Source organism: Chenopodium album, chromosome 15 (genome assembly GCF_948465745.1).
Source record: "Chenopodium album chromosome 15, dcCheAlbu1.1, whole genome shotgun sequence".
NCBI classification, from domain to species: Eukaryota; Viridiplantae; Streptophyta; class Magnoliopsida; order Caryophyllales; family Amaranthaceae; genus Chenopodium; species Chenopodium album.
The window spans coordinates 6,133,327-6,186,985 of record NC_137848.1 but is presented as its reverse complement, the minus strand read 5'-3'; the positions used below and the strand labels follow the sequence as shown (position 1 = coordinate 6,186,985).

The 53,659-nt window shown below is 34.0% G+C and overlaps 2 protein-coding genes across 2 annotated transcripts; one reads left to right on the top strand and one right to left on the bottom strand.

The window, feature by feature from the left end:
* Positions 1 to 15,535: 15,535 nt before the first annotated feature.
* Positions 15,536 to 23,196, top strand: LOC145581720 (protein neprosin-like). The gene is made up of 7 exons (XM_081638747.1): positions 15,536 to 16,422; positions 16,722 to 16,808; positions 16,919 to 17,134; positions 19,007 to 19,171; positions 19,619 to 19,672; positions 20,577 to 20,723; positions 22,706 to 23,196. The coding sequence occupies exons 1-7, from the start codon at positions 16,021 to 16,023 to the stop codon at positions 23,081 to 23,083; spliced, it is 1,449 nt and encodes a 482-aa protein (XP_081494873.1). The 5' UTR covers positions 15,536 to 16,020; the 3' UTR covers positions 23,084 to 23,196.
* Positions 23,197 to 29,937: 6,741 nt separating this feature from the next.
* Positions 29,938 to 33,251, bottom strand: LOC145581719 (large ribosomal subunit protein mL101 (rPPR4)-like). The gene is made up of 2 exons (XM_081638746.1): positions 32,970 to 33,251; positions 29,938 to 31,300 (listed from the first exon to the last, which is right to left on the bottom strand). The coding sequence occupies exons 1-2, from the start codon at positions 33,195 to 33,197 to the stop codon at positions 30,056 to 30,058; spliced, it is 1,473 nt and encodes a 490-aa protein (XP_081494872.1). The 5' UTR covers positions 33,198 to 33,251; the 3' UTR covers positions 29,938 to 30,055.
* Positions 33,252 to 53,659: the final 20,408 nt, after the last annotated feature.

Sequence of the window (53,659 nt, the reverse complement as noted above, 5' to 3'; positions counted from 1 at the left end):
CAAGGCACTCGAACAAGAGTCCTTGGCCAGGGAGGCCTTGAGGGTTGAAAGGGACGAGGCCTTCCTGGAGAAGGAGAAGTGGAGGTTGGGCTTCGAGGCGTCTGAAGCCTTGAAGAGCGAGCTGAAGTTGGCCCAAGCCAACCTTAAGTCTGCTCTAGATGAAGCGGACGCGCTGAAGGTCGAGGTTGAGACCTTAAAGAAGTCCATTGCGGACTATGAGGAGCAACTTAAAACTCCTCGGCCACCCAGCGCGGAAGAGGTCGTCCGCATTGAGCAAGATGCTGAAGACAGACTTAAGGCATACTTCTTCGATGCCTTTGAATTGATGGTGGACGAAGGTGAGGCCGCCTATTATGAGGAACGCTTCAAGAAGCGGCTTCAGTACGTCTGCCTCAGAGAAGAGGCAAAGAAGGTCGGCATGCCTCCTCCTGAGCTGGTAGTTACTTCCCCCGAGTCCGGAGAGGACGGGGATGAGGAGGAGGCGGACGACGGGGCTGCCAAGGTCGAGGACGCCAAGAATGCGGAGGAGCCTGCCAAAGGTAATACGGCTAAGTAGAGCTCAGGTCCTCCACCAGCCGTTTGCTCAGCTTTCAAGCTTTCTTCTTTTTTTCAGCTTACTTTGTACTTAGCTTTTTCTGTACTTCTCTTTTTTTTGTTTTTAATTTGAAGCCGCCTGTTAGAGCGGTATTGTAAACATTGTGGCCGCCTTTGTGCGGTCTTATTAATGAAGATTTTGTCCGCCTTTGCGCGGTTCTTTCACCTTTGTTTCATACTTGGCAATTTTTTACAATTTTGCATTTTTTGAATGATTTTCGTACGTCTAAATATTATGCCTTTTCGTACGTTCCTAGGGGTATGCCCCTTTATTCGGTGTTCGCCTAGTCCATTCTCTAAGTGGTTTGATTAACTTGGTAGTTTTTATGCCTTAAAAGGGTATGACGACTAGCAAGTTAATCAAATCATAGTAATGATTGCCCTTGGACTAGGTGAAGCACCGAATCAATTTAATTGGCCGTTCGGCTATCATTGTACGAGTAGTCCGTTGAATCTATCGCTCGGACGCACCCTAGAAATCCCAAGTATTATCTCAACTTAGAGATTCCTTGCTCGGCCGGGCTAAATGCCTAGGTATGCCCTTGCCCTATTTGTAAAGGACACTTGTTTTCTACACAAGTTCGGAATACCTTACCTCAATCGTCCGCCTAGAATTGGGCGGACGCATTGATCTCTGAATTAAATCAGTTTTTTTTTTTTTTTTTTTTTTTTTTGGTGTGGCCGAATTGCTATATTAGGAGCAACCTTGCTTCCTTTTCACTTCGGCCATTTAGTAAGAATGGTAAGCCGTGCTGCCATATTGGAAGCAACTTAGTAAATCATTTCATTCGTCCTTTAATCATAAATAGTAATAGGCAAATAAATACAAGTAAAACAACAAATAGTTCAACAATGCCTGACTTTTCATTAATTTTGTCAAAGGTACATTGTTGTGGCCGTATGGCTTTAATTACAAGGCTCGGTCAGTAGATCTAGCAGTATAAACAGCTTTTTGGCTAAGTATTTAAAGAAATAAAAACTTAAACATAATATTTCTTCAAATTGCCAGTGTTCCACATCCGTGGTATCTGACGGCCATCAATTGCCTCAAGGCGATATGTGCCGTCTCGGACTTCTTCCCTGATTCGGTACGGCCCCTCCCAGTTTGGAGTCAACTTGCCGTCCTCATTGGCACGGCCAACAGCTTCCATTTTTCTCAACACTAGATCCCCCATTTTGAGCGGCCGCTTAGACACTCGGCGATTATATGCCCTTGTCATCCTTAAGCGATAAATTTCATGCCTAAGCGCCGCATTGCCCCTGGCTTCTGGAAGGAAGTCTAGGGCGGTCTTCATGGCCTCCCAATTGGCCGATTCATCATAAAGCATTACCCGCAAAGTGGGCTCGTACATTTCAATTGGGAGTACAGCCTCAGCTCCATAGACCAAAAAGAATGGAGTCTCCCCTGTAGAACTCTTTGCTGTTGTCCGTATGGACCATAGCACATTGACCAACTCGTCTGCCCATAGGCCGCTTGCCTTTTCAAGCTTGCGCTTGATCCCATTTGAAATCAACTTGTTATAGGCCTCAACTTGGCCATTGGCTTGTGGTCGGCCGACTGAGGCAAAACAATGAGTTATGCCCTGGTCCCCCAACCATTCCTTGAGTTGGCGCGTCTCAAACTGAGGTCCATTGTCGAACACCATTGACTGAGGTACCCCATACCGAGTGATTATGCTCTTCCAAATGAAAGCTGACACATCTGTCCATTTAATGCCTCGGACGGCCTCAGCTTCAACCCATTTAGTGAAGTAGTCTACTGCCACTAGTACATATCGTCTCTGGCCGGATGCAGGAGTATACGGCCCCAAAATGTCCATGCCCCATTTAGCAAAAGGAAGCGGACTACTGATGGCTGATAGACTATTTGCTGGACGATGAATAAGGGTTGAAAATCTCTGGCACTTGTCACATTTTTTCACCATTTTCATGGCGTCCGAATTCAAGCTCGGCCAGTAATAACCCAAATGTGTCGCTTTTTCAGCTAAGGCTCGTCCTCCAATATGTGAGCCACAATGTCCCTGATGAAGGTCGTCCAACACTTCATGCCCTCTTTCAGGAGTCATACACTTAAGGTAAGGCTTCACAGAGGCTCTTTTGAATAGTTCCCCATCCTTCATCTCGAACCAGGCCGTTCTCCTCTTCATTAGCCAACTCTCTTTTGGATCGTCCGGAAGTATTCCATCCCTTAAGTAGGAAATAATTCCATCCATCCAGATTGAACTTCTATCTATTATCTGAACGGGCTCGACATCAATGCTCCTTTTCTCCTTTACTTCCCAAAACACTGATCTTGGAGTATCACATGATGCCGAGGAAGCCAATTTGGAGAGGGCGTCCGCTTGATGATTCTCTGAACGAGGAACTTGTCTGAGAGAGAAATGTTCTAGGCTCTCGACCTCATCTTTTACTAGCTGCATGTACTTCATCATGGCCGGCTCCCTGGCTTCGAAGCCACCATTGACTTGGTGAACTTTTAGCCGGGAGTCCGAGCATACTTCAACTTTGGTTGCCCCGACCGCTTTACACATCCTTAGGCCGGCCAACAATGCTTCGTACTCAGCTTCATTGTTTGACGCTTGGAACTGAAATCTCAACGCGTACTCATACTTGTCTCCCTCAGGAGATTCACATATAATACCAGCGCCACACCCGGTCGCTGTTGCACTACCATCCACAAACACTTTCCAGACTTGGTCCACGGCCGGCTGAAGATCAGGCCGTGTCATTTCAGCCAAAAAATCCGCAAAAGCTTGCCCCTTGATTGCCTTCCTTGGTTCAAACACAAGATCAAAACCTCTGAGCTCCAAGGCCCACTTGAGCATGCGGCCACTTGCCTCTAATGTTGAGAATGTCTTCTTCAAGGGTTGATCTGTATAGACCACAACTGAATGTGCCAAAAAATACGGCCGCAGCTTCTTTGATGCCATGTATAAGGCCAGGCCAAATTTTTCAATTGGGGGGTACTTAAGCTCAGCATTATGAAGTACATGGCTGATAAAATACACTGGGACCTGATGGCCGTCCCTTTCAACAAGAAGGACGGCACTTAGAGAGTGTTCAGAGATGGCAAGATAGATGTATAGCTTCTCATTCCTGAGCGGACTGACGAGGCGAGGCAATGTATGCAAGTGACTCTTCAATTGTACGAATGCTTCCTCGGCCTCCTCTGTCCACTCGAACATGGCTTTCTTCTTAATGGTTTGAAAAAATTAACGGCATTTATCCCCTGACCTTGACAAAAATCTTCTAAGGGCTGCTAAACAGCCGGTCAGTCTTTGCACTTCCTTGATTGTTCTCGGAGACTTCATGTCAAGGACGACTTGAATTTTTTCAGGGTTGGCCTCAATTCGATCAATCAAAAATCCGAGAAACTTGCCGGACTCAACACCAAATACACACTTCTTTGGATTTAACATCATCTTATGCCGCCTGAGTTCGGTGAACGTTTCTCGTAGATCCTTGAGATGGTCGGCCGGCTCTTTTGACTTGACAATCATGTCATCAATGTATGCCTCCATGTTCCGGCCGAGCTGGTCTCTAAAGACTGTATTAACAAGCCTCTGAAATGTAGCAGGGGCGTTCTTGAGGCCGAATGGCATAACTTTGTAACAATACAACCCCTGCTCGGTCACAAACGCTGTTTTCTCTTGATCTTCTTCCCACAAAGGAATTTGGTGGAATCCGGAGTATGCGTCCATGAAACTCATTAGGGCGTGTCCGGCCATAGAGTCAACCAAACGGTCAATCTTAGGCAAGGGGAAGCTATCCTTAGGACACGCCTTGTTCAAGTCCGTGTAATCCACGCACATCCTCCAAGTCCCATTCGGCTTTTTCACAAGAACTACATTGGCCACCCAATCTGGGTAGAAGCATTGCCGAATGAAACCGGCGTCCAGCAGCTTTTTTACCTTTGCTGCGGCCGCCTGATTCCTCTCTTCTCCGTGATTCCTCTTCTTCTGGCGGACAGGCTTTATCAGAGGGTTCACGGCCAACTTGTGCACGGCCAGGTCAGGACTTATTCCTGGCATTTCACCAACTTCAAACGCAAACACATCTTTGAATTCTCTTAACAGCTGCACTAACTCATCCCCAAGCAATCCCAAGGCTATAGTGCCAACACTAACTGTCCGTTCTGGGTGGTTGGAGTCAAGCACTATATCCTGGTGGCTGCCGGCCGGCTGGGGCCTCAGCTCATCTGGCCGGCCGACAGTCATTAATTGCTAGACTTATTCTACCCTGGCCGCCTTACGCTTCTGGCCGACCTGGTATGCTGGAAGTGAGGTTCCTTCTTCCTTAGGCTCGGACATTTTTGGGCCACGTGCTGTTGGCTTCACGGCCAGCTGATTACATTCCTTAGCCATTCTCTGGCTTCCTTGAATTGTTCCAATTTTTCCGTCCGACCTTTCAAACTTCAGCAACATCAAGTGGGGGACTATGACCGCCTTGGCTGCATTGAGAGTGGGGCGACCAAGGATGACATTGTACCCGGTTAACTCTTTTACCACAAGGAAACGGACGACCATGTCTCTTCCTTCTCCCTTCTGCCCGAAACGGATGGGAAGGTCAATCCGTCCGACTGGATGAATGATATTCCCCCCAAATCCTACTAAGGGGTGAGTTATATCTTGGAGAGAATCTTCTGGGAAGCGTAAATTCCTCAAGGCAGAGAGGCTGATAATATCGGCCGAACTCCCCGTATCAATCAATATTCGTCCCACCTTCAAATTCGCTATCTTCATTACAAAGACCATGGGATCATTGTGCAAAGCCCTGACCTCTCCACGGTCAGCCTCACTTATGATCACTTCAGGAAATGGCTCGGCCTTAACGGTGTCCATTTGCATCACATTTGACAGGTTTCAAGCGTCCTGCTTGATTCCTTTCATGGTAGGGCCGCCTGAAGCAAAGCCTCCTGATATCACGGCCACAAAACCTGAATCAGTGCTATTCCCATCATCTTCCTTGTCATTTTTCTTATCACTTTGTTGTTTTTTCTCGGACGTGTTGTCTGTCCGTTTGAAGGTGAATCTGGACTTGGTCACATAGGGTTTCAGCATACCCTTGTCGGCCAACTTATCCAACAGCCTCTTCAGATTGATACACTCGTTCGTGTCATGACCTACATCCTTGTGGTAATGACAATACTTGTTCTTGTTTCTGTACTGGGCCGAGCCTCTCAAAGGCTGAGGCTTCTCAAACTCAAACTTGTATTTTATCTCCATCAAAATGGAGTAGCCATCCTTGTTGAACTCATACTGGGGCTCGTACGTCTTGCTTTTCTTTGACTTGGGTTGCTTGTCATCAGCCACCCAGATTTCTTTTCTTTTGTTTCCTTCTCTCTTTCGGCCGACCGAGTCTTGCTGAGAAGATTGCTTCTTCTCAGCCCCCTTGGCCGGCTGTTCTGATTTGGTGAGCGAACAAAAGTCCGCGGCCTCAATATAGGCTTCGGCTTCCCGCAATACACTTGCGTATGACCGAATCTTTTTTCTTACCAAATCAAACTTAAAACCATTATGCCTTAATCCCCGGAGAAATTCTGAGTAAGCCATTTCGTCCGGAAGATTATGAATTTGGGCTTTTTCTTGGTTAAATCTTTGGACGTACGAGCGTAGTCCTTCATTCTTTCCTTGGACAATTGTGGCCAAGTTGAGACTTGTCTTTCTTGGTGGGATGTTGTATGAGAAGTTTCCCACAAACAACAAACTGAGGGTGGTAAAACAATTGATGCATCCGGGTGGAAGGCTGTTAAACCAATCCTGGGCCACCCCTTTGAGAGTGGCCGGGAAGCATCTACACCATGTAGCATCATCTACACTTTGCAAGTACATCAAGTTCCTGTACGAAGTAATGTGTTCCTCTGGGTTGCCCGTACCATCATAGGCACCCACTAGTACACTCTTCACTTTTGCTGGTTGAGGAGACGCTAGTATGTCTTGCGAAAACGGAGGCGGCTTATCTCCCAAATTCAACAAACGCATTTGCCAATCGATGGGCTGAGGCTGAGCGGACGTTCCAGCCAGGTAGGGAGCTTGGCCGAACATCTGACCATACGGCCCATATTGCCCAAAGACTTGGGGAGTTGGCTGTATTAACCCATTGAGTACTTGAGGGGGCTGATATTGTAATGGCTGAACTGGAACGGGAGTGTTAGTATGAGCAGCTTGACTCCTGCTGGAAACGGCCGTGTTGGTGTATTGGGAGAAGGATTGGTTGGAGACTTCATCCGGCATGGTTGGGGTAGAGGCCGTGTCAGAGTATGCGGCCCTCTCCCTTTGCCTGTGCCGAATGTAATCCCTTGCGTCTTTGAAACGCTGTGACGGCTCAGTCTCAACTCTTGTCGGCTGTCTGCCCCTCCCCCCAGCCGACTGTGTTTTCGCCAGCAGGCTAGAGAAGTTGGTCCGTGGGACTCGGGGAGACCTTCCATGCGGACGGGGGAATGGGGTGTTACCAGCATCAGTTGCGTTGGTCTTGTTGTTGGCTTTCTTGGAAGTGCCTCCTCTCCCCTTTTGCTGGGTAGCCGCCAACTCCCTGCGGAGCTTAGTCAGTTCGGCCATTAGGGTAGCTGGGGTGACAAGAGGTTGTTCGGCCTCTTCAAATGAGGCAGTCAAAGGATTGCTTGAATGTATGGTAGTACGTATGTCTTCTACATATCCGTCCTCGCCTGGGCGAGGACCAGTATTAGGTGTCTGACCATCTAGTGCCATAACAGACGAGTATCCCCACAGACGGCGCCAAATGTTTCGGGGTTTTTTGTGAACTCCTCGGATACTGGTCACGTTCTCCTGGCAACGAGACGTGGACACCTGCAAAACAACGAATATTCCGTTTATCGGAATATTCGCCTCCGACGATCAAGTTAGAGATCAGAAATCGGAAAAGCTAGAGAGAGAAAGTAGAGAGAAGTTGGAGCTCTTTAATGCTCTATATTTATGTTATGTCACCATCCATCCCTCCCATCATAAATGATTGGGGTATTTATAGGGGTGGGAACATGTACCCCTCTAGGGTTTATGCCCTAGAATTTCGTGACATGATTGGCTGCGCAATCAGAGGTTGCCACGTGTCATGGGGGGCGCCGTTTTACGGCTCTCAAGGGTTTCTCGGGATTTGGGCCTGAGGTCATCAGGGCCTTTTTCTCTTTCTGATGTTGTATTAGGGCGTTTAGAGATGGCTGACATGTGTCACCCTGACAGGTGGACACGTGTCTCACTCTCATAGGGCCACGTGTCGCCTTTTTACTGGGCCACGTACCTGGGGTATTTTTACCCTAAACAGAACCATCAACTAGTGTCAGTATTTGTTGTTAAAATCCAAAAATGTTTATTCTTTAACAAAGAACAACATTATATACACATATTTTCATCATTCATTAACAATGTACTAGCTACATACATCGTCTACATGTAGACAAATCTAAGTTTTACTAATTTAGAGAAATACATTACGAAATTAAGCTATAATAATGACTTAGAAACTTAAAAGTTACCCAAAATAGAAACTGAATGGCCATCAAAAACAGGCTCGACAATAACCAATGGACCTCATTTAATGACCGATCAACATAACGCCCATTTTAATTCGTTCATATGGTATATAAATTTAAGGTATATTACGGTTCAATATTTAATCAGCAAAAATTGGTTCATCTTACAAATTGAAAATTAAATCCAATACCTTACAAATCAGGGAAAAAAAAAAAGCTACTACTTCGTTTTTTTTGTTGCAATTAAATCATAACCATAGTAAAAAGGTAAAAACACAAAGGTAATTACCCCTCTTTGGAGCGTGATATGTCATCAAATCAATGAAGCAAAACAACACAATGTTGCTGGTGTCACAAAATAAGCAAGAAGGTTGATTTCGGATGTTATGCTGACAAAAAGCCCACAAACCAAGTGGACCCATTTTACAGTTTTATGTTGGTTTAACTTCACTTGAATCCAAATAAACCACTTTTTAGCTTTCCATATCATTATTATTCAAACCAAATCTAAGCCGCTTTGATCAACAACAATAACATAAAAGAATATTGTAACAAAAGAAAAAGCATATACTATAATCCATAAGTTAAAAGGAACTTTAATAGAAAAGAATTGTATAATTAAATTTTTTTCATAAGCTCTTCTTCTAGTCAATGCGGCAAAACAGGATTCAAATTACATCCAACATCACACCACAATTATGCCTATTTGTGCATTATTATGCTCAATAGTAATCCTATATTCATAATCATACCTACTAAGTATGAATTTTATTGATATTATCTTTTCATTTTTTAAAAATCTTTGAGTATATATGTTCTTTCTTATGTATGAATGAGCCATCTATATATATATAAGTTCATAGTGCAAAGGTCTAAATCTCATCCAAGCCATATCAATGAGTATTCATAAACTAGCAATAGGTTTATTAAATTTTATGATTAAATGGTTAAGTTTTACAATTAACTGATTAAGTATATAATTGGATAATTAAACAATGTGGCATATTATATAAACACTAAAGATTGAGGTGGTAGAGTAGTAACAAGCTTCCAACCTCATATATCTTTATCAGGTTTTATGAATCAAACCTGAAGTGTTTTTTTTTCGGCCAAAGTTGGAATAGATAGCGTAGTGACTTGGCTTTGGGGTGGTATTCCCTTAAAAAGAATGTCATCCAACTCTGTCGCTATTCTTGGAGCCAGGGAGAGTCCGTTTGATGGAATAATTTCTTAAACATAGAAGGAAAAGAAAGGTAATTGTATGATCACGTTGGTCACATGTTTGCACTTCTATTTAGTAAACCCTAATTTATATTATTCTCTGGAATAGAATAAAGGAATGGGGTGTAAACAAGAATTTGAACATTTATGTGAGTAATGTGTCACTTTTTTTTGGGAATATATGAGTAATGTGTCAGCTCACTCGCTTGAAAATGAAAAGATCGAATTACACCAAAAAAAAAAAAAAGGGGGGGGGGGGTAAATTTGTTGAACCACTTTTAAATAGGCATTTTCTAAAAACATCTCCACTTCCATCATCTGTTCCAAAATGTTCAACTCACTTTTCATTTTGTGTCGTTTAAAATGCTTGACTCACTTTTACTTTTTTTGTTGGAAAACTTCTCATCATCTTACCTTCCCAACCCCACATTGTCTGCACATTTTTCACACATACATACACACGCTCTCCATCTCTTCTCCTCTCTCTCTCTCTCTCTCTCTCTCTCTCACACACACACACACACACACACACACACACACACACTTTATCCACCTTTTTCTTGCAAGTAGAAACTTAGTGTAACATGTGATAAATATTATAGTTATGATAATATCTATCGTAGATTAGGATAATATTTGTATATATTATGTATCCTTATCGTACTAGGGTTACGAGTTTTGTAAATTTATATATATATTGATCAATGGTACACACTCCAGATTGAGGAGTTTTCCCAAAATCCAACAATATGTATAAACAATTCATGCAGACATGCATACATCAACCACATACTGGAAAGTAATGATTGGGTTGAATTGGTTTAGGTTTGATAACCCAATGAATGAAGGACTCCCCACACCTTAGTCATACCTCGAGATGCCAAGTTGGTGATTGGAACCATCGCTCGTAACTTTTTATTACCGATGCAATAGAATTTAAAAATAGTTATGTAATTGAACTAAAATCATTATATTATGGAGATTTTATAGACCTATTGGTAGGCTTGCTATGGTTCCAAACCACTTTATATGACTTTAGGAGACGCACTACACATTCAATCACTTTAAATTTGGAAAAGAATTACGAACTTGGTTCAAAAGTGAGAATAATAGTCTTTAGTGACCTTGACAAATTTCAACTTGGACCTACGTTTGTGATTTTATATTTTAAGTAAGATTAAAAATACTCTTGTGAATACGTGTTTAAAGTCGTCTCATTATATAGTTATTGAGTATCAATTATAATTTATACTTAATTTAAAATTAAATGGAAGAATTCATCGAAGTTAATTTTCTACATTGGCAAATGTGCGTGTCAGTCAAATTGGGGCGTTTATTTTCAAAAAGAGGGACTAATATCAACCCAATCCAAATATATATATTTTTTTATCTAAAATCATCAATAATTATATAGATTTTTTCCCATTGTATACATGAAAAATTAGGTAAATAGAATAGGGCTAAGACCTTGTTCAACATAACAAAGTTGAGAGTAATTGTTACAGTAGTTGTCAATAAATTTTAGTTGTGAAAATATATATTTAATTAAAAGTAAGTGTTCGATAAAAAAGAAATTGATTAGTTGTAAAAAAATCAACAACTACTTTTAATTTTCTAAGGTTAAGATACAATATAGGATATTATTTTCTTTTAAAAAAAAAAGTACTTCGACCACTGAATACTACCCCACCATTACATTGTCAAATACTTAATTTTTTATTAAATTAAACAAACCATAAAAAGCTACTTAAAAAATAGTTTTGAACATGTCCTAAGTAAACACACCCACACACCCAGGCCACTCCGATGCCTTGATGACTCTATCTCACAAAGCTCTCACTTTTTATTTCATTTTTTTTCCATAATATCGATCTAATCCCTTCTATTTCATTCCAATATCTATAAAATTTAAATAATTAAAAACATGTTAAATGGTATTAGTTTAATTATAACGATACATAAGATTTGCTTTGCCTAGTTTATCCATCCACACATAATGTTAAAAACCATGAATTAATTAAATAGTAAGAACTTAGAAGAATATAACAAATTACGGCCATACGCATGCATGGGCATAAGGGCATTATGTTGCATATATTCATGCAGGCATAGTAACGCTCTATAAAATAACAAAACACATACGCATGCCAAAAATAGCATGCTTTGGCCCCTACACTAAACAGTTTTTTTTAACACAAAAACAAAATTAAGAAAATTTTATTTACCTTTCTTATTTCCTGGAAAACGACAATTCAAAAGTCTGTTTAATTATGTTGCTTGTTAATCGGCGATTATGAAGTGAAAATACCTTAATCTCTATTGACTTCGTTTTAAGTTCCTTATGTTTACCTCGTTGTCATTCTAGTCAGCATATATGCAATAAAACATTAGGCAAGAAGCAGCAACTAGGATTAACATAGTTTTTTGATCAATTAGTCGATATGAATATAATACTTAGAGGTCTTTTTTTTTTTAAAAAAAATATAAATATTTAAGTGGGGGGACAGCTGTCCCCCCTTGTCCTACCCTAGTGACTCCACCGCCGAAGACCCCCATTGCCGCCGGAACCCCTTCCTTCACTATCGGAACACCACAACAATTGTTGAAGCGCCGAAAATCAAGCCCCACCACCAGCCCCAACCCACTGTCGGAGAAAACCATGCCTAATTCCACCATTAGCCCTGCCTAGATCCAATTGCAACCCACCCCTTACTGGCGACGCAAAACCACAAACCTTAAACCAATGATAAAGATTGTTGGTGGCTAGTGTGGTTTCGATGGAGATTGGGAAAAGAAGGTGGTGGTGGCGACCTTTCCTTTTCGTCGGTGTAGGGAGCGTGGTTTCGACGGTGAAGGAGGGGTCGTGGTAGGTGAGGGTGATGGCCGGTGTTTTCGCCGGTGAAGGAAGGGGTTTAGGCGCCAGTGGGGGTCTCCGGCAGTGGAGTCACAGGGTAGAAGGCCGGTGGCTGGGTTAGGGTTTAGGTTTTTTTTTATTTATTCATCTTTTTTTTTAAATTAATGACTTAATTTGACACGTGTTCATCGTGGGTCCTTCCATCGGTGGTAAAATCCAATTTTTTGGTTTTTTTTTTCTTTTGTAGTGTTCTACTCCTTCCGTTTTTTTTATTCGCATCACTTTCCTTTTATGGATGTCTTTTTTAAATGCATCATTTCTATATTTGGTTACTTTATACTATATTTTATCATTTCTCTCTCTTACTTTAAACCCCACTCAAATTATTTATCATTTCTCTCTCTTTCATGGTCCCCACTTAAATGATAAAAATATTTTTCCTCTCTCACATACTTTCTCTTTCATTGTCCCATCTTTCTTTTACTATAATAATTTATTTACCTACTCACACTATTATATTACTCTCCTAAAACTCTATGCATCACAACAGAGGGAGTAATAAAAGATTGAAAATTTAAGGTGTTATAATCCAATTTTTGAGAAATTTGTGGTGTTATTTTATTATTTTTTAAAATTTGTTGAAACTTTTTGTAGCGATTTGATGCACACAATAAACTCGTTGCCCATGACATTGCCTTTCTTCCTTGTGTATCCTGCACTATTGAAATGATCAGCTGATGAGCTTAATATGTTAATGATGAGCCTAAAGTATTTGATATTATTCCCCTAACCATTTTGTCAAAGAAAAGCTAGGAGGTTTATATGAATCTGTGAAAACGATAATCAATTGAAGGTAGAGGTGTCAAATCGAGTATTCAAGTCGGGTCATGTCAGGTTTCATGTCATATTCAAGTCAGGTCATGTCAGGTTTTACGAACTTTCAAGTCATGTTAAGGTCAGGTTGGTTCAAGTTTGATTCAAGTTATAAAAGGCGTTATACCCTTTCAGTTGCAATTCGAGTTCGACTTTATACCTTTTCGGCTGCATTTCGGGTTCGATTCGAGTTAATTTTGGTTTGGTTTTTCCGTTTGATATGCGTCAAGTCGGGTTAAAGGCAAGTTTATTTGAAGCATGAAAATTTGGGTCAGATGAACTTCAGGTGGTTGAGTCATTCTTAGACTCAAGTCAAATTTGAGTCGGATCGAATCATGGCAAGTTTTGAAAGATTAAATCACAAATCAAGATAGGTCATTCTTAGGCTCGGGTCAAATGAGTTGGATTGAGTAAATTTAAGTTTGGTTTGCTGGAACACAATAACAAAACAAAACACCATGAGTCGAATCTAGTCACTTTGGTTCAGGTAGGCAGTAGGTTATATTAGGTTATTATTATGTTTAAAATTTTATCAGAATGTTATTTCGAGTTCAGATTATTATCAGGTTATGTCAAATCGGTTGCTAGTTGGTTAATATCCATTTGGGTCAGCAACAAGTTGTGATAGGTTATAATCAATTTCAGGTTCTAAATAAGTTGAGTACCAAATCAGGTTTGGATCATTGTCAAGCTAAGTTAGGTTCAATCGGTTTTTAGTTAATATCAAGTTGACTACAAATTCTGTTTCAGGTCAGAAACTATCAAGATAAATCAATTGTCAATTAATGTCAAGAGTCAATTTCAGTTCAGGTTACATGTCATTGTTTTCAGTCTTTTCACCTATGAGTAAGATATACAAATCATTGCTATTTCAGGTCGGGTTTCATGTCAAGTCAGATTTTGACACCTCTTGCTGAAGGTGTAACTATGAGGCCCATCATAGCTCATACAAACAAACATGCTAAAGCCTCAATATGTAACGCAATCATACCCATACCAAACTTGTCACCTTCAATGATTCTACATACGATCCGAATGATCATCATCATCAAGGCATCAACCCATCCAGCTCTATTTCTTTGAACCACGCACCACAACACCATCTATATGCATTGTAACTAGATCATTGCCTTGTCTTTTTCAACCCTAGAAAAGTTACATAAAATCCAAGCGGGGGCAAAGCATCAATTGAAAAGAGGAAGGTAAGAAGATCGATCCTACTGTACGTAATATGGGCATTAAAATATCTTCCCGACTAAATAATTATAATATCGGACATAAACTTGAATCAATTCTAGAAGAGAAATATTTTTGTTAAATTATTAATTAGTTTATACTAAGTCATCCACCCCTCCACGCTATTCAAGCTATAAAACAATTCCTAGATAGATGTTGAATATCTTTATTTTGTTTGCGTCAAAGGTTGCAAAGGCCAGCTTGAATCAAAACACCCTAACATTTGACATGTCTTAACATAAACCTAAATTTTCATTGGATTCACACATATACTCAGATTGATGATATCCAGACAACATAATTCAAATAGGTTAAACTATACCTCATACTTCCTCCGTTTCTTTTTAGTTGACACGTTTCTTTAATCACGTTTGCCAATGTACTACTTCAACCGTTAATATCATTAAATATCGATAAGTAAAAATTATAAAAAGTTGATATTTTGAAAATATATGCCGTGACGAATCTAACAAGACCCCACATAATTTATTTTGCATTACGTATAAATCACAAAACATGATCAGAGGAAAGTGTGTGAATAGTGCTAAAGTCAAAACGTGTCAACTAATAAAAAAACGGAGGTAGTATTATAGAGATTTAGATAAGATGCATGTTAAAAGAAATTATGATAAACATAAAAAGTCAAATAGAACGAAGCTTTAATTTAATCTGGTGAGATTGTTGGAGAAATTAAACAAACTCTTGTCACTTACTGATATACAACTTTAATGAACAATTGCAAAGACCTAATGTCATGTTATGATGCACTATGTATACAAGTTGACCACACACAACCACACAATTGAGTTCAACAAGCTCAATAAGTTATAGATGATGTTAAATCACCAACACCAATAACCTATTTACTAGTTTTGTGCGAAATTATCCAAATCTAGATGGCAAATACAAAAAACCAATTTTTAGGAATGACTAACAAAGTGGGATAGCTTTGTTTTCTAGTGCTAAAAAAACCATATTAAACACTATTAACACTAAAGATAATTTACTAGATTAGAGAGGATGACACAAAGAACATCTAGGGAAGTGAGAAAGAAACCTCCCTTAAAGCAAAACAACCCAACTTTAGAACCTCAGAAAATCCCAGTGTAATTCCCATTTGTCTTCAAGACCCAAGCAAAGAATAACAACAACAAAATTAAAATTAAAATAAATAACCAAAATATTTCTTAGATTAGGACCATATTGTAATTGCTTATAAAAATAACCACAAAAAAGCTAAAGTTTTGCAGTCTATGTATTGGAGACTGGAAACATAACCCCACGCCCCATTCTCTCTCCTCTTATGTTTAATCATAAATCAAAATCATAATGTTTAGATTTCATACAAACTTTATATTATAAAGTAATTTTAATTAAAATATAACATGTTTTGATCATAACACCCCATTGTATTAATACCTCCAACCCAACTCCACATGGGTTATTCAACAATATAAACCCAACCCAAATTTTCATTGGATTCATACCATTTTTAATTAACCCAACTCTAAATTTCTCTCTCTAAAATTCTGTCTACTAAAATCAAGAAAGTAGTGCAGTTATTATAGAGTATAGAGGCAGTAGAATAGAAGCAAGTATTCATTTTGTTTGTCATTTTAGCTATTCTAAACCTTGGAAATAGTGTTTTAAAGATTGTCATTAAAACCCCCCAAAAAAAAAAATTTAAATTTATATTACCCAAAATATACATTTTCTTGGATATATATTTATATACTATTTCTTGGTGTCATATATTATGAAATATGGTTGTGTAGAACTAAAGAGAAATAAACAAGGAAGCCAAGAAGAAGAAGAAAAGGAAGGTTTTTTGTACCATTATACAAGAAGAAGACAACATAAATGTGGACAAAATATGAGAAAAAGCAAAGATTATAGTAATATTTCTTCAATGGGTGTTATGGAATGTAGTTGCTGTTTGTTGAAGATTTCCTCAATCATTCCCATTGTTGGTGTAATGTTGCTACTTGTTTGTTCTTCTCTGATTTCCCCTGTTTTATCGACCTCGGAAACCGGCATTGCCAATGATAAACCAAGAAATGATACTCAGAGTTTTCGCCCTGGTGAGGAAGCTCAGAAGTTAAAAAGAGTCAGACAACATCTCAAGAGGATCAACAAAACTCCAATTAAAACTATTCAAGTATTTTCTCTTTTTCCTTCTCTCTGTTTTCCCCTGTTTTTGTTGGAATGATGTTGCATTTATGTCATTTTTCAACTTTGCTCAAATAGTTTGTATTATCAAACTTTCTATTTTTAAACTATCCATTTCTTTGCTATGTTAGAGATAAAACTGTGAACAACTGAACATTCAGATTCAGCTGCCGCATTACTAGTTCAAATTACACTATCAGCGTGACAACTAATTTCAAATCCTTGCAAATACTACTAGCATGGTGTTATATGCATTATTAACATTTTTTGTTTTGGATTTGGTGACAGAGTGTAGATGGGGATCTTATAGATTGTGTATTAGCACATCAACAACCAGCATTTGATCATCCAATGTTAAGAGGTCAAAAACCATTGGTAAGTTTCATTATTTTTGGACATATAATCATAATAAAACCTTATTAATATGATTTTATATTATTGTCATTGTTAATTTTATGATTAATATTATGAATTTTTTTTTTCAGGAACCACCAGAGAGGCCAAAAGGGCATGAAAGAGAAGGAAAAATATATGAAGAAAGTTTCCAATTATGGCATGTAACAGGTGAAGCATGTCCAGAAGGAACAATTCCAATTAGAAGAACAAATGAAGAAGAAGTGATGAGAGTTAGCTCTGTTAGAAGATTTGGAAGAAAACCCAGAAAATTTGTTAGAAGAGATTCAACTGGTTCTGACCATGAGGTAATTTTTATTTTCTTTTTAATTGTAAATGGTCTTGAACCCCTCCAAAAATATTTGAAAATTTATAAAGAAACCAAAAAAAATTGTATTTTGAAACTAATTTACTTATTAATAAAAGTACTCCCTCGGTCTCTCTAAATTCTTCCTGATTTGATATGTTTTATGAGAGAATCACCGTCCAAATATTAAATTAAGAGAGATTTTTTCTTCTAATTTGTAAATGTTCGAGTTTGTTAACGAATAACATTCGAGAAATATTGAAGTATGAAGGATATCTCGTGAATTTCGTAATGTTTTTGATAATATCGTTTACGAGTAATTGAATAGAAATTAGGATTACTAAAAAAATTAGGGGAAAGAAAAGGCATAGTGCTCAAGTTTGTCCATCATTATCACCACAAGGGTCATAGTGAACACAAGGCAAAGGGGTCAAAAGACACTGGAAAAGAGCTTATTAAAGTTTGTTATTGTCCCACAATTTGTTTTCTATGAAGAATTTAAATTATTTCTTAAAAAAAAATTGTAATCCCTATTTCATTGATTTAGCCTTACAAGCTAAGATTACAATGTACTAACAATAGTTTGATTTCATAGATTGGAATTCAAATTTCATAATTATTTTTTTCATAATGTTAGTCACTCGAGAAAAGAAAACAAACAAAATCATTAACGTTTCACAATGTCTAGTGTCTATAACCTCTACTACTCTAGGAAATAAGCGATTAAAATTAGTTTAAGAGGTGCTAAAAGAAATTTTGTTATATTTTCCTCAATGATGATAATTAGTGTACCTAACAATAATACATGTAACACGAACATTGCAATCATTTTATCTGGTATAAAAAGACTAATTCGTTTTTTGCCTTTTTATAAAAAGAATGATTTCATAACCATTCATGAAAAATACTCCAAAGTAAAGTGTTTTAATCATTCCAACATCTTTTTATATGTAAATAAAACACAAATAATGTACAATAGAAATTTACATACTCTGTAATTTATTTTTTTTATTTTTATTTTTATTTTTATTTTTTTTTTTTTTTTTTTTGAGGAAATAGAAATTTACATAAGGTAAGAATGTAAGATAGTAAGATACCAATGCAAATTATCTTATTATCATTCAGAAAAAACATAAAAAAATTATTTGATTTTCATTTAGAAATAAATGAGGGTGTTGACTATTGAACCATGTCGTCATATCAAAATTAATTTACCAACCCTCCAAAAAAAAAAAAGAAAAAGTAAAAAAGAAAAAGAGGGAAAACTTAAATGTGAATCAGAAATGTTGGTAAGACAGGATTTGAGCAAACTGAGTGACTTGAATTTTTATGACTGAAAAAGAGAAGGGAGAAAATTTATGATAGTTGGTTGTTCTTTAATTTCAACTCATTTAATTTTAGACAGGTTGCTTCTTGTAGTAACTCCTCACTCTCATGATTTTCTTCATTTAGTTTGCTTTCATATATTTGTCCCTCGTATAATGACTTCAAATCGATTGCCTTGATGACATTTTCTGCAACTTTATCCATCATTATATACCATGCTTTGAAGATCAACCGTATAATATATACATACTTCCCCGTCTCTAAAAGTTCTACTCCGTAAGGTTTAAATTATATTGATAAAAACTTTTTAAAGTCGTTCTGAAAGTGTACGTTATTTATAGTCTATATATACTTCAATACAATATATACGTGTGAATTTCCATTTTCCACTAATGTAGAATTCCATGTATTCAAATTAATCGTGTTTGGCTAACCATAGCCCTTAAAAACGACAAATTTCATATAACATCGTGTGATAACTTTGAATGACACGTGATTTAGTAACAATTAATGTATTGAACATCTAATTGTTATTGTGATTAAACAGCATGCAGTGGGATATGTATCTGGACAACAATATTATGGAGCAAAAGCAAGTATAAATGTGTGGTCTCCTAGAGTGGCTAACCCCTATGAATTTAGCTTATCTCAAATGTGGGTCATTTCTGGTTCATTTGGTGATGATCTTAATACAATTGAAGCTGGTTGGCAGGTATATATGTTATTTATTTCCTTCATTTTAATTTCATGACTTGTTTTTTGATAAAATATATTTTATTCAGGGTTTTTGTATAAAAGATTTTGCTAACGAACACTCCCGGGGCGTCGGATAAGCATTTATATATTACTTAAAATGATATTAATTTGGGAAAGCATGATAAAATCATGCATCGATCGGTGTAATTAATGTTAATTTTAATTTAATCTTTCTACTTTTAACTAGCTTATCTAATGCCCTCGGGACGTTCGTTAGCTTTTGCTTTATATAAATATTATACTATTAATAATCACTTCAAAATTAAATTGACATTATTAGAAGTTGACAAGTAGTGTTATTTATGGAAATTTATTGCTGACTACGTCACATCCAACAACCTTTCAATTACTAAATAGGGGGTCAACATTCGTGGCTAAAACTATGTATTGAATTCTGTTTCAGGTTAGCCCGGAGCTCTATGGTGACAATTATCCTAGGTTCTTTACTTATTGGACGGTAAGTCACATTACCCTTTTTTCATCTACTCGTTTTATTTTATGTTTCATAAAAAACTCATTCGGTTAATAACATTTTTACATTACATTGTACGTAAATTTGGATTTTTTTTTTTTTTTTTTTTTTTTTGACAAGAAAAAAAATTTCATTAATGAAAGATAGTCAAATGACATTTTCAAACAAATCCTAGGAAATCTAAAATTCCAATACAAGTACAAATCACCTTAGAACTAGTTACATTGCAGATTCGATCAACGATCGCCTTAATTAAAATCTTCATCCGAAGCAATACAATCTGTGAATTAGCTCTAATTCGGCTTGAGATTTCTAAATTTACATATAGTGTTGAATTTTGTGGACCAAAAGACCAACACGATGAATGATTTTTTTTTTTCTTCTTGTGCTAGTCATAGCAGTACTTGAAAACTACTCCGTAAATTATTAAAGCCTATCAATAATGCTTTTAAATACATTTATAGCGCCTATAAGGCTATAATGTGACAGTCTATTTGATAGAGAATATATTTACCGAATATATTAATATTCCTGCTGATAGAGTATATAATATATTCTTGGGCCTTAACCATCAGCTTAAGTTTTTTTATTGAGATGGTCCATTAACATGATATCGAAGCCAACGTGACATAGAGGTCACGGGTTCGAATCTCATCTACCCCTCCTTCAAAGTGGAATTAATGATGGTTGAGGCCCAGAAATATATTATATACTCAATCAGTTGCGATATTATTTTGTTATAGTGTACATAGATTATTATCGTATTAATTGTACATATCTCTAATAGAATGGTATGTGTACCCTCTAAATGCTACATTAATGAGAATACCCTAATCGAGGAGAATTATATTACATAATCTTACTCTGATGCCTGTAATTGATATGGCAGAGCGATGCGTACCAAGCCACCGGATGCTACAACTTGTTATGCTCAGGATTTGTTCAAACTAATAGTAAGATTGCTATTGGAGCTGCAATCTCACCAACATCTTCATACAAAGGAGGACAATTTGACATTAGCTTGCTAATATGGAAGGTAAACAACTTTATCATGATTTTTTAAATGCTATAGTAGAAATATTTAAACAGAAATCCCCAAATTGCTTTTAAGTTGGTATCTTTGCAAAAAATAAGGTAATTAAGAAATCGTGCTTTCAACAAAGATACCATAAATAATTAAGCTAAGGGTATATATATTTCGTGGATACATTGTTTATCATTGTAAGTACACTATTAAGTATTGATTTAAAATTGAAAAATCTATATTTATTTTTTAAAAGTTGTGACAATTTTTCTCCGTCATTCTGAAATGTACATGAATGGAGGGAGTAATTGAAATACGAAGTACATCATAACATGACTAGATATATGTTGGCAAAATGAATGAACAAGGACCACAATGATGCTAGTCATGAAAATGCCATAAAACTTCTCATTCAAGGCTAAGAGTTTACTCATTTGCTAGACATAAGGCACAAACAAACATGCCTAAAGCACCAATTATATTTTAGGAAAGAATCAGGATTTATATAACTTTACTTACTCTTCATGGAAACATCATCAAACCTTCCTACCTAAAAATTCTTTTATTGCCTCGTTGTTTCGAATTTATATTGCACGCGTGCACTAGATTAAGTTAGTGCTTTCTTAATTTGTCTTTTTTTTTTCTTTTTTTTTTAAGATATACATATGGATTAGAAAAAATATTTTAAATAATTATTTTGTTTTTTTTAAAAAAAAAAGAAAAAAAGAAACTATGATACACTTTGTCCCTTGTGCTTTTTTTTCAACTTTGCAAGATTCTATTCTCTTTCTTCTTTTGTACATGGAAAGTTAACAAACGAATATTACTTGTATAGAAAGTCATCAAAATTACGCTATTTTGAATATTAGATGAAGAATTCATGTAATTTTATTATAAGTGTGAAATTGAATGATGGTAAGATTTTCTTAAATAAAATTATGGATGATTTTCCTATTCTTACTATTTGACCATCCAATAATTAATAACAATAAGATGTTTACAATTATAAGGTTTTTTTTTTTTTTTTTTTTTTTTAACGTTATTGAGTCCAACAATATATATATATATATATATATATATATATATATATATATATATATATATATATATATATATATATATATATATATATATAATCCTCAATTTGATGTAAAATTTGACTAAATGCAGGTGAAAAAGTTATGATAGGGTCATTCAATAGTTGGAACATTTTTTAATTTAACAATACTATACTTAGAATTATTTTATAATTATTACCACTGATAGTTCAAGTTATTATTGTACATGTTGTAGTGTTTAAATATCTTATTATTGAATGAAAGTATAAAATAAAATGGATGTGATATGGTACCACAAAACTACGTATGTAAAGATTCTTGTACAAGTATTTCTTAGTATATTAGAAGAAAAAATGTCACAAATAAGAGAAAGAATTAATTATCAAAAACTTTAGTTTGTAATATTTTCAAATACACGACTATATGTTTTACCGTTGTAATTATAATTTGTTTATGCTTAATTATTACTTTAATGAACGTAGTGTCTGAGTTCGAGGCCTTAACCATATCAACTTAAATTATAGTATAATCTAGCAACTTAGTTTGTACGGCTAATCACTTCTATGTTTTCCCGCATCAATTTCGCCTAGTTGTTGCTACCATGCACATGGGTTAGATCTATATATAAGATCATGCATAACTTTTCTCTTAATATTTACATGTAAAACATTACATATACATCTATGCATATAAGTATATCACTATAATAGAATCCATGAGTGTACTTGTATTCGGATTATGAATAACAAATTAAGAATGAAAATCTCACAATAAAAACATTAGGTGATTGAAAAATACATGCACGATAATGCCACACGTCATTCAGTATTGCTATCAGGGATATAACGTTTTTATATGTATTAATTGTCTCTAGAGTTATGTTTAACATATTTTTGACTTAACTTTGTAACCCGTTTTGTTATCTCTTCTTTTCAGGATCCTAAACACGGAAATTGGTGGCTTGAATTCGGATCCGGGGTCTTAGTCGGGTATTGGCCCTCATTTTTGTTCACCCACCTAAGAGACCATGCAAGTATGGTACAATTTGGAGGGGAAATAGTGAATTCAAGGACAGGAGGTTTCCACACTTCAACTCAAATGGGAAGTGGTCATTTTTCAGGGGAAGGCTTTGGAAAAGCATCCTATTTTCGGAATTTGCAAATAGTAGATTGGGGTAATAGTTTAATTCCATTATCCAATCTCAAAGTTTTGGCTGATCATCCAAATTGTTATGATATTAGAGGTGGTATTAATAATGTTTGGGGTAATTATTTTTATTATGGAGGGCCTGGAAGAAATGTTAGATGTCCCTAACAAAATTTTTAATCACAAATATTTTATTTTTTTGGGTGCCTTTATCTTGGGGTTTGGTCAAAATTGTGCATGGGGTTTGGGCTATTCTATAGTTTTTTTTTTTTTTTTTTTTTTTTTTTTTTTTTTTTTTTTTTTTTTTTTTTTTTTAAAAGAAAAGTTTTGGTTCTTAATTAGGTTAATAGGTGATCCATTAATCACACTGCTTTTAGGAAGCATTTGTATAAATTTTATTGCGGAAAGGAAAAAAAGTGAATATAATATGGTTTGTCCTTCTTTATTTCTCGTCTTTGTTCATTCTTTTCTTTGTTTGTTTGTTTGATATGCGAAGTATATAAAATTCTTTTTTTTTCTTAAAAATAATCTATTTATTAATGGAAAATAAATCTAACACGTAAAACTTATTTTAGTGAAATAGAATGACTCGTAATTTTTTGAGCTAGGTGGAGATTTTTTTAAGAAAATGTAAAGTATTGGTGATAATCCGATCGAAAGGCTGAAAAAGATAATCGATCATTGATGATGCAATATGATCTTGTGGCAAAGTACTTGAATGGCATGAATTCTAATAATATCATATAGGCCAAACACAATTATTACAAGTACTTCAATTGCTAGGACATGCTTCTTTGAGTACTTGGAAACGTGAGATTATATGCTGTTTATATTTTGAATAATTTTTTTTTTTTGACCCAAGAATAATTGTTTTTTCTAAAGAAATTAAATCATGATTTACAAGCAAATAACTCATGATGTAAAATTTAGAGTGACTTAATATAAAAGTTAGCCAAGTGTAGTAATATGAAGCAAAATAACTAAATGCTACCTCTAGTTATCGCTTATTAGTATATCCTACAAAATTCTTTGATTGATTATGATTAAATTAATACGAATAATATATAACTTTGCATATGTCCTTTCTTATATGCAATATGTGCTAATTGAATATAAATTCTTTGTTTAATAATATTTCAGTAGTATATCACTCATATCTATTGGTAACTTGATACTTGTATAAGACCATATACTGCGTATTTTATGAGTTTAATTGAACAATGGTGGTCACAACTAATTTTTACATAGTACTTCCTATGAAGTAATTTTTTATTGTACACAAAATATATGGAACGTCGTCTAATCTATTGTCATAAACTTAGTTCATTATTGTTATATACGCAATTCATTCAATTAAATTAATTAGCTTTAATTAAGTAAATAAGGAATTTCTTCATAATTTCATAAATATCCAAATGTAAACACGAAAATAAGTTAGTGCTCATATTTTTTTTTTTTGAACGGGAAATAATAATATCATTAAATAATAGTCATACGGTATCTACAATAATAAAGATATGTAAACCACAGATTCAGAGAAAATATCATAACTTTTACAATCAAAATCATAACTAATTTGCATATTTGGCATAGGTTATACTCCACTGCTTCGAGCTTGACGCGAGCAATGATTTTTGATGTCTTTGCATCTTTACAAGTTGAGACCTCCGCAATCTGCGCTAATATTTTGATCGACCAGTTGATGACAAATCTCAGACCCATAGGAATCCAAATCACCTTCCCAATTAATTTAAGAACCCTAAAAATAAAATTCCTACCCATGGATGAGAATCAAAATCCCAAAAAATTAGAACAGATTCTCACATATGGAGAGAACAAAACAAAACAAACAAACCAAAACGTAAAACAAAATAAAAAACTAAATTGAATTAAAGAAAAAGGGTCGAAAATAGTCTAATTTCCAAAAGAAAATAGACTATTTTCGGCCTAAACGGCCAAAAAAACTAAAACCTCAGAAGAGAGAGGAGAGAGAGGAGAGAAAAAAAAGTAAGTGAGTATTCATGCTCTTATGTTAATTATATGGATTGCGAAAATAATTATAAATGGACATTTAGACATTGATAGTTGTGCATCAATTTACACGCATAATGCTTATTTGTAATCCTTACAAAATACTCCCTCCGTTTTTTATTTTTAATGTATCACTTTGACTTTTGCACTATTCACAGTTGAATTAATTTTTTCACCTCTATAAAATTACAATAGATATTATTATACTCCCTCCGTTTTTAAATATTTGCTCTATTTTTCTTTTTCGGCCGTTTTTAAATACTTGCTCCATTTCCTTATTTGAAAAGCTTTTACAATATTTAATTAATTTCTCTCACCTAGTGAACTCACCATGAATCATATTCTATTAATTTTATATTCTCTCTCCTCCAATTCTCTCCACTACTTCTGCTTTTTACAATTTTTTTTATTATTTCACCTACCCCACTACCTCCATATTTTATTACTTTCTCAAATTTCTCCTATAACTCCGCTCATGGAGAAATGGGGCAAATATTTAAAAACGGATGGAGTATAACATATCATTAGATTAGTCATATGCCTAGTTTCATAATATAATTTTGTTACAATTTTTACTAATAGCTAATTAAAGATATTAATGCTCAAAATTGTGTCTCGACAAATATACCGATCAAAGTGATGCATTTAAAAAAAATAAAATAAAAAAAGTAATAGTTATGGAATAACAAACCATGTCAAAAGGTCATAAAGCAGTCCACTTTCAATCCCAATAGCACAAGAATACAAGATTGTCTATTTTTGACACACCATAGCAACTACCCCAACAATAACTCATAGTATCGTGATGTTGGCCTGTTGGTTACGGTGTAGAGTATGAACAACCCTTTTTTTTTTTTTTGACGAGTTGATTGTTTCTATTTATGATGTGTCAATTCAAGTCCTTTTCAACATAAAGATGACAATAAATGCATGAATATACCCTAATTAAATCGATAATGGTTTAAATTCTCTACTCAGTCTCTTAGAATAATTTCGAAAATACGTACAATCCAGCTAACAATTCTAAGAGCCTGTTCTCTTCAACTTAATTTTAATTCAGTTCAGTTCAACTTCAATTAGTTCAGTTCAGTTCAGTTTATAATTTCCTTCTCTCATTAACAATTCAGTTTAGTTCATTTCAGATCCAATCAGTTCAATTCAGTAAATCAGAACAGGCTGTAAGCTAGCTAGTTTCCTGTTTCACCTAATCGAAATGCCTTTATAACTAATCGTGCTTGCTAATTAAGTAAATAAATACTTGGACAAGATAATTGCAAGTGAAAAAGGGTGTAATTAAAGAGAGGTGTAATGAATGCGAAGTACTCCATAGTATTAATTAATTGGGAGGCATTTTGGCAGCAAAATTATCGGACTTTCATGATGAATATTAGTGATCATAACTAGACTACGAGGAATGATACACAGAGCAAATTAAATGATATAATAAGCCTTCAATTTAAGTCAAATTTGGTACACCACATGTATAGAATTAAATGTCTCCCATGAGATTGAATCATTACTTAGGAAAAGGACACTATACATACATAAACTAAAGGAAGCAATAGAAATTACACATAAATGTCGATCTGGTAGATGTATAAGATATACTTGTATTTGATTAATTGAGTACAATAAACAAAATGAAGTAAGAAAATTTTGATTAATGAGTCGGACAAAATAAAGGCTCGTATTAAATCAATGTTATTGTGTTACTAAGGGCTTGTTCTCTTCATCTTAATTTCAGTTCAGTTCAGTTCAGCTCCAATCAGTTCAGTTCAGTTCGGTTAAGTTTAGTTTAGTTCAACTCAATTCAGTTTATCAAAACAGACCCTAATTACTACTCCGTGTATGCTATTGAGTTAAAAAAAATGAATATATTTTAATTCAAAATACAATTAATTAGCACACAACTTCGATCAACCCCCTGCAAGTTCACCATTGAGTTGAATGAAACAAATAAAACCTATACTTCAAGCCTTAGCTATATATTAGCATAAATTTTTGATAAGTTTGTTAGTCTTCTAACATAGTATTAGAACCAGTGTCCGAAGAATTAAAATCAAGGGTTCAAATCTCATCCTTGATCCACCCTCCTTTTAATTAAGTAGAATATTTACCTTTAGATACTAGTTGTTTAACAAAGATTCAAAGTATGTATGTAATTAACTGAAGTCATGAGTCAAATTAGTTGGTCAACTTGTTTTCCTGTATATTTTTTAGTCAAAGTTTTTGTAATAAATTCATTCCAAGCATTTTTGGATTTAGGGTCAAAATTCTGTGGGTTAAGTTAACCTAGCTTCTAGTCTTTACGTGAAATCTTATTGAGCTCTAAATATAATTTAATAGATCTTTTTGTATCTAGTTAAAATTATGAGATACACATATTATACACTCCCTATCAAAATAATTAGTTTAATGCGGAGTGTATACAACTTCTTAACTTCTTTTCAATAAAACTTAACTGTTGAGCTCCTATAATTAAAAACACCGGTCATTAATAGAGTAATCATAGCCTGGTAATAATTTAGCTGATGCTAAATTCACCTTAAATGAAAGTTGTACATTTAAATTACAAATCCTTTTTCATTATATTTTTTTTCATCATTTGCCTAAATCAAGGGAACCAATCATGTAATTTTCCACTTTATTTTCTTGAAAAAACAGGAAAATGGAAGCATCTTTTCCCACTTCCAATAGCAAAATCAAGAGGTCGAGTATGAAATCAAAGCACAAATATACTATTACCATATTTACATTATCACTCACGACAACATCAAAGAAACTGACCCAACTTCGTAGCTTCAACGGCAAGTTGTTTTTGATTAGATTTATTTATTTATTAAGGGTGTAAAGTCAAACTTGTAAACAAATTATTAAAAAAATGAAAAGAGAATAATCTAATGATTTTGACTTGGATTCTAAGCGACTACGTCGGATCATGTAGGAGTATCTATTGAATTGTAATTAAAAACAATTAGACAGACAAAGCATGGGGATCGGAAGGTACGGTGTTGCTAGTATGTATGTACGTGCTGATTTTGAAGCGCAACTTCCGGTTGCTATGTTGACTGTTGGCATTGAATGGAGATCGATTGAGGTTATCTTTAGTCGAGTTTAATCCAATCCATCAACGGACAAGAGTGTTTTTCTGTATACAATTAATTGAGTATTATATTTTGTGTATAGTATAACAAAGTTAGCGTATTTGTCAATTATATGTATATGATTGATTGTGCGGTTACTATTCTCTATATAAATGATATTTTGTGTATGGTAATATGGGAATTATATTTGCGTCAATTGAAGTTGTGATTACTAGAAAATGGGAGTTTATCAGCGAAATTAGCTCAACTTCCAAATGTTTTACACTGCTTGGTTTGATTAAGATGGGTCTGGATGATTATTATTTGGGCCATGATTTTCCATGTCTGATAATTATATTTTGAAAAAGTCCACTAGTTGACTTAGACCCATGAGTGTTACAAGCATTGTAACCCTCAGTATTGAAACTTTGAAAGAATTTTTCCACAATGTAATCAGATGAGAATACCAAAGAAAAAAAAGTTTTAATTTTAGAGATACGATTACATCATTCGTAGTCAAAACAAATCATAATACGACCATAGGATATTGCTTTCCTCATTAATCTCACCAGCTTAATAACATGCCTTTGTCTTAGCCTACAAGGGCTATAGGGTTTGGGATGAGCCTCGGCCAAGGAGCCGGTAAGGAGAGCACCTCCACCTGACCTCAATCGAGTCCAGGGCACACAGTTGGCCTAAGGAAATTCTCCTCAATTGAACCCCAGGCATATGCTTGCCTTGGCGATTATACCATCCATAATCTTGGATTACTCAAAATCTGCTAATCTTTTCAATTTTGTAGATGCTATGCTTTCTTGTTCTTATGAAGTAAAATCAATCAATCAATAACTATATACTAAAAGACACACCAACAATGACACATGTCATCTTCTGGTATGTCATTTAAAAACAAATGTTTTACATATTTAAGTAATAAAAGATTTAATGTATCTTTCCATAAAACAACATATTGACAACTATATACTTAAAAAATAATATAAAAAATAATATTTTTAACATAATTTATGACATATGGAGTATATTTTTAGGAAACACATTTTATGTATTACATACGTTAATTACAATAAGATTTATTCTTAATTATGTAATAGAAGCTACAAACTAAACCAATGAAATACAAATATCAAATCAACAAATGATGCTTTTTGTTATTTCCTTGAATAATTTATGAATATAATTTTAATCAAGTACTCCGTAATACTCTATGGATACTTCAATAATACTTGCCAAGAACGACACATGTTGATTATTCTTAATGTTATTTTTTCCAATTAATTTTTTTGTTGTTCTTTAGCATTCAATTGATATAAATATAGCATACGAAAGTCATAAAATTATATAGTGTTAATTTAAAAAGTAGTTATTTTAAATTATCATGCATAGCACGGGACCTAACCTAGTTTACTAATATAATGATTTGTTAACCCACCAATATATTCTAACCTCGCTGAGTCACTGGTTGCCGGTGGGTGCCGTGCAATTTTAGATGCAGATCAAGATAGTGACAGGGAACTTGGTCAAAATCAGTTTTGTAAGGTGATGACTAAGATGCATATAGATAACTTTATTTCAACAATATGTCGGAAAATGAATTACCAAAAATTCACTCATAAAATCCCAGGTCCTAAAAATACAGTTACATAAATATTCTCAGACATGCTAAGTTGCAAGTATCAACGTCAATCAGTGAACCAGAGTATCAATGTCAATCAGCGAACCAGAGAGTTCTGCCATCAGCATACAGGCTAAGAAAGGACACAGAATTCCATTTCATTTCAGATGATGCAGACTGCAGAGCCAACAACGAAAAGTAAGGAATATACCTGCTGAACTGCTGATGAACAAATTTGGGAACAACAATTTTGCGCAAACACATCCAAGAGAGAATTAGCCACAAAAACAGGCCATATCCAATTATCCATTATTGAAACAACAACAGTTGGCATAGTAGCTATCAACTAGCCAAATTTGTAAGTGCAAGAATTACAGGTCAAAAAAGGGAGACTCATTCAACGGTAATTGCCTCAAGCAACTTCTTACTTGCCTCATTCACCTCTACATTTTCCATCTTCAATCGGCGATGCAGGGAAGGACTAGTCTTTCCAGCGGCTGCATATGTTCTTATCAATGATTCATATGCTTCTGCCCCCAAGTTATCCACAGCATTTCTCACAAGCTCCAGAAAACTTTCAGCCCCATCAACATCCTTATTTTGTTCAAAGAGCTGCATCATTGCATTGATCATTTCTACAGGTGGAACCCACTTAGTCCCATCTCCCCTACCATTGCTTATTGCATTTTCAACACAATCAACCGCTGACTTAGTTTCCCCTTTCTTCAAATGATAATCCAGAAAGATCTCCCACGTTTTAGCATTAGGTTTAGCCCCTCTACTTCCAGCACACTCTTTGAGCTTTTGAGCCTTTTCTAACAAACCATCTTTGACGTAAGCTCCAATGAGTGCATTTGCTATACGAATATCATAAAGTGTACAGCCAGATTCCCATTCCTTAAAGCATTTCTCAGCACCTGGTATATCTTTCAAGTTGACCAAAACCTGAATCATATTCAAGTAAGCAATATTTGGAGTTTGAGGAAAGGCAAGCCTTAAAGAGCGCCAAACACGATAAACCTCAACCAAATTCCCAGTTCTACCATATAGAGTAATGAGAAATTGGTATGGTGAGAGTGCTTTTGAAGTGTTCCGCTTCTCAAGCTCCTTAAGAGCATTCTCAGCCTTGTCCGACATCCCAGCATCAACATAAATTGATGCTAGATTGCTGTATGTTGTCCAATCTTCGGCCACTCGTCCATCCCGCTTCATCTCATCCAAAACTCTCTCAACTCCATCAATGTCATTAGCAGCTGCTAAAGCTCTCATCCAGACATTATACGTGTATATTTGTAGCATAATATTAGAGGCCTTCATTTCTTGTGCCAGAGCAGGTACTCTTTCAGGCTGACCACTTTTTGTGTACATAGTCATCAGGCTGTTGTAAGACATGGCTGTAATAGGCAGACCGAGTTCCTTCATCTTCTCCATAAGTGCTTCAGCTTTATCAGAGTTCAAATCCTTGCAGTAGCAATTAAGAAGGGCACCATAACACTCTATGTATTTTGATGATTCAGGAAGATCAACAAAATAATTCTCAGCAGCAGTAATGCCGTGAGTCTTGGCAATAAGATCAAGGTGGATAGCTTGGTCACTTAATGTCATGTTCATGCCCCTACTAGCCATAGTGTCTGAAAGCTGCATAGAGGTAAACCACATCAATTTACTACCATAGTACCATGGAGAATTGTGATGAGAAAACAAAATTGGAAAGGTAAAAGATAGGGAAAAAAAGGATCACCACTCATTACCAATAACAAGAAAGCATGCAACTACAACTATGCTATCATAAGATGAGCATATAATATTCCTATAAAATTATAGTCTGGGTTGCAATGGACGATTAGATAGTCATAACTATGCTACTAGCTATTAGTATACTTCATAATCATATCAGTACGTAATATTATTCGAAAAATTAATCATAAAATAAGTATACTAACAAATGAACCTATGAATTCCGGAGTAAGATGAGTGAATAAATCTTTGTTAGAACCTAATTCAACTAAAGGATTCCATTACATAATGTTCCATCAGTATTTTAATCGCTTTTGTACCCTGCAAATTATTAAGCTCTCCACCAAATGATAAGAGCTTTTGATTATAGTATATGCGAGACAGAGGAGGGAAAGGAGACTAAGAGAGCAATCTTAGCAGTAGAAAAAGTTATGCAGAGCACTCAATGGAAATTTTAATGCAGAAAGAATTATCTATTAACATAACAATGTAAAAATTAAACAATATTAAGGTATAAAAAAATAGAAGTGCGGGACAGTAACAGCAAGTGGCTCCAGCATTTCCTGAGGGTTATAAGGGAGGAGCGCATCAATTCCATTTACAGTTCTTCTAATGCAGTGGGATGTCTTCTTTCTAAGGATGGCTCTTTGCATACTAGAACCAAAGTTACTCTAAACTAACTCTATTATTGTTAATTTTAGCCATAGCCCAAAGGTTTATGTAAACTGATTTTTTTATTCCTAATTTCTTATATTACTTTTCTAACATGATTTTATCTAGTTCACATAACAGCCTAGTATATTTATTAGATTCCAATTGCAAACAGAAACCAAACTCCATAAAATCCAGGTCATTTTAGAGTACTATACAGGAAGATACAGATTTATGAGGTACAAGGGTTTAAGGGCATCCAAGGAAAAAGGAAAACCGTATTGGACTATCCTACACAGACTTCCAAAGGTCTTGCCTCTTAAAGGACCAAAGACCACTCGAATAACTAAGGGTGGCCATAGTCAGACAATGCTCAATATCCCTACATTAGATTCTACCTTCTATGTTACTTGTGCTAGAAATCGCATATAATACATTCTGCCTCCCATTTCCGAGAAGAAAGGGCAGCAACTATTCGGCTTCAAAGCAACAAATCCAAGACACCAAACGTACGAAAACTATGAATTCTCAGCTTTGGCATAACCTCCCCCTACCTTCTTCTCAAAACCAACAAAGTGTCTTCAAGGTCAGTGACTACAGCCATTGCATTCTCTAACCACAACAGTTTTCGAACAGAAAAACCCAAGCTCCCACATGACTAATGCAACACAACGATCAATCAACAAATCATTCATCAACTGTTTGCATTATTAACTATACACAAACTGGAGCTTACCAATCAAAAAACTTTCAATAATAAAAAAATACCCATTTGCATCAATAACACTAATTTGTATTAATCTTCTGAAATCACTCACATATTCAATTGGGGAAAAAAAACCCCAAAAATGCACAAATTAAGCTGAAAAACAATCAAAACAAACCCAAAAAAAAAAGAGGAGAGAGAAAAAACAAAGACCTTAAGAGCAGCATAATAATGCTTGCGTTGTCGAAGCTTCTTAATGGTATCACCAACTTCCCATTTGTAAACTTTCTTACGACTTTTGAGGAACTCATTCAATTGATGACGAACACTAACTTCATCTCCGCCATCTTTAAACAGTCTACGATATAAAGCTTCTTCTACGTATCTCTTCGATCTGTTTGCAATGTTCTTCGTCTTCCCTTTCAATGAAATCGACGCCATTTTTCCCCCAGATTTTCGAATCTGAAGAAATTGGGTTTAATTTAGTTAGGGTTTAGGGGTTTTCGGTCAGTTTGTGAAGTAGAACTATTTCATGTTAGTCCAAAAAAAAAAAAAAAAAAAAAAAAAAAATTGAGAGAGAATGAGGTAACATTGGGCCTATAACATGTCCATCCGAAGTAATGGATTGATCAACAAAATTGGGCTAAAATAATATTTAGTGTGAAAATATTTACCTACACCTCACGACAGGGAACACTGCATGCACCTCCCGCCCTCCACGCGTGCCCTGCCCCTCTCCTTTTCATCCATGAAGTTCTCGTAAATTTTTATAATATGTTCATTTCTGTATTGATAAATGTTCATTTTTGTATCATTATATGTTCATTTTTTTAATACAGAGTAATCTGTTCAAATTAATTGTATTTTTAGAATCAATAACATAATGCTAAAAGCGAATCTGAAATGACACTTTGCAGTTGACATGCTCTAATTAAAAAAAATTCCACCACTTTTACTTTCCCTTTTTTTTTTATTACAACTCTTCATGAATATTAATTTATAATCCTTTCAATTTGTTAACTTTATACGAATTATATTCTATATGCATTCAACGAAAATATTTTAACATATCTTTCATAAATTTATAATAGTTATTTTTCTATAATAAACAAACATAAATTACGTATAAGGAAATATATTAGAATAATGTACTACTTCTATATTCTATATCATTCTACATCGTATTTTTCTCTTTGAAAGATTTTTTTTGCTCCAACCAGGATTGACACTTTAGCTTTTATCATATATTTGCTATTTATTTATAATAATAACACTATAATTCAATAAATATAAATAAAAACTAAAAATATAAAAACCTTGGTTATTAATTGTCACAAAAAATAAGTCAATTAAATTGTATAAAATATTTTGCCGATCAAATTAAGTATGCTACTCATATAAAATATTGTGTCATTCAAAACATGCGAACAAAATAGGGACATATGGAGTATATAAGTACATTGCACGGGTTATAATTAACATAAAATTTCATTCTTATATAACCCTATAATCATTAAATTTGCATTTTTTTTAATTGTTTAATGATCAATAACTTTTGATATCAATATAATTTAAAATTCAAGTTAATTTTTTTTGAAGAGAAATTTAAGTATTTGTTTCAATTAAAAATATCGATTTTTGTAAAAAAGTTAGGTTAAGTAAAAACTTAAGCTAGTTTTCTATAAATAAAAATGAGAGCAATTTATTTATAAGAATCATTGCCTTCAAATCATTTTTATTGTAAGAAGTACTGCATCATCAAACGTTCATTTTTATCTATTCATGTTTCAACAAATGTTCATTTTTGCATCATCAAATGTCCATTTCAAGAGTTTTATGTAAGTAATACAATATTCAAACAATAAGATAGATGTATGCAAATACATACGTCTTATAATTTTCAATATAAAATAAATTTAATTTAATTACAATAATAATAACACATTTCTATATTGTTACAAATAATTGTTTCATATACTTGAAGTGAATCTTTGAAACCTAAACGTATATGTGTGTCTTGTTAAATGAACATTATTTAATACATTTGGTATAATAATTATTTATAGATATATCTTCTTTGTTGCACCTTTAATCATATGATATTTGTGTGTTTTCCTTAAACTATATAATCTGAGCACAATATATATGTCTTCTTCAACTTCCTTGATTATCCTGTATACATATAATAAGAGATCAAATTTTTTTTTAAAAATAATAACGATCATGAACACATTACAAACAAAAGTACATGAAATATAAGGATTCAAAATTAAACATTTGCGCTTGAATAACAATTATTAATTCAAAAATGCACTATAAACACTATAGATTAATCAAAAAAAAATTAATATGAGAATGAAAAAGTATAAAATCCAAATGAACATCTCTGTTAATATGTAAATGAACATGTATTAAATTCTAAATGAACGTTTATTAATATGAAAAAGAAAATATATCAAAATCCAAATGAATATCTATTAATGTGTAAAAGACCATTAATTAATCATCTAATTAAGAAAAATACTGCTATAAGATTATATTATATTTAAATAATAGAATCACCAAAGGTCTACGATGAATGAACAATATGTAATTTGTTTTTGAACATTTTTTAATATGTGAATGAACACACACACACACACAAATATATATATATATATATATATATATATATATATATATATATATATATATATATATATATATATATATATATATATATATATATATATATATATATATATATATATATAATGAGAACCAAGGCTATAATAAGAACTAAGAACTAATCTAGGCCCTTATTAGATCATGTTAATCAGACGGTCAACATGTTTCTCGTATCATTAATGGCATTTTCGTAATATTTCAACTTTACAAAGTGATTTCCATTTTCATTTCTCAAAAGTAAATGAAAAGTTAGTAAAAGTAAATGAAATTAGTCATAAAGTAAATGAAATTGCCTTAAAAGTAAAAATTAAAAAAAAAAAAAAAGTTTAAAAATTCGCAAAATTACGAGAATGCCATTAATGAATGCGGGTGAGATGTGAGCCGTCGGATATAGCGTGATTAAAGGCTGAGATTGGTTCCTAGTTCCTCCTATTATTCACCTTGGTTCTCACATGATCTTATATATATATATATATATATATATATATAATATTTAAATAATGACGATCATGAGCATATATTAATATGAAGATGAATATGTATTTTATAGTCCATGTGAATATTTTCGATATGAGAATAATCATGTACACATTTAATTCAAATGAACATTTGTTTATTGAATGTGAATGATCGATCATATAACATTTGTTAAAAATTAATTTTCATCATAAACTAATTCAAATCTCAATCATTATAAGAAAGCTAAACTACTTTACAAAATTAGCACAATTACACACTATACTCAATTTTCAGTGGCGAATAGTTACATGGTTCCTTATGATTTCTACATAGTACGTAACACAAAATTTGTGTGTAATTTCCTTGATAAAATTAACTGAAAATTGAAAAGGAAGAAAAATAGATGCAATTATAAAATATACGAAGTAATAGACCAATTTACTCAGAAAGTAAATGTAACATTGAGAGAAAATAGTATTATAAAACAATTTACATAAACTGAAAAAAATAAAAATCAAACCCTAACATAAAGTCATAAGACATTTGTAGTATTTTTTAAGTAATTTGTAGTAATAAAATGAACAAATTACTTACTCTTTCTATGAATGTTGTTGTGATTGAAGAATTTCTTCGTTAATGTCAGACATTTATAGTATTATGAAGCAGTGGCAGAGCCGGTAATTTCAAACCAGGGGGGGGCAAATGAACATCACTTAATTTGACAAAAACATTGAAGCAAAAAAATACTTAAATAGTAAAAGTTTTACAACTCAAAAATATAAAATACGGAGTACTTAGTCAAAAAATCAACGTCATATACATTTTAGCGCCTATGTTCCCAAAAAAGAAGACTATAATCTTGTCCTTCAAAAAATTGAACAAAGAATTCAACATTGGGAATCAAGCTTTTGGTCCAAAGCTGGACTCCATACTCTTATCCAAAGCAACTTAGAAGCTATACCCTCTTACTTGTGCTCCTCCCTTCTCTTGCCAAGTGAGGTAGCTACAAAAATTGACTCTCTACACCATAACTTCTTTTGGCTGCAACAAAAACTTAAAAATAGTTTGCCACTGATTTCTTGGAATAAAATTTGTAGACCAAAGAATGCGGGAGGTATGGGCCTCCGTCGTACTCTCCCACTTAATAGAGATTTGCTAAATTAGGGTGGAAAATCATGTCAGATCCTAATAACCTTTGGGTAAAAATCATTAGAGCTAAATATTTGCACAGAACATCATTTTTTGAGTATAAACATAGTGCAAAAGATTCTCACATCTGGAGGAAGATCCTTGCGTAATGAGAGATTTTGAGAAAGGGCATTCAATGGAAAATAGGCGATGGCAAAAATATTTTCTTTTGGATCAACAAGTGGGTAGTTAATAAAAGTCTATTAGAAATTTTCCATATAGATAATCTCGATAGTAAAGTTTCAGACTTTATTTTGCCAACTAAGCTGTGAAATAGAAAAAAATTAAGAGACATACTTACTGAAAGCATAACGACCAAAATCATGGGCATTCCTTTACCACTTAATAATATGAGAGACTCTCCCGTGTGGGGCCTCACTACGCTTGGTAACTTCTCAGTTAAGTCAGCTACTTGGTTAGCTCATAATCTCAATCCTGAAGATAATATTTGGCCCCATCAATGGATTTGGAAAATAGACGTTCCACCCAAAATTAATATTTTCATATGGCAAATTTTTCATTATAGTTTAACCGTCCGAGATACTCTTCATAAAAGAAACGTTATCCCATTAATAGCTTAACCTATTTGTGATCAACATAATGCAACAGTTGATCATCTCTTCCTCAACTGCTTTAGAATTTGAGATTTGTGGATTCTTCCCCTAATAAAAAAATGGTTAGGTTGTACAATTTCCTTTGTAAATTTATCAGGTTCTAAGAAAATTTCCCAACACTATAAAGAAATTTATATTCCTTATTTGGAGTATTTGGAAAAGGCGAAACGCTATAATCTTCCGCAATGATACTGTTGATTGTTTAAAGGCATACCATCGAGTGCAATTCACGTTCAATGAGTGGAACCAAAGATGTCTCATAGATACCTTTTCCTCTATGGGTTCTCTCATCTCCAGAACCCACAACCATTCTCCTCATTCATTTTCCCCAGCTTCCATTCTAGTTTCATGGAAGACACCTCCCATTAACTCAATTTTGACGGGTCGTTTCGTAACAACTCAACAGCAACAAGAATCATCATTACAGATAACAACGACACTCTTCTTAAGACTTCTACTTTCAACCTTGGGAGCACCAGAGCTTTCATTGCAAAAGCTGTAGCTCTCCATAAAGAAGTTTAACTAGCTCTTCAATGTGGCATCCAAAACATTCAAATTGAAGGGGATATTCTTCTACTTATTAACACAATAATAGGCATATGGGAGGTCCCTTGGTAGATTGCGTATCTTATCAAAGACACTTTATCTCTCCTCACTCAATTTCACAATTGGAGTATCCAACACATCTACCGGGAAGCAAATCGTGTAGCAGATTGAATTGCTAATGTGGGGCCCTTAGTTCCTGATAGTATGAATATTGATGTTTGTAATAACGAACTCTAGTTTATTTTCAATTCTTTCTTCTAATACATTAGGAGTACCCCTCGTGAGGAGGGCATCCTAATGTTTTTTTTTATCTTATCTTTAAAAATATATATATATACCAAGTTTTCCTCCATAAACGTATTTGATTAAGGGTTCGTAATTTTTGAAAATTTCAAATAATAAATAATATAACTATTTAAATGTAGTACTTGTCATAATTACCTATTATAATCGTAATTTGGGGTAATGTTCATGCAAAACTACAATTAGAATGATTCAAATACGTATATGGAGTGATTGTTAAGAAATAAATTGATATAATACTATCTTATATTATTCAAATAAGTAAATGGAGTAATTGTTAAGAAATAAATTGAAGTAATGTTATCTTATAAAGATTAAAAAAAAAAGGGGGGGGGGGACAACAATACTTTAAAAAAGTAGTTGGAGTAAAAGGCTTGTAGGAGGTATTGAACTCTAGTCCCTAAATCATAATTCATAAGCTCATGCATCTCTCCGCCGCACCAACTCCTTTGATCTATGATATTATACGCAAAATATTGCATTTAATTTATTTTTTGGGAAGTGGGGGGACAACTATCTCTCCTTGTCCTGGCTCCGTCAATGTTATAAAGTAATTTTAAAGTGATATTGTTCGGATTTTTTAATTTTGATGAGAGAGAAGGTCTAGAGAAATAGTTGAAGAAGAAGGTTGTAGAGAGAAAATTATTTGAAATGATAGTTTCGTTTTTTATTTATTTATTTATTTATTTATGTATATATATGTGGGGTAGGGGTGGTTTATTAGTTGGTGGATAGTTACTGTACGGTTAGGGGGGGTTGTAGTTTTTCTTTTAGTGGGGGTAAAGGCTATATGGTAATTTAGTGGGGGAAGGGGTATGCAGGTTTGCCTAAAGGGAGGTGTAAGCATTAAGTGGCGACATATATAATTGTTAACTAGATTAGGCTTATGCGATGTACGATTTTTACAATAATTTTGTTTGCTTATTTGTGCGTAATATGTAATTGTAAAATAATAAAAGCGAAATATAATAAATAAATTAATAAATAGTGAAAACCTCGGATTCATATAATCTATACGTATATTGTTTATAAGAATATAAACATTATCTATTATTTTATTTGGTGGAAAGATAATGTTTATAGGAATATGAAGTAGTCTAACCACTTTTTTTATTACTCCATTGGAAATTGTGTAGTTTGTCAATTTAAATATAAAAAATCTTTTAGACAATGTATAATTAATTTACCATTTTCAAAAAAAAAAATAAAAAATAATGATATCACTAATAGCTTTGGCGGGAAAATTTTTTATGAGAGATTGACATGTGGATATTAATGATGTTAGCGGTGATTACTTTAGTTATAGCTAAGTTATAGATAGGATAGAATTAATAAAAAAAAAATACTTCGTCATAATGTTAGTGGGTTGGTAGGAGAAAGAAATACTTCCTCCGTTTAAATTTGTTAGTCCCATATACTATTTTGGGCGTTTTAAAAACATCTACCCATATTGAATGTATTCCACTTTTGACTTAGTTTTTATTTCCTATTTTATACATATTAAATTTTGATTGGTTAGATTTATTGATTGTGAATTAATGACATGACTCTAAATAAAGAAATTACACCCTTATTTATGCAATTATGGCTAATGCTTTCCTAAAAAAAAATTAAATAAAGGCAAAACTATTATGAATTGTTTTTTACTTTAATGTTAGATCGATTCCAAATATTCTTCTTTTCTTATTTTATGTGATTGATTCCATATGGGACTATCATATTGAAACGGAGGGAGTAATAAAATAGTAGTATATCCTTACGATATAAAGAAATGTTGTAATTGTAACCTGCTCTTTCTGTATATTAAGTGCATCACTTTTCAACTAATATGTACTATACAACCATTTTTTAAGTGCGTCACTTTCATTTTTTGAACATCTTCTCTTATTTTTTAGTGTCTTTAATTATTTCTCTCATCTCTCATTTTTATTTTTTTAACAAACTATTACTAGTGCCTCACTATTTCTTTTATACGTATTATTTTATATTCTCAACATACCTAGCTTTATATATTATTTTAATGAAATTTTGCATATAACCACCTTTTAAATTTACAAAAAAAAAAAAAAAAAAAAATTTCCACGTATAACTACCATTAAAAAAAAAAATTTGCAAAAAGCCACCAATTTTAAAATTTTGTTGCAACTTACCACCAATTTAATGTAAAACAGTTGGTGGGTTTGACTAAAAGGTGGTGCAACAAAATTTTTAAAATTGGTGGCTTTTGCATCATATTTTTAAAAGGTGGTTGTTCATAAAAAAAAAATAAATAAAAAATAAATAAATAAATAAAAAATAAAAATTGGTTTAAAAGTTGGTTATATGAAAAATTCCCTTATTTAATTTTAATCTATTGGACAATCTCTTAGAACTTCATTATAATGAAAACGATGCATGCACTTAAACAAACGAAGAGAATATTGTATTTTTTGAATACGGAGTAAAAGGTAGGCGGGAAATTCTATCTGGTAATCACGAACTTTTATTTTTTCTCGGTGGTAAAGTCTAAAATTTTTTATTATCAATGGTAATCACAAATTAATATTACTAAGCAAATGGTAATTTAAGTTAAATAATTTGTTAATCCTTAACCATAGTTTAGCTACTAGACTACAAAAAGACACAAATACCCCAAAAATGACCCCCCTTCTCCTTCCCCTGATTTTCTTCCTTTCTCTTTCCTCCTTCCAACATCAATGGCAGCACACCTCCTTTAACAAAGACACAAAGTCCACAACATCTTCGAAAATGAACCTATCTATACAAATCCTTAACTTCTTATTTCACCAATCTCCAACAATCAATCAATTCCAAAACCTGTCCCAAGAATCAAACACCCAAATACTCGATTTTACCCACCTAAATTTCTCGAAGACCTCCATTAATGCGAAGCTTCAATCTCAGAACGATAACATCTATCTAACTCAATTAATCGAAAATCCACCTAGTTAATCGTCCTCTGAAAACTACTATTACCCAGAAATGGTTTGGTAGAGAGTGGGCTAACAATATGTAATTTGCCAAAGAATGATTATCAAAGTGTAGATGGCGCAAAATCGAAATACGTTGATACGAGATTGTAAGGGGTTTTGCAATTATTTCAAGGATTTCGTTCGGGAGATCCTCCCATTTGTTACTGATTATGTTGGATGAAATGCTCATTTCTACGCTTAGCATTTTTTTTATTCGTGGGGGTTTGTTTTTATGGAGAGATTAATTTGGACAATGGATAACCATGAATCTAGTACTAATTATCCATGGGATATTGTTGGATGTTTTGAAAACTCGAGGAGGGGGCGTTTTCTAGGTAGGGAAAGGGAGGATGTGGGAAGGAAAGGAGAGGGATAAAGAGTGGTTCAGGTAGTCTCTACGGCAACGATTCAGGTGGGTGGCGCTGGTGGTAGTTGGGGCTGTGTGGAGGAGAGTGAAAGTAATAAGGGGAGAGAAAGAGGGGAAGGGGTTTTGTGGGTAGTCTCTACGGCGACGGTTCAGGTGGCTGACTGCCGGTTGGGTGGGGGTTTAGAGTTTTTGTTTTTAAATATTTTGAAGAGTATTAATGTAAATTCATTGTTACTTAATTAAGATTAACCCTAGTTAATCAGTTAGTAATGTTTTACTATCATTAATGTTACCATTGGCTTAATAATATTAATTCGTGATTACCATTGATAATAAAAAATTTCAGACTTTACCACCGAGAAAAAATAAAAGTTCGTGGTTACCAAAGAGAATTTCCCAAGGTAGGCTTTATTGGGGGCGAAATCAGTAGATGGTGGCTGAGTCAGTTGTTTGTGGAAGTCCCACTACATAGAGGAAGGCTAACCCACTGCAGCTGACGGCGGATTGAGGCTTAAACTATGATTAAAATTAGGCGCTTGGGTGGGGTCTGGGGGGTCCCATGACTACTAAACAATCAATGAGAGCATCTCCAATGGGGTTGTTTTCTAGCTAGGTATTTTTTACTTGCTATTTAGAAAATTTTCTATCTACTAGTAGCTTTATCATTGGAGCTAAAAATAAAATTTGTTTCTCAAGCAAATTATTTAGCTTGAGAATAAACTTGTCAAAAAGAGGGACTGATATATTAATAAATTAACTTTAAAATGCTATTAAGAAATTAAGGCTTATTTAAAATCACAAGCTATTAGCTAATCGTTGGGAAATAACTAGCAAAAAAAAAAAAATCAACTTTAAATCATAAGCTAGTTTGCTAATTAGCTTACCATTGAATTTTTATAATAAATGCCTAAATGATGATATATTTCACCACTCATTAGTATAATAAATTATAATACAGTGGGTCGTATGATAGTGATATTACATCAAACATATAAAATTATAAATAAATCACAGATTGATTAATTTTAATATATGTGCGCCAATTATATATATATAGGCGGATTCTTTACTTTTTACGTCCTTGTACAAACTTTTCTATCAAAGAGATCAGATTAAAGATGAGCATGGGCCCGGCACGATTCCGGCACGGCCCGGCGGCCCACCTATGGGCTGTGGGCCGTGCCATGAACAAAAATCTGGGAATCGGCACAGGCACGGCACAAGGCACAAGGCACGGCGGGTGGCACGGTGGTCGGCCTGTGGGTCGGCACGCCGGCACGGCCAGGCATGGCCCGACACGGCACTCGTAATTTTTTTTTTATTATATGTATTGTTGTTTTTTTGCTAAATTAATAGAATTATTTATATAAACTTAAACATAATTAGATAAATAATTTATATAACCTTAATTAAAATAAAGTTGTTTAAAATAAAATATATTAACATTAACATAAACATAAACTAATAACATTATTTATATAAAATTAAGTTATATATATATATATATATATATATATATATATATATATATATATATATATATATATATATATATATCGTTTTTATTTACATTTATTAATATTAAAAAAAAAATTAAAAAAAAAAGTGGCACGGTCTGGCCCGCGGCCCGGCACGGCATGGCCCGCCAGGCACGTGGGCCGTGCCGTGCCGTGGGCTGGGGTGTGCCAAATTTAGGCACGGCATGGCACGGCCCGCCGCGGAGCCGGCACGGCACGCCCACCGCCGTGGCACGGCCAGGCACGGCCCGCGGCGGCACGGCACGGCCCGTTGCCCATCTTTAGATCTGATATATAATTTTATTTTTTTGTTAATGGCAAGCTTCACGAAAGCGATATAACATACTAACGTTGTTACTTCTTACCTTATGACATTTTTCAACAACTGGCAACCCGTAATTGAGTAATTGTAGGGTCTGTTCTGATTTACTGCACTGAACTAAACTGATTGAAGCTGAACTGAACTGAATATTTTATGAGAGAATGAATTTAGGAACTGAATTAAACTAATTGGAGCTGAATTGAACTGAAATTAAGCTGAAGAGAACAGGCCCGTAGTACTTTTTCCGTTTTTTTATTTTTTTATTTTTATTGCACCATAGAAATTTTTAAGTAGTGAAAAAAAATGATTAGAGAAAAGGTAAAAATACAATATTGTCCATGTGATGATATACATAAACTAATAAATCAAGGGTTAAAAAGTAAGGGGTATATTTGGTATTTGTAGTATGAACATATATATTTCCTTTCCTAAAATAAAAATAGTGCAATATTTGTAATATTTCCAAAAAAGGAAAGTGGTGCAATATTAAAAAAAAAAAATAGAGAAAACACTATTTATTCTAAGAATTCGAGTACTTTGTTTCTCTCTTTATTTTTGTTTTACCAAATTACAATTACTAGGTTAGGTCCGTTACATGCACGATAATTTTCAATAGATGTTTTTAAAATTAGCACTATTATATTTTTTGACTTTCGTATGTTATATTTATATCAATTGAATGCTAAATAACAACAAAAATGATAGGAGTATTAATTGATTGAAATTTTAATTATAAATTATTCAAAGAAATGACAAAAGTATCAATTTGTTGATTTGATATTCGTATTTCATTACTTTTAAGCTTGTAGCTTGTATTACATAATTTTACAAAAAAAATCAAGAAAATAATATATAATCTTGTTGTAATAAACATATGTAGTACATAATATGCCTTTCCAAAAAAAAAGGCCATATGTCACAAATTATGTTAATAATATTAGTTTTTTTATTTTTTTGCTTAAGTTATAGTTGTCAATATGTTTGTTGTGGAAAGTTATATCAAATCTTTTTCCGAAAAAAAAAGTTTTATCAAAATCTTTTGTTTTAATTTGTATGTAATTTTTATTTATATGTAGAAAGATTTAATTTGTTTCTTAAATAGTTTTTTTTCAATAAAAAATAAAAAAAATAAAAAATCTAAGGACATACCACAACATGACACGTGTCATTACTAGTGTATCTTTTAGTATATAGTTATTGATTGATTGCTACTTTGTACTCCCTTTGTTTTTAAACTACGTAGTACATATTTGCTCTATTTCTACTTTTTGTGCTATTCATTTGTCTTACTTTGACTAATGTTTGTGATTTATACTTTGACTACTTGTGGGTACTTGTTGGAATTGTCTCAATGAATATATTATTAATTTTCAATTGATAGAATTTCTACTTATTGATAATTAAAGATATTATTGATCAAAAATTAGCATTGATAATTAAAGATATTAATATATATATATATATATATATATATATATATATATATATATATATATATATATATATATATATATATATATATATATATACTAGTTTTGTGCCTCAGGCATTGCTCAGGTAGTCTATTGAATTTTAGGATAACTTTTTTTTTTAAAAAAATTCTATATGCAAAATTTTAAAACATACCATTAATACAAACAGTGTTATGTATTAGATTTAGGATATTTTGACGTACAATGTTATTCAAATTTTTTACTAATGAAATAATAATCACTTGACAATCATACTTGTAAAATAAATAATGACTAGAGTAACTAAAAGAAATTAGTTTGGAGTTGCAATTATTTTAATATTATTGGATGATATGTTTTTTAATTTTATAATAATTTATACTATTAGTACCATTGCAATGTTTGTAGCTTCTCCCAACTCACAAATTATATCCACCGTACCTTTGCTTAAAAAAAACTTAACATTTAAATTATAAACCCTCTTAGTATGAAACCTCCTTTTTGCCTAAAATCTTTCGTAGTCAAGTATTCCAATATTATTCACCATATTGTCAATTATTAGTCATCTTTAGCTTGGTAACATACCTTTTTTTTTTTTTTTTTCTTATTTTGATTATATTTTGTCTAAAATTATATTTCATTGACTATTATACATATCAATGTGTCACATTAATGCTTATTTATCGTGTGCGACATGGTGAGAAGTTAAAGAATTTATAAGATATTTATTATTTAATTTATACATATGAAATATAGGAATTTTATCAAAAATAAAATTATTAACCAAACTTTTATCAAAAATAAAACTCTAAACTAACTTTTTTTTATTTTATAAAATCTATCCAATTTTTCATCTTACATGTCAAACTAATATTAATTTTTGCCTACGTGTCGCGACACTTGGCGTTTACACTTGGGGAAAAGTTAAAACGCCAAGTGTCGATTTCTCGTGACCTAGCTAAAAGTTTAGCTTTATATATATATACTAGTTTTGTTCCCCGTGCGATGCCCGGGTTGTTTATTAAATTTTAAGATAAATTTTTAATCTATATGTCAAATTTAAAATATATCATTGATACAAAATTAGTTAGCAATTGATGTGCTTTTGTGACGATTTGCTATCTAGTAGGCATGTAATAACTAATTATAATATTGGTGAAAATGTTTGATTAAATACATAAAAAAAAAATTAAAAATTAGCAAAAAAAACAAATTAAATACAAAAAATGTTCAAAGCCCGTAGGGTTGACCCCGAACCCAAAACTTTGGGCAAGGGTTGAACATTTCTTGGCCCGTAACCTAAAGTGACCCAATCCAAGATAACTCGTAACTCGACCCTGATTGATAGCTGTACATAGTTTTAAAAATTATATTAGATTGTGAAGTATATTATTTTAACAAATTATTATATACATATTATAAATGGATGTTTTACGTTTTGAACTACTTCTTTCGCTACAATTCAAAAAATATTTTGATATAAAAAATAAATTTATATGATAATTTTTTGAGAATTATAATCTAATTTTTTTTTGAATAAAATTATAATTCAATCTGTACATCTAAAATATTGGTATTTTATCGAAAATAAAACTCTAAACTCTAAACTAACAATTTTATCCTAAAATTCTATCCAAATTTAATTGAAAATAAAATTCTAAACTTTTTTTATTTTATTTTATTTTATTTATTTATTTTTTTATCGAAGTGTATATAATTCTATCCAACGTGGCGCGACACTAGGCGTTCTCACTTGGCGAAAAGTTAGAACGCCAAGTGTCACTGTCTCATAGCCTGGTTGAAAGTTTAGCTTTATATATTAATTATATGGTATATATATATATATATATATATACACACACACACACTAGTTTTGTGCCTCGTGCGATGCCCAGGTTTTTTTATTGAATTTTAAGATAAATTTTTAATATATATATGTCAAATTTTAAAATATATCATTGATACAAAATTAGTTAGGAATTGATGTGCTTTTGTGACGATTTGCTATCTAGTAGGCATGTAATGACTAATAATAATGTTGGTAGAAATGTTCGATTTAATACATTAAAAAAAATAAAAAAAATTAGCAATAAATAAATTAAATAAAATAAATGTTCAAAGCCCGTTGGGTTGACCCGAACCCAAACTTTGGGCAAGGGTTGAACATTTCAATATATATATTTATTGGTGCTCTTTTACGCCTTTATATTGAATTTAAAAACATAAGGATAAGGAGGAACAAACCCTCCACCTCGTATACCAACAATAACCATTTCACCATCTTAGTCAATCGTCAAATATATTATTAATATGTAAAAAAAATTATATAAGTGCAAACCACAAGGTTCAATTAAAACAAAATATACTAAAAAAAAACTTAATTTTAGTTTGACCATGACAACTACAATTTTAAAAAGACTTAAAAAAAAAATTATCGATTGCATGTCTACAACAGTAATAACCCGGGGTAACGCACGAGCTACTCACTAGTTGAAGTTTTAAACACCTGCTTAAATTATTCTGAAGAATTTATTGGATTTATTGTAATTAAGCACGTTTTAAACCATCCACTACATACTTCTATACTACACTGAGAAACCAATAAAAAAAAATATTGTAATTGACTAATTGAGCATGTTAAAAATCGATGCACCCGTAAATAAAATAAAAAAATAAAAAATAAAAAAAGAAAATCGATGTCAAGTATGTTCGATTTTTCTTGATCTTAGGCAATTTCAAATCCTCTTCATATTGTATTTTTATCAATAGGCTCATCACTTTTTGGAATTGTTAATGATCATAATCATACTTTAATGATATCAAGATAAATTTTAATTGTTACTCCAAGCACAAATCCACATAATAAGACTAGAGTTTGGCAGCACATAGATAGTTATCAACTCTTTATTACTCTTGGATTATAGTCTCAATTCACAAATGGGTTATACCTTAGGGTTTGTTCTCTTCAGATTATATTCATTTCAGTTCTTAATTTTCTTCTCTCATAAAATATTCAGTTCAGCTCCAATAAGTTCAGTTCAGTTCAGTCAATTAGAACAGGCCCTTAATTAATAATTCAATATAGATCAATATTTTTTTTTTTTAAAAAAAAAAGTCTAAAATTAACCATTGAGATTTTTTTTTTTTTTTGAAACAAATCAATTCATTAATAAAAAGTCATCCGACATCTACAAATGAAATCTAAATTAACAAATACATAAAATTGAATCAAATAAGGGTTTCCTTTATCAAAGCTACGATCGTTGAAAAGACCTTGCACTGTGGTAAATCTCTCGCACACATTGCTGGAATATACAACCTTTTCGGAGAGACGGTCTAACGATTTGTTAAAGCCGTAAGGATGATTCTCATCTGATTAACCTGAACGCATTTGAAAACTTGACAACCGTTGCAATCTCGAATAAATCTTTACCAAAGAACTGATAATAGGACTAAAGATGATTACCTTTTTGATGAACCCTAACACACAAACAAACCCTAAACATAAACAAACAACTAAACTAACAAAAACTAACGACTCCACTATAGGGAGACACTCCACCATAGGGAGACAGACAAATATCTACACTACTTGTGTAGATTTATTGAAACCTCAAATGCAAAATTAAATAAAATTAAGGGAAAATGGTCGAAAATAGTCTAATTTCGGAAGAAATTAGACTATTTCCGGCCTAAACGGCCAAGATTTTGGAAAAACCCTAGAAGGGAGAAGGAGAGGAGAGGCCAGAGATCAGTATATAAACTTGTTCTACATATGGTTAGTTGCTTAATTACAATAAAGCAATAGATTGAAATTAAAAATAATATTACCTCAGTTTATTTTTATTTACAATATATCAATTTTTTTTATATCTTATGTAGAATATTATTTTGTTGGAAATAAAAAGAAACAGAGGTAATAGAAGAGATAATGCAAAGTGGGTGGATTTAATTTTTTTAAGAATGAAAGTGGGTGGATTTTTGAATTACTTTCACTATTATATTTGTATGGGATGATATCTGGGTATGACCGATATCTTGTGAAAGCACGTGACCAAACCCTGAACAATTGTGAGAGGATGCCGATATGTCCCAGAAAGAAGACATGTCGGCTTGTCGGAATTCAACACGTGGCAACAGAAGCTCGACACTTGGCACAGAAGGCACTGCATGGATGAGAGCCACCTGTCAAGGTAGATCATTATAAATAGTAGGTAAGACCTCATTAATGAGGGCATTAATTACACATTTTCTCTCTCTCTCTCTCTACCTTCTCTCTCTTATCTATTTCTCTTAAACACTTTCTGACTTTGTCATCGGAGTGGTTATCCCCGGACCACCCCGGGGTTAGCTAACTTCTTCTCATTGTGTAGGTTCTCAGCTTGCCGATAGGAGTATCAGAATCTCAGATCCGAATTCTTGGAGAAGTTAGGTTTAGACAGAAACAATTTGGTGCTAGAAGGAGGGGGCATTGATCACTTCTATCGCCTAAGAACCTCACACAAAACATACATATAACCACGATAACCATGACCGGAAACAATGGAATACCAGTAGAACAACCCCAGATGGAAATAGTAGATGGAACCCATACCCTAGAGGGTAATCAGTTTCATATGCCGATAACTCCCCCTGCAGGAGGAGGGGAGGCAGAGGATCCTATGGCGGCATTCACTCCAGATGAATTGGAAACGGCCGCAAGGGTGATGAGTGCAATGAGTAGGAAGAGAAAGGAGGCTGAAGCGGCACGGGCCGAAAGAGAGGCTGCTCAGGCCGATAGAGGAGCATCGCACCGTAATCAGGAGGAGCAACACAATCAGTTGATGAACTCGTCGGGGAGATCCCGACATGAGTCGCCGGTAAGATCGCATACAAAAATAACGGCGGGTTGAACAATCCTCAAGTCACACCGTGAGTACCAGAACTCAGCAGCAGAGAAGTCCGCAGGTAGAGGGGCAGGCAATGCGAACAGTGGTGCAGTTAAGGGCATCCCCATTTGCCCAGCACATCTTGGATCAGCCAATGGAAAAGGTGAAATGCCGACTTGTAGATATGATGGAAGAGGGGACCCTGCAAGATTCATAACGTCCTATGAGGGGCACATGATGTTGTACACCAACTCGGACGCAGTCTGGTGTAAAGTCTTTCCGACAACTTTGATTGGGGCTGCAGCCGACTGGTTCAACAACCTTGAAGTTGGGTCAGTGGATAGTTTTGAAAGATTGACTGAGATGTTTGTGGGTCAGTATGTCAGTAACAGCGCGAGGCAGAGAACCTCTGGACAATTGATGGCCGTGGAGCAGAAACCGGATGAAAGAGATCTCCGAGATGCCAGAGTTAAAATTAAGAGCCTTGAAGAAAAGGTTCAAAAAATGGAAGCCGACAAACCTGGTATTCGTCAGAGAGCGGTTGGCCGTTATATAGCCTCCAATGAGTTCTGCTCCAAGCTTCAAGATCGTTTTGATGGAGGTTGGACGGCAGCTCAGAGATGTGTTGCCCACGCCGCCGGTTGGAAAAAGGATGATTGGGCCAAGGTTGAAAAGGCTTTCAACGAGGAAGCCTACAAGACCCCTTCCGGCTTCGAGGCGCAGCAATTCTCTGAAGAGGATTTGTACAACCTGGCGCCAAGTGCTGATGACGGCCCCAAAGATCCCAGCATTTTGGACTCCCCAGTGCCTGAGAATGCACAATCTTGAAGGGGCGGGCAGTCATCACCGACATCTTCTTGTGGGTCTTGTATTATTGGGCCTTACCAGCTGTAACTCTTTTTTATTGTCTTTTGTATGTGTTAACATTTATTTTGACATTGTTGTTTTATCGGCATATACCCCTTTTTTGTGGTGATGCCTGTCGATTGTCAACTTTATCTGTCATGTAAACTTATTTTTGTTTTCGTTGTCTGCTAACTGTCTTCAAATTTTTACACCCCTTATCGTAACTGTGTTGTCTCTGCTTATCACTTTCTAATTTGCTTGTTTTCATAATGTTATGATAACTGTGTTGCCTTGCAAATTATAATATGTAAGAGACAGTTTGCAAAAAATAAAGATTTACCTGATGGTTTGTCTGACATCTGACAACTTTCAACAATCGTGAACTTATAAAGATATCAGATCATTAGCTGATGATTTTTTTTTTAAAAGTTACCAACGTATTATAAATATCACAAATATCATATTATTCCTTACTCCCCCCAGTGTACATAGTTCATGTTAGAGCTATGTACACTGAGCAGTAATCGTTCGTTGTTGGTTCTGATTATAACATCGGTCACCTACTGCTTTGCTGTTTCAGCCAGTTAGGTACCCTCTCGGCGATCACTTTCTGAGCTACGCCTCATATTAATTTTCCCGCTTTTTTTTTTTAAAAAAAAAAAAAAAAAACGGTTACGCTTCCATATTGTAATACGTGGACCTTGTCTGCTATCGGCATACAAGGTCACTTGGGGGGGGGGGGAAACGGAGTTTTTCGCTCCCAGGTATTTCATAACAAGTAGACTTTGTCTGCTATCGGCATACAAGGTCACTTGGGGGGGAAAAACGGAGTTTTTCGCTCCCAGGTATTTCATAACAAGTAGACCTTGTCTGCTATCGGCATACAAGGTCACTTGGGGGGGGGGAAACGGAGTTTTTCGCTCCCAGGTATTTAGTAACAAGTAGACCTTGTCTGCTATCGGCATACAAGGTCACTTGGGGGGGAAAACGGAGTTTTTCGCTCCCAGGTATTTAGTAACAAGTAGACCTTGTATGCTATCGGCATACAAGGTCACTTGGGGGGGGGGGGGAAACGGAGTTTTTCGCTCCCAGGTATTTAGTAACAAGTAGACCTTGTCTGCTACCGGCATACAAGGTCACTTGGGGGGGGGGGGAAACGGAGTTTTTCGCTCCCAGGTATTTAGTAACAAGTAGATCTTGTCTGCTATCGGCATACAAGGTCACTTGGGGGGGGGGGGAAGAACGGTTAAAAGCCAATAATAATGCAAATGGATACAGTACAGGGTTATAGTACAAAGATTGTCTTCTTACAAAAATAAAATAATAAAATAGTAATAAAAGTAATAAATAAGAATAAATCTTCTCAGCAAAAGAATATAGAGCTTAAAAGAATATAGAAGCAAATCTTCTCAGCAAAAGATGTGAGTCTCTGAGGTATTCTCAAGCTTCGTCTGATAATGTGTCTGAGTATAAGCCAAGCGGGTATAACAAACTGCGGCAAAGGCAAGGTCAGTAATAAAGTTTTGTTAACGTACAGTGCGTGACAGAATACAAGAAATGTTGTCACATGAAATTTCCAACATAAGGTGAAATTTGAGGAATGAGAAGTGGAACCCAAAGTTTGTCTAGTTAGGTTAAGTTGTTGCCTACATTAACTGAGAACGATGACGTTTGATCATGCGTCCTCACTTGGGGGGCTAATTGTATGGGATGATATCTGGGTATGACCGATATCTTGTGAAAGCACATGACCAAACCCTGAACAATTGTGAGAGGATGCCGATATGTCCCAAAAAGAAGACATGTCGGCTTGTCGGAATTCAACACGTGGCAACAAAAGCTCGACATTTGGCACAGAAGGCACTGCATGGATGAGAGCCACCTGTCAAGGTAGATCATTATAAATAGTAGGTAAGACCTCATTAATGAGGGCATTAATTACACATTCTCTCTCTCTCTCTCTCTCTCTCTCTCTCTCTACCTTCTCTCTCTTATCTATTTCTCTTAAACACTTTCTGACTTTGTCATCGGAGTGGTTATCCCCGAACCACCCCGGGGTTAGCTAACTTCTTCTCATTGTGTAGGTTCTCAGCTTGCCGATAGGAGTATCAGAATCTCAGATCCGAATTCTTGGGGAAGTTAGGTTCAGACAGAAACAATATTGGATTGGAGGCATGATAATATTAAATAATACAAAAAGGACCCATTAATGAAGTGATGAAAGGTGATTGAGACAATTTCTCATGTAATTTTAAGAATGAAAAATTATTTAAAAAATATAATAAAAGATCATACATCTAAACTAACATAATGAAATAAATAGTTGGATCCGAAGATTGCCAATATAGAACAGAGGGATTATTGGTGCATAGGTGTAAAGCTAAAAACCCTCATGGCATAGAAATCTTTCGCTTTCCTAAAGTATTTGGTGAGTTTGTTTGATCGTGAATTCACGAGTCAAATGTTGTTATATACTGGTCAAAACTGCCCACAAATCAAAAGAGAGAGTCCACTTTACAAGTTCAAAGGAGGTTTCATCCTAAAATCATATGACAATAGGAGAAATAGCCCCTTAGCCTTATAAAGTATTTGACTCTCTCTTCTTTTTTCAATGTAGACACTTACATGTATTATTTGGTAGAATATACTTCAATAAATGTCTTATATCTAAATTTCAAATATCGAGATGATTCAAAACTTATATATGAAATATCCATCCAATAACTATATGTAGTATTTATCTTATCGTGAAAATGAACTAACACAATACCTTCTCCACTCTT

Bases quoted from the DNA above. Each gene is read 5' to 3' on its own strand.
- LOC145581720 (XM_081638747.1), top strand. From the start codon at position 16,021: ATGAAATATGGTTGTGTAGAACTAAAGAGAAATAAACAAGGAAGCCAA. The intron at 16,809-16,918 runs GTAAGTTTCATT...TTTTTTTTTCAG, and splicing joins TAAGAGGTCAAAAACCATTG to GAACCACCAGAGAGGCCAAA. The intron at 19,172-19,618 runs GTATATATGTTA...ATTCTGTTTCAG, and splicing joins CAATTGAAGCTGGTTGGCAG to GTTAGCCCGGAGCTCTATGG.
- LOC145581719 (XM_081638746.1), bottom strand. From the start codon at position 33,197: ATGGCGTCGATTTCATTGAAAGGGAAGACGAAGAACATTGCAAACAGA. The intron at 31,301-32,969 runs GTCTTTGTTTTT...ACCTCTATGCAG, and splicing joins ATTATTATGCTGCTCTTAAG to CTTTCAGACACTATGGCTAG.